Source organism: Trifolium pratense, linkage group LG3, assembly GCF_020283565.1.
Source record: "Trifolium pratense cultivar HEN17-A07 linkage group LG3, ARS_RC_1.1, whole genome shotgun sequence".
Taxonomy (NCBI): Eukaryota; Viridiplantae; Streptophyta; class Magnoliopsida; order Fabales; family Fabaceae; genus Trifolium; species Trifolium pratense.
Window position 1 is genome coordinate 23,171,061 of NC_060061.1, and position 72,089 is coordinate 23,243,149.

General features: G+C 34.3%; 6 protein-coding genes, 2 long non-coding RNA genes and 1 pseudogene across 12 annotated transcripts; 5 read left to right on the forward strand and 4 right to left on the reverse strand.

The window, feature by feature from the left end:
* The first annotated feature begins 9,105 nt into the window (after positions 1 to 9,105).
* On the forward strand, positions 9,106 to 9,771 carry LOC123914797 (albumin-2-like). The gene has a single exon (XM_045965972.1). It carries the CDS (start codon positions 9,106 to 9,108, stop codon positions 9,769 to 9,771), a length of 666 nt encoding a protein of 221 aa, XP_045821928.1.
* Positions 9,772 to 17,544: 7,773 nt separating this feature from the next.
* Positions 17,545 to 18,210, forward strand: LOC123914799 (albumin-2-like). Its single transcript, XM_045965973.1, has one exon. The coding sequence runs from the start codon at positions 17,545 to 17,547 to the stop codon at positions 18,208 to 18,210; it is 666 nt and encodes a 221-aa protein (XP_045821929.1).
* A 7,593-nt stretch (positions 18,211 to 25,803) lies between these two features.
* Positions 25,804 to 26,175, forward strand: LOC123914800 (albumin-2-like). Its single transcript, XM_045965974.1, has one exon. It carries the CDS (start codon positions 25,804 to 25,806, stop codon positions 26,173 to 26,175), a length of 372 nt encoding a protein of 123 aa, XP_045821930.1.
* Positions 26,176 to 28,448: 2,273 nt separating this feature from the next.
* On the forward strand, positions 28,449 to 29,534 carry LOC123913054. Its single transcript, XR_006811550.1, has 2 exons — positions 28,449 to 28,646; positions 29,492 to 29,534. It is a non-coding gene; the product is annotated as an uncharacterized LOC123913054 (long non-coding RNA).
* Positions 29,535 to 31,303: 1,769 nt separating this feature from the next.
* Positions 31,304 to 34,253, reverse strand: LOC123913045. Of its 5 annotated transcripts, XR_006811528.1 has the most exons (12): positions 34,217 to 34,253; positions 33,897 to 34,030; positions 33,249 to 33,346; positions 32,942 to 33,098; positions 32,791 to 32,849; positions 32,603 to 32,694; positions 32,442 to 32,519; positions 32,232 to 32,313; positions 32,075 to 32,143; positions 31,908 to 31,978; positions 31,790 to 31,835; positions 31,341 to 31,599 (listed from the first exon to the last, which is right to left on the reverse strand). It is a non-coding gene; the product is annotated as an uncharacterized LOC123913045 (long non-coding RNA). The 5 variants fall into 5 exon arrangements; XR_006811527.1 differs by lacking the exon at positions 32,232 to 32,313 and having other exon boundaries at positions 32,075 to 32,191; XR_006811530.1 differs by lacking the exon at positions 32,075 to 32,143.
* A 3,945-nt stretch (positions 34,254 to 38,198) lies between these two features.
* LOC123913040 lies at positions 38,199 to 38,797 on the reverse strand (annotated as a pseudogene).
* Positions 38,798 to 63,343: 24,546 nt separating this feature from the next.
* LOC123914801 lies at positions 63,344 to 63,862 on the forward strand. Its single transcript, XM_045965976.1, has one exon. The coding sequence runs from the start codon at positions 63,344 to 63,346 to the stop codon at positions 63,860 to 63,862; it is 519 nt and encodes a 172-aa protein (XP_045821932.1).
* Positions 63,863 to 64,195: 333 nt separating this feature from the next.
* Positions 64,196 to 67,060, reverse strand: LOC123913033 (aspartic proteinase 36-like). The gene is made up of 8 exons (XM_045963641.1): positions 66,710 to 67,060; positions 66,371 to 66,598; positions 65,226 to 65,388; positions 65,055 to 65,128; positions 64,841 to 64,937; positions 64,674 to 64,743; positions 64,474 to 64,545; positions 64,196 to 64,365 (listed from the first exon to the last, which is right to left on the reverse strand). Exons 1-8 carry the CDS (start codon positions 66,784 to 66,786, stop codon positions 64,223 to 64,225), a joined length of 924 nt encoding a protein of 307 aa, XP_045819597.1. The 5' UTR covers positions 66,787 to 67,060; the 3' UTR covers positions 64,196 to 64,222.
* A 409-nt stretch (positions 67,061 to 67,469) lies between these two features.
* Positions 67,470 to 69,420, reverse strand: LOC123914802 (aspartic proteinase 39-like). Its single transcript, XM_045965977.1, has 4 exons — positions 69,081 to 69,420; positions 68,100 to 68,307; positions 67,811 to 67,940; positions 67,470 to 67,496 (listed from the first exon to the last, which is right to left on the reverse strand). The coding sequence occupies exons 1-4, from the start codon at positions 69,103 to 69,105 to the stop codon at positions 67,470 to 67,472; spliced, it is 390 nt and encodes a 129-aa protein (XP_045821933.1). The 5' UTR covers positions 69,106 to 69,420.
* Positions 69,421 to 72,089: the final 2,669 nt, after the last annotated feature.

Consider the following 72,089-nt stretch of genomic DNA (forward strand, 5'->3'; position numbering starts at 1 on the left):
TTTTTTAGTGCGTTTGGAAACTGAGTTTTCCGCAGTTGGAACGTGTGGTAACCTGGAAGCCAAACTTTGGAGTGGCAAAACCGACGCCCACCCGTTTACTAACGAGTTGGCATATTGCGGGCCGGCCCACCAAACAACTTTTTATAATTTTTTTTTATTTCTACTTATAGATTTATGATATTATTGACTATTTTTTATATATTTTTTTAAGAAAAAAAAATATTATTCAACAATGCATAATAGAAAATAAATTATACTACTCCGTCCTTAATTATAAGACCATGTTTGACAAAAATGTACTATTCATTTACTTTGTTTTGACCGTATTTTTTTAATGATATATAAATGTAAATATTAGCATATAAGATCTTGTTCAATTTGTTTTGATGAGGATTTTCAAAATATTAAGTTTTTATTTATTAAAAAAAAATAAGTTTTTATAATTTTTACTAATAGACAATTAAATATATTAGTGATTAAAATTGTGTATTAATGTATGTGCAGTAACAAACAAGATCTTATAATTAGGGACAGATGTAGTACTAGTAAAATTAAGGGTAAATAGGTTTTTACCCTCTACAAAATATGCGAATTTTGTGTTACCCCTGTAAAATAAAAATTTTGGATTACCCCATCGCAATATCAAGATTTTTTGCTTTTGCCCCCTCGGTGGGCAAGTTGGACACTAACTTGACGAATTTGATGATATGGTATGTTAGGTGGCTTTAAATTTAGTTTTAATTAATTTAATTGATGACTCATAAATAATAATTGCCTAAGTGGATTTTAATTTATTTTTTATTAATTTTAAAGAAATAATCTTGCAGGAAAACAACAACATGAACACCTTTCCTTGTTCAACCCCATCAAACCCCGTCTTTCTTGTTGTCCAATGTACGATCCTATAATGATGTTTTTATTCTACTTGTAGAAATTCTTCGACGCAATTCTTGAGTGATTTCACAAACAAGGCGTTGGAATTGGTTCATCAATTTGAAATTCTTCGACGCAATTCTTGAGTGGGTTCATCAATTTGAAATTTTGGGGTGCAAACAGAGTTGTTGAAGATGAAGATTTATGAGTTTTTTAAGTTTTGTTTAAGGGATAAAAAATCTAGGCTCTTGTTTTTATGATTTTATTAATTTTTTAAGTTTAGTTTAAAAAAAATTACACCTATTAGTATTAACTGACATGACATAAAAAATAAATAAAAATAATAATAAATTTCAAGTATGTGTGCTATGTCAAGATTCTACCATGTCATCTGCCTTGTTGTGTAACTGGGGAGTATCTATATATATAAATCCTAGATAGTTATGGAATTGGCTATCTAAACTCTAATTTACAAACCAATGAAAACCTTTCATTTAGCCACATCATCCACTTACATCCATTTAATGTGGGGTAATAATAATAATAATAATAATTATTATTATTATTATTATTATTATTATTATTATTGTTTTGGGTTATTATTCATTTTAATTTTTTGTGTTCATTTTATTATTTTGTGTATTTTATTGTTTTTTTTCAAAATAATTAATGTTTTTGTTAATAATCTTTTGTCCAATCTTTGTAAATATAAGGAGTTGGTCGATTGTCATGACCACTTTTTTAATAATTAATGTTTTTGTTAATAATCTTTTGTCCAATTTTTGTAAATATAAGGAGTTGGTCGATTGTCGGGACCACTTTTTTAATGTTAGTAAAAAAATTAGATAAAATAAAATAAAAATTTTAACATAAAATTTACTAATTTTTTGGTAAGAGATAATGAAGACTCCAATAAGTTTCAAATTAATATCTTTGCTCCTATTGTTTCAATTTTAAATTTACTACTTACACAAATAATTTTCTGACGTTATAGTATAAAATAGCACATAAAACCCGTGCATCGCACGGGTAAGTGTCAAGTTACATAGAATCTTTATATTATAGGGGGAATCCCAATTTTTTTTTTTTGCACGGGTAAAGCAAAATACGCCTATTTTGTAGGGGTAAAACTTTATTTACCCTAAAATTAACAAACTCAAATCTTAGTAAATAATAATAATTAATAATATGTTCTTGTAGAAGCAAAAAGCTATGTTTACTTTCATAAGGAGAGGTTATGGAGAAAACAAATGTATTTTAAAGGTGCTTATTAAATCTGTTTTGCAATCAATTCCAACGTATTTTATGAGCAATTTTCTCCTTCCTTCTCCACGTTGTGATTCACGCATATCATGTTTTGTTTAGTATTCCTCAGTTAGGGTTCCAATTTAGCCCCAAATGAATTTATAATTTATTTTATTTTTCAGGGTAAATAGTGTTATGCGCCCTGTAAAATATGCGAGTTTTGCGTTATCTCCCTGCAAAATATTTTTTTGAGATTCCCCCCTGCAATGTCAAGATTCTTTGCATTACCCCCCTGGCTCAACAAGTGGACATATGACATGGACGAATCTTGACGTGGCAGCACGCGTGGAAATTAATTAATTTTTTTATTTATTTTTAAATGCCAACTAAGTAATTATTTATTTTTTAATTAAAAAAATGAAAAAAAAAACTTTTTTTTAAAGAAACTTTTTTTTTACGACGAACACCAAGAAGAAGGAAACGGCGAACTCGAAGAAAGAAACGACGAAGAAGAACAAAACTGTGAAGACGAAAAAGAACAAAACTGAGTTGGCAATTTTTTATTACAAGTTTCTTTTACCTAGGTTCGTAAAAAAAAGTTTCTTTAAAAAAAAGTTTTTTTTTTCATTTTTTTAATTAAAAAATAAATAATTACTGAGTTGGAAATTAAAAATAAATAAAAAATAAATTAATTTCCACGTGTCATACCACGTCAAGATTCGTCCATGTCATATGTTCACTTGTTGAGCCAGGGGGTAACGCAAGGAATCTTGACATTGCAGGGGGTAATCTCAAAAAAAAAAATTGCAGGGGGTAACGCAAAACTCACCTATTTTGCAGGGGGTATAACACTATTTACCCTATTTTTTATTTACTTAAATGTTTTTATAAGAATATAATTATTTAATTGTTTTCAATTATATTTGTTATTAAAAAATACTATGTTAATGTGTACCGCTTAATTTGCCACATGATATTGCCACTAAGGTTGGGAACAGGCCAGGCCTTGACAGGCCTAAGTCTGGCCTACGATTTTTTTTCAGGCCTGAACCTGGCCTGCGGCCTATTAAATGTTATTTTTTTTGGCCTGGCCTGAGCCTTTTAAAAGTCTGGTCTGGCCTTGTAGCCTGTTTAAAAGCTTGTGTTACATTAAAGCTTCTCTATATAGTTTTTTTAAATAGGCTAAACAGACCTTTAAAAAGTTCACATTTAAATTTTTATAATTTCTACAACATTAAGAAAAAGCTAATAATTTGATTAACACAATAATTAAAAACTAATAAAATAACAAATACGATTACGAAAAATAATAATTATTATAAATAATATTTTTTTATAAGATATAAATAATAATATTATATAAATAATAATTATTATAAACAGGCCGGCCTATCAGGCTTCGTAGGCCTTTTTAGAAGCTTAAGCCTGACCTATTTATGTAAACAGGCCGTTTTCAAAGCCTCAGCCTGACATTTTTAATAACCAGGCCAGGCCAGGCTTATACAGGCCAGGCCGAAGGCCCCTGTAGGCCGTCTGGCCTATTCCCAACCCTAATTGCCACATAAGTATTTTTCTCGCCAAACTAGTTAAAAAATGGGATGGAGGACCAAAAAATGCAAAACAAATCAAAATAGGCGGACCAAATTGCTTATCTTGTAAAATAAGTGGACCAAAATTGTAATTAATCCTAAAATTTAATTAGTGTTGTACTTGTACTAAAATAGTTTATAGAAACTTAATTAAATTATTAATGTGGTTTAATTCAGTTCAATTTATAAACTATAATACTATACTAGAACATCGACCCCTGCGGTGCACGGGTCTAATTAACTGTAAGGTATGTAATTATAAATTAGATATGATAATTGCAATAATATAAGGTATATGAAATTTTTTGAGTAACATTAAACGATAGTTCAACAATAATTTTGGGTAAATATTCATACAAAGTAAGGTATATTATAGAAGACTTCCTTATAGACCACATTCGAAGTCTTAGTCGTATCTTCGCGTCATCGTCGATGATCAATATTTTTAATTCTTCTCTAGAAGTAACTCTTGAAATCGCAACATACAGCTGACCATGTGAAAACACTGGTGACAGAAGATATATCCTTACATGCTTTAAAGATTGTCCCTGGCTCTTATTAATAGTAATCGCAAAAGAAATCATTAAAGGAAATTGTCTCCGTTGAAATTTAAAAGGAATTCTTACGTCAGATGGTGTCAGGAAAAAATCTAGGTATGAAAACCTGATCACCAATATTACTTTCTGAAATAATTTTTCCTTCAAGAGCACGTTTTCCCAATCTTGTAATAAGAAGTCTTGTTCCATTGCATAATCCTAATATTGGATTCAAATTCCTTAATAGCATAACAGGAACTCCAACTTTAAGTCTCAACTCGTGATTTCGGAGTCTCGACGTAGAAATCATTTATTGTGTCGACTATTGAATTTTTAGGAGCTAATATAGCTCTATTTTGGAAACACGTTATATCGTTCATGTTTTGTAAAAGTTGGGGATATGTGCTTTCAACGATAGAAGCAAAAGGATCACCTGAATTTGGAATCAAAAAATCTGAAGGAATGTCAAGTTCTAAATGATCGTTGTTGTCATCTTCAATTTTTCCATCGCCAACACCCAAAACACATTCAGAAAACAACCTTCTTTGATCCGGAAAGGTTAAGATACATTGTTAGCAAAAGAAACAAATGTGAATCAGTGATTTTTTTCGTAATTAATAATATAGTCACGTTGATATATACCTGAAGTCAACTACTATTTGCATAAATATCACCTTGATATATATATATATATATATATATATATATATATATATATATATATATATATATATATATATATATATATATATATATTTGCAGTAATACGATCAACCATACTCCTCAACATGAACAAACTTTTAAGTTCAGAAAGACATAAAAAAAAATATTTTTCTTAGCATGTTTAGTTAAAAAAAAGTAACTTTTAAGTCCAATGATTTTTTCCTTTCTGTAAAAAGAAACACTAAGAAAATGGTTAACATGGTTAGTTAATTAGTAAAAAAATATTGAATTAGGATAAAAAAAATGTAAATTTTTTCAAAAAATAAAACACTAAGAAAATGTATGATTTGATCATTTGCTAGATTTCTAATTATCGATTTTTAATTTTTTAAACTGTGCAATGTAATTTGATGGTGTTTAATTATTGTATGAAATTTTTCCTATGAAAATCGATGCTGCTTATTAATTATTGCACATAATTTTAATCACATTTGGTATACTTGCCATAGTGGTTGAAAATATTGTGTTAATTGTATTAGTTTTTAATAAAAATTGCAAGATAAAAGTGGAGGAAAAACAAATTAAGTTTACGGTTTGCTTGTGTATACAAGATTATAATATAAGTGGAATTTCGATGAAAATATTTTGTGATGAATAATATAGTCAACAATAATTTTGATATGATATCCTTCAAAAAAAATAATTTTGATATGATATACTTTTAAAATTGATGATGTTTATCAATTATTGCACATAATTTTAATCACAATTTGTATACTTGCCATAATGGTTGAAAATATTGTCTTGCAATGAAAGGTTGCGGGTTCTAATCTTAGTCAAGACAAAATTGTATTATTTTTTAATAAAAATTGCAAGATAAAATGGAGGGAAAACGGGAAAAGCAAATTAGGGTTTAGAGTTTGCTTGTGTATACAAGCTTATAATATAAAAGATATATGATCACCCCCTTAAATTATGGATCGATGAGGGAAAACGGGAAAAGCAAATTAGGGTTTAGAGTTTGCTTGTGTATACAAGCTTATAATATAAAAGATATATGATCACCCCCTTAAATTATGGATCGATAACATTTTTGCAAACGGACCCCTGGTTGGAATTCAATATGCCTCATACAATTAGTCAACATAATTATATATTGTCATTTCTTAGTGTAGTATTTAGTTTTATAATATATATTTAGTTTTAAATTGGCAATTTGCTCATATATAATGACCCACTTCTCTTGGTCATTATTTAATATATATATATATTTTTTTACAGTAATTTGTTAAATTTAAAGTATTTAATTTGGTGACTTATTATGTTGTTTAAAGAGACTTTTTTGTACAAAAAAATATATTATTATTAATAATAACTGATCTTCGTAGACGAACAAAGACCGGGAGAAACAAAACTACAAAAACAGAGGCGTCGTATATAAGCGAAACATCAATGAAGAAAACCAAAACCGACACCACTTAATAGAGGTCAACTTCTAAGCTCGTATTTAGAAAGACACTCATCAGCTTCTAGACCACCAAAGAAGACACCAACTCGACCCATAGATACGCCACTAGACTCTAACTTCCGATCTCGAAGCAAAAGTGATCGGCCCATCAGAATCCAAAAGGCATCTTCACGAGCCAAAAATTGATGGGGGCAATGCTAGAAAGAAAGCCTAGGCAGATAAGTCCCGGCTCATAGTCCGCCTCCAAACTGTTAACAGGTCCAACCAGATACAAAGAAGCCTGCAAATCTCAGCAGATTTCGAAACTGACAGAGACTCAAAAAGAATCATGCAAATCTTAACAAATTTAGACGCGATCAGAGAATCAAGTATCGAGATAACTAATCTCACACGACATCAACCACGCACCACGTCAACACCTCACCACCCCACCCTCTCGTCACCTCCACCCACCACCACCACTGCTTGGTCTTGAAAACACCAAACCACAGCAAATCACTTTCACTCCAAAAATTGGCAACCCAAAAAATGGGCCAGCACCACAGAAACCAAATGAATCCGGCAACCACACAACCACCGGAAAACACACAAGACCACCAAACAAGCCAACAAGTGGGCAAACCACACTTGAAGTAGGCGCGACCACACTCCCAGATCTGATGCAAACACCTAGAAAGAACCACCACTAGTGACAAAAAACCGGCGAATAGAAACCGCCGGCAAAAAAACAAAAACAAAATCCCAAGCCTTTCGACTTAGAGATCACACAGCCACCAACCCAGAGATCTAGAACCAGAACCAACCGAACCAAGCAAGAACCTTCAGACCGCTGGCAAACATTGGATCTACCATTTACGCGGGCGAACGACAAACACTGAAAAAAAATAGAGAGCAAGAGATGAAGACGGAAGAAGCTGCAGCGAGGTCGGACCGACATGCGATGTGGAAGCTCAGGGTCGGCAACGTCTAGCTATTTCAATTTTGGCATTTTTTTCAGTTGGACTAGGACTTGTAAACAAAATTTAATTAGTGTTTTACTAAAATGGTTTATAAAAACTTAACTAAGTCATCAACGTGGTTTAATTTCAATCTATAAACTATATATATTTTATCTAGTCAGGTAACTTTGTGGCTAGAAATTCCACCTTTATGATGGATAATTGAGGTATACATAATTCAAATTCCGAACTTTACATATAAAATACGATGTCCCTTATCAACCGAATTAAACTCATCCGGACATTTATAAACCACATATGATCGCCCCTTAAATGAGTACATGCATTTATGTATGAGGAAGATACCACCGATGTCGGATTGGAATTCAATGTGCCTAATGCATTTAGTCAACATAATTATATAATGTCAATTCTTATTTTAGTAATAATTTAATTAGTTTAAAAAAAAATTATAAAATATATTTAGTTTATCATTTAATACTAGCGGTCTGACAGAGCGCGATCCGCGCCTGTTAATGTCTAACTTATGTAAAAAAAAGACATGTCTTATGTTATGGTGAATTTGTTAATAAAATATTAAAAAAAACGTGTATTATGTTATGGTGAGTTTGTTAATTAAAGATTTTTGTTGCTAAAAAAAAAATCATGCGTATTGTTGGTATTATGAAAAGTCCACACCGATTTTTTTTTTATCCTCTCTATATATAATATAGATATATAGTATAGATATCTTGGTCATGTTAAACTTAACTTATTTATATTTGGTGACTTATTAATGTGTGGTTAATTTAAAGAGACCGATTGGGCATCTTATCCAACAAATAAAAAATGACCAATTGAAAGTTGAATTTGACATGCTATTGTGTGGTCAACTTAAAAAGTCTGGTAATAATTTTAATATCATTGAGAAAATAACTTCGACAGATAAACTGGCGGACATGGTTAAATTCTCTTCTTTGTATGAACTTTGGTCACTCATGTTACTACTATGTACGTACCAGTTGTCCTTGGTTGCAGATAGAGTTGGGAATAGGTCAGGCGGCCTACAGGGACCTTCGGTCTATCAAGACCTGAAGAAAAAATCGTAGGCCAGGCTCAGGCCTATCAAGGCCTGGCCTGGCCTGGCCTGTTCCCAAACCTAGTTGCAGATTCCCTCTTTGCTTAATTGTATTCCTTAGAGGGTGTTTGTGTTATCCTTTTTCGATTATTAAATTGGAGTATAGCAGATGAACTTATAATAGATAAGATGTATACAATAATAATAATAATAATAATAATAATAATAATAATAATAATAATAATAATAATAATAATAATAATAATAATAATAATAATAATAATAATAATAATAGCGTTAACATTCACATATGATTGTTAGAGCAAACTTTTTTTTCTTCATATTTAGTTTGAACAAAGTAAGCTAAGCATGGATAAATATTTTTTAGTATGAACAAAGTAAGCATTCACACATGATTGTCATAGCATTAGCATTCAGACATGGTTGTTAGAGGAAATTCTTTTTCTTCATTTTTAGTTTGTCCAAATTAAGAATGGATAAACATTTAGACTTTAAACAAACAATATGAGATTAATTATATGCTACATGTTTCCCTTATTATAATTGTTTATAGCCACTTACCCTTTAATTAATCAAACGCCACATCTATATAAACAGAGGCGCCATTCACAAATTTAAACAAAAACACAATTCATCCATATCCTTCCATATATACCTTGAAATAAATAATCCTTCGATTAGAAGAAGAAAAAAAATGACAACTCCCCTTGTAACCGCTGCATTTCGTTCATCTCAGCGTAATCAATGTTACGTGTTCAATAATGAAAAGTATGTGGTTTTGGATTATGGTAGAGGATTTGATAAGAAAACTAGAGTTATTGGTGGTCCAATTCATATTGCTGATGGATTTCCAATGTTTGCAAACACCCCATTTGCAATTGGAATAGATGGTTCCTTTGACAATGATGGAAATGACACATTCTTCTTCAAAGGAGATCAATGTGCCAAAGTAGACTTCGCTCCAGATACCGGAGATTCCAGATTACTTATGGGTCCTATTTCAATCACATCCATGTTTCCTGATCTCAACGCAAACACACCGTTTGCGACGGGATTAAATGCTGCAATGAGGTCCAACACTGGGAAAATTGTATTTTTATTCAGTGGACCTCAGGTCGGCTCCTTCGATTATGAGACAAGGCGTCTCGTGCAAACTAGAAGCATTTCCGATGCATTTCCTCAATTTGTTGGTACAGCCTTTGAATTCGGACTTGATGCAGCGTTTAATACTCACGATAGGAATGAAGTTTACATTTTCAAAGGAGAATACTATGCACATTTCAATCTTGTAACTAGTGAGTTTATTGGTTTTATCAGGAAAATCCGTACTGATTGGCCTGCTCTTAAGCGCATAATATAATATATCATCATGCATGCGAAAAATCGTGTTATTTAAATTTTCAACTCAATGTAATTTCATGAGTATGTGTGTGCTAATAAGTGTGCTAGGCTAGCTAGTTAGATCCTGCTAGTTTGCTGCACATCTTGTCTGGTTTTTTATATCTTGTTTTCTTAATGTTTTATTTTACAACATCAATGTAAGATATATGTGCGTGTGGTTGTTCGGTTCCTTTTCTTATTGTAATAAATATGTCACTCGATTTACTTTCTATTTGTTCTTAGTAAGCCTTACATATAAATTTTTCACCTAAACCACCACTAAACGCGAGTGGAGATTTTTCTCTATTTTTTTAAGAAAATAGACAATACAATTATCAAAGTTTTGTCATAAAATAATATAATAATATCAATAATATGCTTATATTACTTCAAAACAATAACAATCAACATTTCCATTTCTTTTAGGAAATGGAGAGAATCTCTACTCATTAAATGCGCACATAACTAAAAAATCAGATGTGCAAAATTGAAAGGACACTTTGTTTGTTGAATGCTGACATATGTCCTAGCCGAGATATGAATGCAGTTACACTTTCCATGAGAATCATCCTCTACAGCCTTTGCAAATGACAACTGTTTACCTAAAACGGAGAGCATCTTGACTCCAACTGTGCAACATTTGAGCATTATATGCGAGTAGAAATTCTCTCCATTTCTTAAAAGAAATGGATATGGACAATGCAATTACTAAAGTTTAGGTGTATAAATATTAAAATAATATCAACAATTCTCAAAAAATCATATTTATAGTTTATATCCTTGATTTACTTCAAAACTATAATAATAGACATTACCATTTTTTTTAAAAAAGGGAGATGATCCCTACTCAATAAATGCGAACATAACTAAAAAATCAGACATGCAGAATTGAAAGGACACTTTGTTCGCTGAATGTTGACTTATGTCCTACGCATTTGTAATGAGGTGTGACACACGATATGAATGCAGTTATAATTTCAAGACGTATAAAGCTAGAGATAAGCTTATCCATTGGTACACACCAGTATAATTCGGTCTCTAAAGTGACCAAAATAATTCGGTCTCTAAATCTAACACTAAAAGCAATTTTTTAGTAGCGTAAAAAATTAAAATTGTCACTTAAAAAAATATGGGGCACCAATCTCATAATTTCGACAACGCCTAAAATCTTAAGGACGACCGTGATTGTGGGAACCATAAAAACAATTTTTAAAATTGGAGACAAAAAACCAACTTTTAAAATTTTTGTTTTTTATAAGGTTCGGATTTTAAAAATATTTGTTTAATGGATAAATAGTGAAATTATTATTTTAAGCAGTTCATAAATGTAAACCAATTGTGAACTGATTTCAAACCAAACCAAATCAATTTTAAAATTTAATTAGTGTTGTACTCTCTCTGTACCACAATATATGTCGTTTTGACACTTTTACGCATATTAAGAAAGGTAATTAATGTTGTATGAAAAAGACAAATTATGGGTTGATTTACAAAATTATCCTTCATTTATGGTATGGAAAAAATAAATTGAATAATTGAAAGAAGAGAGTAATAAATAATTAAGGGTATAATAGAAAAAATAACATTAAATATTTCATTGATAATATAAAGCGACAGATATTATGGTACAATTTTTTTCCCCAAAATGACATATATTGTGATACGGAGGGTGTACTAAAATGGTTTAATTATTAATGTGGTTTAATTCATTCAGTTCAGTTTATGAACTATGAGCCCCTTAAATGAGTATGTATATGTATTTATGGATCGAGGACATTTTTGCAAACGGACCACTGATTGGAATTCAATATGCCTAATACAATTAGTCAACAATTATATACGACCATTTCTTATATTTGTAGTAATAATTTACTTTAATTTTTTTTTATATAATATATTTAGTTTTAAATTTGCAATTTGCTCTGCATATATATATAATGACCCACTTCTCTTGGTCATTATTTAATATATCTGTTGAGCATTTAAAATTTAACTTATTTAATTTGTTGACTTATTAATGTGTTGTTTAAAGAGACTAATTGAGCATTTTGTCCAAAAAAAAAAAATATATATTAATCCAACAAGTGGAATTTGACGTGTTATTGTGTGGTCAACTTAAAAGTCCCGTTTTTTAGTCAAAAAAAAAATAATAATTTAAAAGTCCCGCAATAATCTATTTAACATTTTTGGAATATAACTTTGAAATATTAACTGGGCGGACATGGTTAAATTCTCTTGTTTGAAATAGTTTATTTGTCGGAACTTTAGTCACTCATGTTCCTACTACTACGAGTTCGAGGTTCATTATGTGATTTGCTAGTACAGATAGTGTTCTTGGAGGTTATGGTTTCGGTCATTTTGGCAACAAGTGCCTTTCCTTTTTCACTTGTTCAGGTTGAGATAGGATTTGTTGGTATACTGCTTTTCGCATAACGCTTTTTTTCCTAAGTTTTTTGTGGTGGTTAGGTTAGCCCTAGTTTATTCTAGGTTTTGCTGCTTCTCGATCTCTTGCTCAATCGTATCATTTAGAGGGTGTCTCTATTATCCTTTTCCTATGATTTGTATGAAGTTAGAGGAGATGAACTTATAACAGATAAGCTTTAAGCAATTAGTTGTAGTAATAGCATTATTTGTATGAAGTTATAGGAGATGAACTTATAGTAGATAAACTTTAAGCAATAAGTTGTAATAATAGCGTTAGCATTCACACATGATTGTTAGTGGAAACTAATTATGAGATTATGGTAGACGATGATGGTCTTTAGACATGCCAACTGATTTGGTGTGTCTAAAGATTCATTGATGCCCTCTAATCTTTTGACTTATAATTTTTTTTAATGACAAATATATTATATATAAACAAAAACATTACAAGAGAAAGTTGAAGAAAATAAAAAGGTATCAGAAGTACACTCCATGAGAAGCTTACAATCTCTATCGTAACATAGGAAAACAAAAAAGCAAATAAAATTACAACGAAACAAGGAGGCACCACTATCAAATTAAACTAGAGCCTCTAAAAGGCACCAGCACTAGAACAAAAATACACCTCAAAATGAGACAGACAAGGATCAACCATAGGTAGGACAAAACAACAAGAGATCGCCTTCAATCCTCCTGACCTATATATCGAGATCCAACTTGACTCCCCCAAAACTCTAAAGGTTCCCGCTTAAAGTAGGGTATCCACCCAATTCATAAAAGGAACAGGGAAGTAAGAGTTTTTTTTACCTAAAAACCACTTACAAGATAAACTTTTCACTCTATCTACTCCCTTCGTCCTACAATGAGTGAGTTAGTTGACTGTTTCACATAAGTCGGTGTGTAGCTTTGACCATTAATATAATTAATTGTATAATAATAAAAATTATAAAAAAAATTGATATTTTGAAAATACTCATCGAACTGAATCTAACATCTCATATGTTAATATTTTTTTTTACTTATTACTCCATTCGGTCCTATATATAAGAAATATTTTACTTTTTAGATTCCTTGGAGAATGAATGTATTTAGACTATATAATTGTTTAGATATATCAATTTCATAATGAATTTAAAAAATTAACTTTTTCTTATATATAGGACCGGATGGAACAATAGAAAAATACAGTAAAAACAATATGTATGAATATGCATAATAGTCAACTGTTTCACTCATCTTAGGACAGAAGAAGTATCAGACAGGATTTTTATATTAACTTATTTACATGACGTATATACATGACCATGACGTGTATTATGATGACCAACTTCCCTTGGTTCTGTTGGTCATACTTCAATATCATTGACTTTATATTTAATGAATTTTTATCGGTGACTTTACAATGTGTTGCTTAATGTGACCAATTGAGCATATTTGCATTTCTTGATATATTTTATTTAAGGCTCTCGTAAATATGTGCCTTTAGGGCACATCTTAAAATATATCAAAATAGAAACTTAACATTTAATTATACAAGAAATTTAATGCTTCAAAAATTAAAATGCACAAATTAGCATTTAATATATTTAATTATTATATTTTTGTTATTTGGATTTATTTAAATATATTTGCTATTTATAAATAAGGAGAAGCTCCCTAGCACGTCTGAAGTGTGCATGTGTCCTTAATCACGGAGCTTGTCAAGTGGCACACCTATGAAGATCTGGGCATTAAATGCGAGCGGAGATTTTCTCTATTTTTTTAAAAAAATAGACAATACAATTATTAAAGTTTTGTCAAAAAATAATACAATAATATCCTTGATTTACTTCAAAACAATAATAATCAACATTTCCATTAGGGATGACAACGGGCGCCCATGGGTGCGAGTTTGACACTTATCAAACCCACACCCGAAATCATCACCCAAACCCAAATGTTGTTCGTGTGGCAAAACAACACCCACGCTCACACCCATTGGGTTCGGGTTTTTTTCACCCAAACCCAAATCCGCAACACATTTGAAAATAATTTGCAAATTTAAGAAATTAAATTTCAACATAGACTTTGAATTAAATTACAACTAAAATTAAGGTCTTCCAAGGAAATTCAAACATAGACTTTCAAGAAATTACAACATAGACTTTCAAGAAATTAAATTATAACTAAAATTTAAGGTCTTCCAAGGAAATTGAGGGAGATTATGAGGGTAATTAGGTAATTATAAAATATTTCGGGTGGGTGTATGGGTTTCGGGTGTGGGTTTGACTGATACCAAACCCACACCCATATTATCGGGTGTCACCCGAACCCAAACCCAAACCCAGTCAAATCGGGTTTCGCCCGTTGACTTGGGTTTGGGTTCGGGTGGGTCTCTCGAATTTGGGTTTTTTTGCCATCCCTAATTTCCATTTCATTTCGGAAATGGAGAGGATCTCTACTCATTAAATGGGCACATATCTAAAAAATCAGACTGCAAAATTGAAAGAACGCTTTGTTTGTTGAATGCTGACATATGTCCTAGCTGAGATATGAATGCAGTTACACTTTCAAGAGGTATAAAGCTGGAAATAAGCTTATCAATTAGTACACACTAGTATAATTCAGTCTCTAAAGTGTCAAAATAATCTGATCTCTAAATCAAATACTAAAAGCGAATTTTTTAATAGTTTAAAAAATTAAAATCATCACTTATAAAAAATATCGGGCAGCAATTTCATAATTTCGAGGGCGCCTAAAATCTTAAGGACGACCATGATTGTGGGAACCATAAAAACAATTTTTAAAATTGGACATAAAAAACCAACTTTTAAATTATTTGTTTAATAATGGATATATAGTGAAAATATTTTTTTTAAGCAGTTCATAAATGTAAACCGATTGGGAACCAATTTTAAACCAAATTAAAACTATTTTAAAATTTAATTAGTGTTGTACTAAAATGGTTTATAGAAACTTAATTGAATTGTCTCATGAGTTTAATATAGTTGGTAGGATATTGCATTATATATGTATGGGGCGGGGTTTGAACTCCGGTCATCCCACTTATCCATCTTAAGGGTAAAATTTCCACGTTGACAAATAAAAAAACTTAATTAAATTATTAATGTGGTTTAATTCAGTTCAATTTATAAACTATATATGATAACCCCTTTTAAATATTTTATAATCAAAATAGAATTTCAACTCTTGCAATTCACAAATACCTTTAAATGTTATGTAAACAAACTAAAGGGTTATTACCTATGAAGCATATACTCCGACACAGACACCGCGACACGACACGGACTCCGCTAATATAAAAAATATAGGACACTGACACCGCTACATATTTATAAAAGATATAAATTGAGAGTCAAAATATATACATGTAAATCTAAGTTGAGTAAAATTTTTTTGAAATTTTTTTTTAAAATAAGATATGATATTATCCATCTATTTTTGAAAAAGCTAAAAATATTGTAATCAAAATGTAATATTTTCAATCACTCATTGATTAATATTGTTGTTTCGACACATTTTAACTCTTGTAGATATGTGTGATATGTGCCAAAGGAGAGTATAAACAAAGAAAAAACAAATTTATTTGGGACACTTGTCCGACACTTATCGTACGAGTGTCTTTACAAGTGTCGGACACCATTCAAAGGAGTGTCGAAATTGAATTTTTTTGGACACCGATCTGAGCCATCTGACACGTGTCGTATGAGTGTCATACGAGTGTCAGACACCGCAACACGCCTAATCATAGAGATGTTTGTGCTTCCTAGGTTTTTACACTAATCAACATAACCTGTTAAATTAATGAGTACGCGTATTTATGGATCGAGTACATTTTTGCAAAAGGACCACTTATTGGAATTCAATATGCCTAATACAATTGGTCAACATAAGTTTATTTTTTTTCACGAAAAAAACAACGATATTCATTCATTCAAATCGACATAGTACATCAATCGAAATCATTACATATTCAAATTTACTAAAAACTAAAAAAGATGAATCTACAAACAAGCTCACAACATCCGAGTTAATAGCATAAAATGGCTCAATGTCTACAAATATGACACAGCCTACAATTGTTATAATAAAATCCAAGTGTCCGGAATAGTCATGCATCCGAATCTGCAACGTTGACGACTCTAAAATCATTGAATCTGCACTGAATTTGGATTGAAATAAATATGCAAATTTAAACAAAACAAACACCGTACGAAGATGAGATAACAAACAACCCCGTACTAAGACGAGAATAAAACAACACCAGACGAAGAAATCACAAAAGAAAAAACTCAAATTAAACCTAAAATTATATGTAAATCACTTATTGAATCGGAAAAAAAAATCAAGAGAGGTGATTCCGGATCAAAATTGATCCTAAATTATTCCTCTCTAATTACCAAAAAAAAGAAGATGAGAAATTAGGGTTAAGAGTGTGGCGCTGAGTTTTAACATAATTATATATTGTCATTTCTTATTGTAGTATAATTTAGTTTAATTTTTTTATAAAATATATAATGACTCACTTCTGTTGGTCAAAATTTAATATATCTATTGAGCATTTTAAATTTAACTTATTTAATTAGTATTTTACTAAGATGGTTTATAGAAACATTTTTTTTACATCATGGTTTATAGAAACTTAACTAAGTTATTAACGTGGTTTAATTCATTTCAATTTATAAACTATAATAGATAATATGCAATAAACTATAATAATAATAATAATAATAATAATAATAATAATAATAATAATAATAATAATAATAATAATAATAGCGTTAAAGCAAACTCTTTTTCTTCATATTTAGTTTGAACAAAGTAAGCTGTCCCCATGAGCTTAGCTCAATTGGTTGGGACATCAGCATTTTATATGCAGGAGCCAGGGTTCGAACCCTGGACACTCCACTTATCCATCTTTAAAGGTGGAATTTCAAGCCACTAGGCTACCTGACCAAAAAAAAAAAAAAAAGTAAGCTAAGCATGGATAAATATTTTTTAGTATGAACAAAGTAAGCATTCACACATGGTTTTCATAGCATTAACATTCACACATGGTTGTTAGAGGAAATTCTTTTTCTTCATTTTTAGTTTGTCCAAACTAAGGATGGATAAACATTTAGACTTTAAACAAACAATATGAGATTAATTATATGCTACATGTTTCCCTTATTATAATTGTTTATAGCCACTTACCCTTTAATTAATCAAATGCCACATCTATATAAACAGAGGCGCCATTCACAAATTTAAACAAAAACACAATTCATCCATATCCTTCCATATATACCTTGAAATAAATAATCCTTCGATTAGAAGAAGAAAAAAAATGACAACTCCCCTTGTAACCGCTGCATTTCGTTCATCTCAGCGTAATCAATGTTACGTGTTCAATAATGAAAAGTATGTGGTTTTGGATTATGGTAGAGGATTTGATAAGAAAACTAGAGTTATTGGTGGTCCAATTCATATTGCTGATGGATTTCCAATGTTTGCAAACACCCCATTTGCAATTGGAATTGATGGTTCCTTTGACAATGATGGAAATGACACATTCTTTTTCAAAGGAGATCAATGTGCCAAAGTAGACTTCGCTCCAGATACCGGAGATTCCAGATTACTTATGGGTCCTATTTCAATCACATCCATGTTTCCTGATCTCAACGCAAACACACCGTTTGCGACGGGATTAAATGCTGCAATGAGGTCCAACACTGGGAAAATTGTATTTTTATTCAGTGGACCTCAGGTCGGCTCCTTCGATTATGAGACAAGGCGTCTCGTGCAAACTAGAAGCATTTCCGATGCATTTCCTCAATTTGTTGGTACAGCCTTTGAATTCGGACTTGATGCAGCTTTTAATACTCACGATAGGAATGAAGTTTACATTTTCAAAGGAGAATACTATGCACATTTCAATCTTGTAACTAGTGAGTTTATTGGTTTTATCAGGAAAATCCGTACTGAGTGGCCTGCTCTTAAGCGCATAATATAATATATCATCATGCATGCATGCATGCATGCAGAAAATCATGCTATTTAAATTTTTCAACTCAATGTAATGTCATGAGTATGTGTGTGCTAATAAGTGTGCTAGGCTAGCTAGCTAGATCTTGCTAGTTTGCCGCACATCTTGTGGTTTTTTATATCTTGTTTTCTTCATGTTTTATTTTACGACATCAATGTAAGATGTGTGTGGTTGTTTGGTTTCTTTTGTTATTTGTAATAAATATGTCACTCGATTTACTTTCCATTTGTTCTTAGTAAGACATACATATAAATTTTTCACCTAAACCACCACTTAATTATTTGTCTCGATTTACCCACGACTAAACCTATTTGTTGGGACAAATTTATTCACAGCTTTGTTGTCGGTACGTAATATATCTAATTAGATTATGCTATTTTTGCTTCACAAATTACCAACTATAATGTCACTTATTTGTCATAATAATGATATAATTTACCAAAATTTAATAATTTTTATATAACTTCAATCCAGTTTGACATAAATAAATTACATCAACCCAGAGTCTCAAAATAAAACATAATTTAATAATAATTTAGGTCTAGGATGTCGACAAAGAGTCATCCATCTTGTCAGATGATCATCTTCCTCATAGCTAGTCTCGATGACCATGGTGTTAGTCACTCCAAATTCCTTGTTCCTTGATTTGATGTTCGACGATCCTCCTGTGTAACTCGAGCATCATCCTCTACAGCCTTTGCAAATGACAACTGTTTACCTAAAACGGAGAGCATCTTGACTCCAACTGTGCAACATTTGAGCATTATATGCGAGTAGAAATTTTCTCCATTTCTTAAAAGAAATGGATATGGACAATGCAATTACCAAAGTTTAGGTGTATAAATATTAAAATAATATCAACAATTCTCAAAAAATCATATTTATAGTTTATACCCTTGATTTACTTCAAAACTATAATAATAGACATTACCATTTTTTTAGGAAAGGGAGATGATCCCTACTCATTAAATGCGAACATAACTAAAAAATCAGACATTCAGAATTGAAAGGACACTTTCGTTGACTGTTGACTTATGTCCTACGCGTTTGTAATGAGGTGTGACACACGATATGAATGCATTTCAAGACGTATAAAGCTAGAGATAAGCTTATCAATTGGTACACACCGGTATAATTCGGTCTCTAAATCTAACACTAAAAGCAATTTTTTAGTAGTGTAAAAAATTAAAATTATCACTTAAAATATGGGGCACCAATCTCATAATTTCGACAACGCCTAAAATCTTAAGGACGACCGTGATTGCAGGAACCATAAAAACAATTTTTAAAATTGGAGACAAAAAACCAACTTTTAAATTTTTTGTTTTTTATAAGGTTTGGATTTTAAAAATATTTGTTTAATGGATAAATAGTGAAATTATTTTTTTAAGCAGTTCATAAATTGATAAATGTAAACGAATTGTGAACCGATTTTAAACCAAACCAAAACGATTTTAAAATTTAATTAGTGTTGTACTCTCTTCGTACCACAATATATGTCGTTTTGACACTTTTACACATATTAAGAAAGGTAATTAATATCTTTTATATTATAAGCTTGTATACACAAGCAAACTCTAAACCCTAATTTGTTTTCCCTATTTTCCCTCCATTTTATCTTGCAATTTTTATTAAAAAATAATACAATTTTGTCTTGACTATGATTCGAACCCGCAATCTTTCAATGCAAAGCAATATTTCCAACCATTATGGCAAGTATATCAATTGCGATTAAAATTATGTGCAATAATTGACAAGCACCATCAATTTTAAAAGTATATCATATCAAAATTATTGTTGACTATATTATTCATCGCGAAATATTTTTATGTCTTTCCTGATCAATATTTTTTTTCTACCGGATCATAAATTTAGAGAATAATTATCTTGTGAGATTTGGAAAGTTATTATCACGTGTAATTTAGAAAGTTATTATCAAACTCAATTCTGCTAAATTATTTTTTTTTGCAATACAACCAAACACAACCATAGTCATGTCACTAATCACATTCATTATTTTGATTTTAACATTGTAGATTTAATATTAACTGATGATCAATTGATACAATATGCACTAGCAGACCAATTGTGATTTAAATTATGTCCACAAAGTGTTAAGCTCCATCAACTTTCATAGGAAAGATTTCATACGACAATTAAGCACCATCAATTTTTATTGCACAATTTAAACAATTAAAAACCGATAATCTCTTATATTATAAGCTTGCCAACATAAGCTAACCCTAAACCAAATTTTTTTCCCTCTCATTTTCTCTTTCTTTTTATTGCAACTTTATATTAAAAAAATACAAATTGTCATCGAACCTGCATCTCTTACTTACAATAAAACCTTTCTACCGCTAAATCATGTGCTTCAATTATGAAAAAATTTAGGAATCCTAATATGCTAACCCTGTTTTCAATAAATTTGAATGGCGGAATTAATCACAATTTTTATTTATTTATGGATGTCTACTTAAGTTTATGTTCTTGATTATGTCTTTAATTTTTTTTTAACCTTTAATTATCATCAATTTTTTAACCTTTAGTTATCAGCAATTTTTTTTTAATAAGTAAACAAAACGATGGGGTTCCAAAATTATTTAAAAAATATATAAAATATAAAATAAGCACATAAACAAATATAGAATAATTAGTCCATGAAATTCCCTATACTACTGTTATTGAAAATGCTCTTAAAATTTTTGTATTTTATTTTTTATTATTACATATTACACCTAATTAGACCCATGCACCGCATGGGTCAAAGTTCTAGTTGTATGGAAAAGAGAAATTATGAGTTGATTTACAAAATTGTCCTTCATTTATGGTATGTAAAAAATAAATTGAATAATTGAAAGAAGAGAGTAATAAATAGTTAAGGGTATAATAGAAAAAATAACATTAAATACTTCATTGATAATATAAAGCGACATATATTATGGTACAATTTTTTTTCCCAAAGTGACATATATTGTGGTACGGAGAGTGTACGAAAATGGTTTAAGTATTAATGTGGTTTAATTCATTCAGTTCAATTTATGAACTATGAGCCCCTTAAATGAGTACGTATATGTATTTATGGATCGAGGACATTTTTGCAAACGGACCACTGATTGGAATTCAATATGCCTAATACAATAAGTCAACAATAATTTACTTTAATTTTTCTTTTATAAAATATATTTAGTTTTAAATTTGCAATTTGCTCTGCATATATAATGACCCACTTCTCTTGGTCATTATTTAATATATCTGTTGAGCATTTAAAATTTAACTTATTTAAGTTGTTGACTTATTAATGTGTTGTTTAAAGAGACTATTAATTGAGCATTTTGTCCACAAAAAAAAAAATTAATCGAACAAGTGGAATTTGACGTGTTATTGTGTGGTCAACTTAAAAGTCCCGTTTTTTTAGTCAAAAAAAAAATAAATTTAAAAGTCCCGCAATAATCTATATAACATTTTTGGAAATATAACTTTGAAATATTAACTGGCGGACATGGTTAAATTCTCTTGTTTGAAATAGTTTCTTTGTCGGAACTTTAGTCACTTGTGTTCCTACTCCTACGAGTTCGAGGTTCATTATGTGATTTGCTGGTACAAATAGTGTTCTTGGAGGTTATGGTTTCGGTCATTTTGGAAACAAGTGTCTTTCCTTTTTCACTTGTTCAGGTTGACATAGGATTTGTTGGTATACTGCTTTTCGCGTAACGCTTTTTTTTTCTAAGTTTTTTGTGGTGGTGTGGTTAGCCCTAGTTTATCCTAGGTTTTGCTGCTTCTCGATCTCTTGCTCAGTCGTACCCTTTAGAGGGTGTCTCTATTATCCTTTTCCTATGATTTGTATGAAGTTATAGGAGATGAACTTATAACAAATAAGCTTTAAGCAATAAGTTGCAGTAATAGCGTTATTTGTATGAAGTTATAGGAGATGAACTTATAGTAGATAAGCTTTAAGCAATAAGTTGTAATAATAGTGTTAGCATTCACACATGATTGTTAGTGGAAACTAATTAAGAAATTATGGTAGACGATGATGGTCTTTAGACATACTAACTGATTTGGTGTGTCTAAAGATTCATTGATGCCCTCTAATCTTTTTGACTTATAATTTTTTTTTAATGATAAATATATTATATATAAACAAAAGCATTACAAGAGAAAGTTCAAGAAAATAAAAAGGTATCATGTACCAAAAAAAAAAAAGTATCAGAAGTACACTCCATGAGAAGCTTACAATCTCTATCGTAACATAGGAAAACAAAAAAGGAAATAAAATTACAAAGAAACAAGGAGGCACCACTATCAAATTAAACTAGAGCCTCTAAAATGCACCAGCACTAGAACAAAAATACACCTCAAAATGAGACATACAAGGATCAACCATAGGTAGGACAAATCAACAAGAGACCGCCTTCAATCCTCCTGACCTATATATCGAGATCCAACTTGACTCCTCCAAAACTCTAAAGGTTCCAGCTTAAAGTAGGGTATCCACCCAATTAATAAAAGGAATAGGGGAAGTAAGAGTTTTTTTCCTAAAAACCATTTACAAGATAAACTTTTCACTCTATCTACTCCCTCCGTCCCAAAATGAGTGAGTTAGTTGACTGTTTCACATATGTCAATGTGTAGCTTTAACCATTAATATATTTAATTGTATAATAGTAACAATTATAAAAGAATTGATATTTTGAAAATACTCATCGAACTGAATCTAACATCTCATATGTTAATATTTATTTTAACTTATTACTCCATTCGGTCCTATATATAAGAAACTTTTTACTTTTTAGATTCCTTGGAGAATGAGTGTATTTAGACTATATAATTGTCTAGATATATCAATTTCACAATGAATCTAAAAAATTAATTTTTTCTTATAAATAGGACCGGATGGAACAATAGAAAAATATAATAAAAATAATATGTATGAATATGCATAATGTCAACTGTTTCACTCATCGTATGACAAATGGAGTATAAGACAAGATTTTTATATTAACTTATTTACATGACGTTTATACATGACGTGTATTATGATGACCAACTTCCCTTGGTTCTGTTGGTCATACTTCAATATCATTGACTTTATATTTAATGAATTTTTATCGGTGACTTTACAATGTGTTGCTTAATGTGGCCAATCGAGCATATTTGCATTTCTTGAAATATTTTATTTAAGAGTTTGTTAGGAGATATACTAAAATAGAAACTCAACATTTAAGTATACAAGAAATTTAATGTTTCAAAAGTTAAAATGCACAAATTAATATTTAATATATTTAATTATTATATTTTTGTTATTTAGATTTATTTAAATATATTTGCTATTTATTTATAGATAAGGAGAAGCTCCCCAGCACGTCTGAAGTGTGCATGTGTAATCACGGAGCTTGTCAAGTGGCACACCTATGCAGATCTGAGCATTAAATGCGGGCGGAGATTTTCTCTATTTTTTTTAAAAAATAGACGATACAATTATTAAAGTTTTGTTAAAATATAATACAATAATATCAATAATATCTTTGATTTACTTCAAAACAATAATAATCAACATTTCCATTTCATTTCGGAAATGGAGAGGATCTCTACTCATTAAATGGGCACATAACTAAAAAATCAAACGTGCAAAATTCAAAGGACACTTTGTTTGTTGAATGCTGACATATGTCCTAGCCGAGATATGAATGCAGTTACACTTTCAAGAGGTATAAAGCTGGAAATAAGCTTATCAATTGTACACACTAGTATAATTCGGCCTCTAAAGTGTCCAAAATAATCTGGTCTCTAAATCAAATACTAAAAGCGAATTTTTTAATAGTTTAAAAAATTAAAATTATCACTTACAAAAAATATCGGGCAGCAATTTCATAATTTCGAGGGCGCCTAAAATCTTAAGGACGACCATGATTGTGGGAACCATAAAAACAATTTTTAAAATTGGACATAAAAAACCAACTTTTAAATTATTTGTTTAATAATGGATAAATAGTGAATTTTTTTTTTTTAAGCAGTTCATAAATGTAAACCTATTGGGAACCAATTTTAAACCAAATTAAAACTATTTTAAAATTTAGTTAGTATTGTACTAAAATGGTTTATAGAAACTTAATTGAATTGTCTCATGAGTTTAACATAGTTGGTAGGATATTGCATTATATATGTAGGGGGCGAGATTTGAACTCCGGTCATCCCACTTATCCATCTTACGGGTGAAATTTCTAGGTTGACAAATAAAAAAACTTAATTAAATTATTGATGTGCTTTAATTCAGTTCAATTTATAAACTATATATGATAACCTCTTTTTAACTTTTTTATAATCAAAATAGAATTTCAACCCTTGCAATTCACAAATACCTTTAAATGTTATGTAAGCAAACTAAAGGGTTATTACCTATGAAGCACGTCCGACAAAGACACCGCTACACGACACAGATACGGACACCGCGACACGACACAGACACGGACACCGCGACACCGCTAATGTAAAAAATATAGGACACTGACACCGCTACATATTTATAAAAGATATAAATTAAGAGTCAAAATATATACATGTAAATCTAAGTTAAGCAAATTATTTTTTTAAAAAAAAATTAAAATAAGATATGATATTATTTTACCTTTATTTATCCATCTATTTTTGAAAAAGCTAAAAATATTGTAATTAAAATGTAATATTTTCAATCACTCATTGATTAATATTGTTGTTTCGACACATTTTAACTCTTGTAGATATGTGTGATATGTGCCTAAGGAGAGTATAAACAAAGAAAAAACAAATTTTTTTGGGACACTTGTCCGACACGTGTCGTACGAGTGTCTTTACAGGTGTCGGACACCAATCAAAGGAGTGTCGAAATTAAATTTTTTTGGACACCGATCTGATCCATCTGACACGTGTCGTATGAGTGTCATACGAGTATCGGACACCGACACGTGTCGGACGCCGCAATACGTCTAATCATAGAGGTGTTGTGCTTCCTAGGTTTTTACACCAATCAACATAACCCGTTAAATTAATGAGTACGCGTATTTATGGATCGAGTACATTTTTGCAAAAGGACCACTTATTGGAATTCAATATGCCTAATACAATTGGTCAACATAATTTTATTTTTTTTACGAAAAAAACAACGATATTCATTCATTCAAATCGACATAGTACATCAATCGAAATCATTACATATTCAAATTTACTAAAAACTAAAAAAGATGAATCTGCAAACAAGCTCACAGCATCCGAGTTAATAGCATAAAAATGACAACTCCACTTGTTACTGCTGCATTTCGTTCATCTCAGTGTAATCAATGTTACGTGTTCAATGATGAAAAGTATGTGGTTTTGGATTATGGTAGAGGATTTGATAAGAAAACTAGAGTTATTGGTGGTCCAATTCATATTGCTGATGGATTTCCAATGTTTGCAAACACCCCATTTGCAATTGGAATTGATGGTTCCTTTGACAATGATGGAAATGACACATTCTTTTTCAAAGGAGATTAATGTGCCAAATTAGACTTCGCTCCAGATACCGGAGATTCCAGATTACTTATGGGTCCTATTTCAATCACATCCATGTTTCCTGATCTCAACGCAAACACACCATTTACGACAGGATTAAATGCTGCAATGAGGTCCAACACTGGGAAAATTGTATTTTTATTCAGTGGACCTCAGGTCGGCTCCTTCGACTATGAGACAAGGCGTCTCGAGCAAACTAGAAGCATTTCCGATGCATTTCCTCATTTTGTTGGTACAGCCTTTGAATTCGGACTTGATGCAGCTTTTAATACTCACGGTAGGAATGAAGTATATATTTTCAAAGGAGAATACTATGCACATTTCAATCTTGTAACTAGCGAGTTTATTGGTTTTATCAGGAAAATCCTTACTGACTGGCCTGCTCTTAAGCGCATAATATAATATATCCTCATGCATGCATGCATGCGGAAAATCATGTTATTTAAATTTTTCAACTCAATGTAATGTCACGAGTATGTGTGTGCTAATAAGTGTGCTAGGCTAGCTAGCTAGATCCTGCTAGTTTGCCGCACATCTTGTGGTTTTTTATATCTTGTTTTCTTGATGTTTTATTTTACAACATCATGTAAGATGTATGTGCGTGTGGTTGTTCGGTTCCTTTTCTTATTGTAATAAATATGTCACTCGATTTACTTTCCATTTGTTCTTAGTAAGACATACATATAAATTTTTCACCTCAACCACCACTTAATTATTTGTCTTGATTTACCCACGACTAAACCATCAATAATATTACCCGCAATTAAACCATCTATGATGTTTGTGTTTTTTTGGCACAACTTTACCCATAACTTAGCCGTTGGCAATATATCTAATTAGATTATGCTATTTTTGTTTCACCAATGTGCAGATGTGTTGGCCAACTTTGGTTGTTCCTTGAATGAAGACATTTATTTTATGAGACTTGTCCGAGTCAAGTTAGTCACTTGTTAGCAGATGATGTTATAGGGGTTGAGATTCCTCGGTTGACTTAATTTGGTGTAGTGCTCCTTTTCTTTTTCTGGGCTTAGGCCTTGTATGTAATAAAAAAAGATTCGCAGGAAAGACAGTAGGTCACTATTGGACACGCTTAAAAATGATCTGACTTGTTAGCATGTTCATTTAGCTTTATCATCCGACTTATCTTAAGTAAATTAAATAACTAATTAATAGGACTACACACAATTTGTCTGTACAAGTGACTTAAAGGATCAGTAGAGATATAAAAGAATTTAGCCATGTTGATAAGTGTTAAATGGTATTGAAGATGGGGAGGATTGTGCATAAATTAACTCACTTTGTGTTGGAGTGCAAAAGAAATGTCAAGGAGAGTAATGGTCAAATAATTAAGGATACCGACCAGTTGCCGGTATAATAAAGGATCCGACAATAGGTCTCCCTCATCACGGCAATATTTTACATTAACCTCAATAGGAGTATCAACTGGATTGGCTAAAGTTAAACCCGCCAAAGAAATCAAGTTTTTAGTATATTTATATTGATGGAGAAAAATTCCCTTAGAATCGCAACAAACCACAAGGCCTAAAAAATAGTGAAAATCACCAAGATCTTTCGTATTAAAAGAATGCTGGAGCTGGTGTTTAATGCGTTGAATTGCAGCATGATCAGAACCAGTAATAATCATATCATCAACATAGATAAGTAGAAGAACAATACCGGTTGTCGTGCGATGAATGAACAAGGAAGAGTCAAATTAACTTTTAGTAAAAGAAAAACCAATAATAGTTATAATGGTCTATGTCAGTACGCTACTGTGTAAGATTCATAGCCCATTCCAGCAAGATGTTATATGTTGGAAGACTCTTCCTCAACTTGACTCAATAAGTCTTGAAATGATGGTTGGTTCAAATATGATATTGGGATCACAAACTGCTTATGTTTCTTTCCAACATAGCCCTTTATCACTTCTGCAGATTTTGATGCTGTTTGGTTGGCAGTTAACGATGCCCGTCAAATAACATTTAAACGGAAACCCATTTTTGGTGATTGTTTGAAGGAGAAGAAAAGACTCAACAGAGAAAAGATATAAAAAACTTTAGAAGGATGTAACTAACACCTGAGGATGCCAATGATTTGTGGTGTGTTTGAAGGCAATTTGTAAGTATATTTATAGTTATTTAGGTTCTTTGGAATTCTAAATCCAAGCTAAATTATTGTTTGAAAGAGTTAAAAGGGTATGATGATATAGCATGTGATGTCTTAAGATTGTACCCCACCCTTTCAAGGGCAACCTCATATTTGTTTATGCATTAACTAGCATTTCATAATTGTGTAAACATTCTTTATTATGATGATAGTGTTGATGTCCGTCTTGTATCTACCTAACGAACTGTATGGTAATGGATCATAGACATTACCCTTTCTTTAAGGGGAGACATTATCTACCATGCAATTAATCTGACATTGACACTTGAGAAAGTCCTCCAAAACTGTATGGTAATGGATCATAGACACTTGCCTTTGTTCAAGGGGAGACATTATCTACCATGAAATTAATTTGATGTTGAAACTTGAGCAAGTCCTCCAAAACAACACCATGTGATCTCTCACATGTAATTGTTTCCATAGCTTCCATAACTAACATCCATCACATGGTCCTCCTTCAACTTGCCGACTGTTTGTTACATATCCTTTCATCTATATATATTCATAGCTGCAGGCATTTAGAATCAACACAAATCATTCACATCCCAACACATTTGAAGTTCTAAAGCTTTTTAGATTAATCTCTTCTTTTCAACACATACAGAAATGGGTTTTCGTTTACCTAATATCATCAGATCAAAGGCATCATCTTCAAAAGGTGTCCCAAAGGGATATCTAGCTGTGTATGTAGGAGAGCAAATGAAGAGGTTTGTGATTCCCATATCATACTTGAACCAAATCTCATTTCAAAACTTACTGAACCAATCTGAGGAACAATTTGGATATGACCATCCAATGGGTGGTATCACTATTCATTGCAGAGAAGATGTTTTCTTAGAAATCACTTCTAGTTTGAATTAGATAACTGCTAACTCTCTGTCGATATCACAATACTGACATAGATATATGACCAATTTTGTAGTAGTAGTTTCTCACCTTCAAAAGATTGTCTATTTTGTTGTTATTAGACTTGGTTGTGCAAAAGTTCATCTCAATGAGAAAATATTGATTATAACTATTACTGTGTTTCTCTGTGCTTAAATATCAATCTGAAAATCAAAGACTCTATTTGCTAAATGTTCAGTTTAGAAAATAAATGAAGCATTGATTCCCTCTGCTGCAGAAAAATGGAAAGTTAAAAGTAACATTCATGATTTAATGATCATAAATGAAGTATTTATTGAACAAAAAAACTATGCAGAGAAAAACATAGTTATTGAATAAGAACTTAGATAACAAAAATTATGGTTTATGAAATAATGATATTTTTTTTTTTTGCTAAGGAAAAAGAAACTTATATTAAAATGCCTACGCAGAAGAATTGCATGAATGTAAAACAATACAAAAAAGAAATCAAAGAGAGTTAAACCTAAAACTATCTCAAGATTCCCACACAACAAAGCACCAAATTCTGCCACCGTTTGTCTGTGTCTTGTATAGAAGTATAATCTGTGTCTTTAAAATAGTATTTTGAGAAATAAAAGCAACAAATTATCTTTTCAACGCGCTGAAAGAAATAACTATTATTGTGATTGGTTTTATTTTTCCACAGTTGGAACGTGTTGTAACCTGGAAGCCACACTTTGGAGTGGCTAGTCAAGAAATCCAATGCAAAAATGAGATTTGGTTCTTAGATTCTGGACGTAGTAACCATATGACAGGACAAAAAGATTGGATGTTTGAATTTGATGAAAAATTTAGGGATTCAGTCAAACTGAGTGATGGTTCAAAAATGGTAGTCATGGGGAAAGGGAAGGTGAAATTGAACATCAATAACATTACTTATGTCATCAGTAATGTGTATTATGTGCCTGGTCTGAAAACAAATCTCCTGAGCATTGGTCAGCTTCAACAAAAATCTATCACAATCATCTTCGAAAAAGATTTGCGCAAGGTCTTCCATGATGACAAAGGGTTGTATTCACTACACAGATGTCAAATAATAGAATGTATGTGGTTTATGCACTTGTGCTAATTCCTATGTGCCTAAAAACTGATAAGCAAGTAGACACACAATTATGGCATAACAGATATGATCACTTGAGCTTTAAAGGTTTAAATACCTTGTCTCAGAAGAAATTGGTAAGATGGCTACCTGAATTTGAAGAAATAGAAAAAAAAACCTGTGTAGATTGCTTGGCTGACAAGAAACACAGAGATTCAATTCCAAATCAAGCAAATTGGAGGGCTAGTGAAAAACTTGAATTAGTTCATTCTGACATTTGTGGACCCATAACTCCTCAATCAAATGGTGGAAACAGGTACCAAGGTTTTAAATTGCGGTTGCGGTCGTGGATGCGGTTGCGGTTGCAGGTATTGCGATTGCGGCTAATGCGGACACTGCGATGCAATTGCGGCCGTTGCGGTGTGAAATAATTTTTTATCCGCCCAAACACAGAAAAAATACTATAATTATGGTAATTCCTTATATATCTTTTACTTATAATTCTATATAAATTTTAATTCATTTTTAAGTCATCGAGACATAAGAAGACGGAAACTCTAAAATGAAAGGACATAAAGGAAAAAATAAAGGTGAGATTCTCTGAATTTTTACGAAAAGGAATATTGGATTGAACCGTTGCGGCCGTTGCAGTCAAAACTCCGTTGTGTTGCGGTGAAATGCTGTTGCGTTGCGGTTGCGTTGCGGCATCACGTGTGATTTCACTAGTGCAGAAAGGAGATACAACTACTGGCCAAACAGACTTTCTACTACTGGCCGCGGCCAGTAGTAAATGCAGTCGACGTTGTAAGTACAACTTTCCACGTCGGGTATTTTTATACCCGTCGTGGTATGTGTAGTTTCTTCTGTAATTATTATTTAATATTATGGGGATTCCACGTCGGTTTTTACAAATACCCGTAGTGGTATGTATGAGATTCCACTACGGGTATTTACAATATCAGTAGTGGTATGTATGGTTTCCAGTTTTTTTTTTTAAGAATTGGGGATTCCACTACGGGTATTTACAAATACCCGTAGTGGTATGTATGAGATTCCACTACGGGTATTTACACATATCCGTAGTGGTATGTATGGTTTCCAGTTTTTTTTTTTTTTTTAAGAATTGGGGATTCCACTACGGGTATTTACGCATACCCGTAGTGGTATGTATGGTTTCCAGTTTTTTTTTTTTATAATTGAGGATTCCACTACGGGTCATTACTCTTACCCGTAGTGGTATGTGTAGTTTTCACTACTGATTGTTATAAATATCAGTAGTGGTATGTTAGTTTTTTTTTTTTTTTCGTTTTTTTGTAGCTTCTTGTGCATTAATTATATCGTCTACACTTTTCCGGCACATAAATTATACAACATAATTTCAAGTCACTGGTAGCTAATAACGCACAACAAAATTCAAGATATGCTATAGTTTCAATTTATTAAAATGGGCCCATGAAAAAAAGTCAAGATACAACTATAGTTTCAATTACCACACAACTGAAACTTATTAATGCCTCAATAATCAAGGCAACACAACTCCAAAATTCTACTGCCATATGTTCCTGCTACATTACTACTCCTGATCCTATAATTACACCCAATGTCATAACAAACTACACAAAAATTTGATAGTAATAAACTCAACAGATGATTTTCTTCCTGGAATTTAAACTTCTTTATTCCATTTCTGGATGATCTTGATCCCATATTCGAACCTAAAAATGCCATATTAGTAAGAGTTACAATTCTGAAAGAATCAATTAGATGTAGCAGACTAGCAGTAATAAAATGGGTGAATAGAAAGTCCTGATCACAGAAGGACTGCAAACAATATGCAAGAATATCTAGTTTTTAACTCAACTACAGGCTTTCTAAGAAATTTTAAACAGATACATTTTTGCTTACTATGTGTTCACCAGCAGTTGCTTATTTTCCAAACTCGGAGAAGGACCTGCCAAAGAAATAAGTAACTCATAATTCATATATCAAAGAGAACTAAAACCAATCTTATTTTTTAATTTACCAGTCAACTAAGGATGCATTTTCTCCATCGCGCGGAAACAAAATAGTAGGTTGTTCATGAGGCTTGTTGACCTGTTGTTTGAAAGTTCAGTTAAATTCCATCCCTACTGCAATCCAAGTGCCAAACTTATAGTAGCTTAGTGAAACTGTGAAAGTAAGATATGTAACCTTCGAAATATATATATTTCCTTCCTTAGAACCGCTACCTATGTTCAATGCATCAGGGCTAATTGCAGACTAGAATTGCATACATCGGACAGAGATAAAGTCGGGACTCGAAAGAAACTGAATGCAAAGAAAATTAGGTTACAAGCAAAATTATCACCTTCATATGAGATGATAAAGTACCACCTTCATAGGATCTTAAAGGCCCCCTTTCAAGTTGAAGTGTATTATATAGATAAATTCTACAAGGAAGAAACAGTTTAATGTTTTGTAGTGTGTTCTCTAAACCATGACTCGACTCTCAAAAATATAAATTCTACAAGGAAGAAACAGTTTAATGACTTGTGATTATATGTGATATCAGACATACCAACATAAGCAAAGAACAAGCAGTATAGTGCTGCAACAATGGGAGGGGGGATGGATGCGAATACTGCTCCAAATTTTCCTACACAGTGAAGAAAAAATAGTAAGTGTTGAAAGAAAGAAATACACTAGTTACAAACATTGCACTTGAGATTTTCAACTCACCTAAAATTGAAAAGAAAATCATAAACCCGGCGGATATTTGCACCACTCTTCGACTGCCAACACGTGTCAAAGCCAAAAGACCAGCATTTTCTCTATAAGGAAACCAAAAACACATATCTTTCATCAATAAGGATGTCAATTCCTCTTAATTAAAATGCTGTATACAAAAATAACGGCTACATTCTTACACAGATACAGAAGATCCAATGTCGGTTCCAAACAATCCTGATAACAGAATGCCAACACCCTGAAAAGAATTGATAAAATGTATAATCATCAGTGTTGACTTTAAACTACTATTGTGTATATTTAAATGCAAAGTACCAGCTACATTTGTACCTGCCAACCAATACCCCGACTAAGAATTGTTGGTGGTAATGGTGTTGCACTTGCGAACCGATAAACAACAATAAAAGCTCCACTGGACTGTTTGTAACAAATAAAACACGAGTATAAAATTTAACTCTAGTGTTTGGATAACTTTAGCTTTCTCCTCCTGCGAAAAAAATGGACTTACAATTCTCTTGTTTGAATATGATAATAATTTTTGGCTAGAACAGAAGGGCAACTTCAACCAAAATGTCAAATATGAATATTCATCTCAAAAATGTGTTTCCTTAAGTATATTTAATTTGTTAATGCTTACATTGCCACCTCCCATCTGAGGAACGAGAGAAGTAGGAATTAACACGGTTGTTCCCAGCATCACAAGATAATGTTGAAAACCAAGAAGTATGGCCTCAGCTGCATCAGAATACCCCAAAATTTAACATCAAATTTAGTATGAAAAAGAAAAGCAGATGAATCAGTCATATCTTGAACAACCTAAAGCTCAGTGAAGAAGAGGGATGATCCTTAAAGTTTAAACTATTTAGCATGATGACATGATATATGGTTTAATTTAGCCATAAAATCTATATAGTCCAATCTGAAGCTGTCGACTGCATAGTCCAATCTATATTGTGGCAACTAATGATTTCTGAACACACCAAAGAAAGCCTGATAAGGAGAAAAATCTTTTGAATTCCTAAAAAAGCTGATTATAAAAGGGAATGTTCATTTTTCTAAGTGTACCATATGATGCTAAAACTGGATGCAAGTGAAGGTTGGTATGTATATGTCTGTTCAGAACATTTTTCACATAGTTGCATTTGGAAAAGGAATATAATTTTGTTAACAATAGAAAGGGATAAAAAATAAGCTGATTGTAGAGCAAGAGTCTACGCCAGGACCCACCATAAATTACAAAAATCATACAGTAAATAAGTGTGTGCAAAGAGTGTGCGAGAGAAACCTGCAAAGTGTCTGTCCCTTTTCATTTGAACTGAGAATAAACCACAATTTTCGGACGGAAGGAGACTCAAATTGAACAAAGAAACCATCACTCTGTGCATGTTTCCATTTCCTTGATCCTTGGCCTTTCCAAACCTGCAAACACAGAATCATTTATGAGATACGCATCGATTACGATTTTGCAATTCTAACTAAATGAGCAAACAAGCAGTCCATCTGAACCACACAATTAACCGAAAAAGAATGGCCTCAAATTGAATTTACTATTAGTTATGGAAAAGATTCACCCTCAAATTTCATGTATTAAGAAATCAAAGTTACCTGTGGATAAGCAATGATCTTTTTGGCAGCCACTAAAACGAAATTGAAGAAAATGAAAATCAGCTAACGAATTAAGAGAGAGAAAAATGAAATTGAAAAATTGGAGTTGAAAATGGAACTGACCGGTTTGGGATGAGTTGAATAGACGGATTCAGGATCTTCACAGTTGAAGGATGATTTGACGGTTTCGATGATGCGTTTCCCGTATAGCTTCGATTTGGATCTTCGATTAGGATCTAGGGTTCAAGAGAGAAGCTTCGATTTGGAGCTAGGGTTCGAGATAACGAGTGAGAGAGAGAGAGAGAGGATGGCTAAGAGAAGCCGGTGCTTGGAGAAGACGGCTGAAAGTCGAGTTGATTTGAGGTTCAGTCAAGTTTGTTCATCGCGTAAGAGTGTTTGGGGTGTGAGAGCTCAGACATAAGATTGTGTTTGAATTGGGAATGAATGAATGAACAAATGAACATACTCTGCGCTATACATTCTAAGTTAAGGGATTCCACTACGGGTGAATACCAAATCAGTAGTGAAATCCAATTAAAACAAATTTCAACGTAATTACAACATTGCCACCGTGTCTACTTTTCACTACTGATTTAAGAAAACCAGTAGTGAAATCCCTTGTCTATGAACTTTTCACTACTGGTATACAAATATCCGTAGTGGAATCCTTTGGTCAAATGTATTTCACTACTGGTATTCACATACCAGTAGTGGAATCTCTTAGCCAAAAGTCCATTTTCTACTAGTGTTTGAGTTCACACCGCAATTGCGGTCCGATGCGGTTGCAGTGCTTACCGCATCCGCAATATTGCAGCCGCATCAGCTGATGCGGTCCGCAATTTAAAACCTTGACAGGTACTTTATGACATTCACAGATGACTTTAGTAGAAAGACTTGGATTTATCTGTTGAAAGAAAAATCTAGTGCCTTTGATGTTTTTAAAAGTTTTAAAGCATCAGTTGAAAAGGAATCAAATTGTGCAATACAATGTCTGAGGACTGGTAAAGGAAAAGAATACACCTCCAATGCTTTCAACAAATTTTGCAGTGATGAAGGAATCAAAAGACAGTTAACTACTACATATACTACTCAACAAAATGGAGTTTCTGAAAGGAAGAACAGAACTCTAATGAATATAGTTAGAAGTATGCTCAATGCAAGGAAGGTACCTAAGGAATTTTGGCCTGAAGCAGCAAAATCGGCCACCTATGTGATGAATAGAAGCCCAACCTTGAGTGTTAAAAACATGACACCAGAAGAAGCATGGTGTGGTGTGAAGCCATCAGTACATCATTTTAAATTTTTTGGTTGTCTAGCTCATGTGCATGTACCTGACAGCCAAAGAAAGAAGCTTGACAACAAGAGTAGAAAATGTATTTTGCTTGGAGTTAGTGAAAAATCAAAAGCATACAAACTCTATGATCCCAATGAAAAGAAAGTAACCATTAGTAGAGATGTAATCTTTGAAGAATCAAAGAGTTGGGATTGGGAGAACAAGCAATCTCAACCAGAAAGTATTGAGTCAATGGATGAATGGGCACATAGTAAGCCTAATGATGAATTAGTTCAAAATGAGCAGAATATAGAATTTGAAACTGATCAACATAATGAAAACTTGGAGGAGGTTGTGGTAGATGACACCTCAGATGATAGTGACAATGCAGAAACAACAAGGATAAAGAAGCCTCCAGGTCATCTTAGTGACTATGTGACAAGTAGTGAAGCTGAAGAAGATAATGAACCGCATAGCAGTGGTGAGAATCCAACTACTCATGATGAGGCAGTAAAACTTGAAGTCTGGAAAGCAACTATGAAGGATGAAATTGAATCCATTGAAAGAAACAACACTTGGAAACGAACATCACTACCTTCAGAATCCAATTCAATTGGGGTGAAAAGGATTCATAAGACAAAATTCAATGAAAAGGGAGAAATTGAGATGATGAGGCATTTTCTTGGAGTAAAAGTAATCCAAGTCACTAATGGAACCTTCATGAATCAACTTAAATGTGCAAATGAGATATTGGTCAAGATTGGAGTGGAAAATTGCAACAAACTATGTAGTCCCACTGTACCTGGTTGCAAGTTAGTCAATAATGAAAATGGAAGAACTATTGATGCATCATCTTACAAACGGATGGTAGGTTGCCTAATGTACTTGCTTGCTTCAAGACCTGACTTAGCTTACTCTGTGTTCTTGGTAGCTAGGGCCATGGATAGACTTACTGAGATACATGTTGCAGCAATAAAGAGAATTATGAGAGACTTGAAGGGAACTCTTAGCTATGAAATACTATACAAAGCTGATGATCACGAGTGTATGTGTCTCAAAGGGTGGAGTGACTGTGATTATGCAGGAGATCGAGATGATAGAAAAACCTCTTGTGCTTGTCAAGAAAATTGGTTGAGAAATGTATTGAATCATAGGAAGCTAATGCAAGAAAGGAGCACTGTGATTTACCTCCTTAAAGATCTCACTAAGGATGGCATAATTGAGCTAGTCTACTGCAAATCTGAGGATCAACTTGCAGAGAACATGAAATTAGAATCTTCTGTAAACTCATAAGTGAGTTAGGTATGGTTGATTTAGTGTGTTTTAAACTGAATAATGTCTGTTTTGTTGTAATATTCAGTTTAAGGGAGGGTATGTTAGGACAGATGCTGCACACAATGTTAGTACATTGTGTACTGCTGGTTGTTAGGACTGATAGTGTACATAGGGCCTTAGCCAAGTGTGTGTGTAAGTGCTTGTGTAACAAGCTAGTACTTGTAAAGTCTATATAAGGCATTTGTCTATCATGAATAATATACGGATCACACCTTTTACCCAACAAAAACAATAAACAAAAAACGAAGAGAACTGCGGCAGCTACGGTTTCGGAAAAGATTCCAAAACAAACACGACCAAACGGAAAACAAACGATTTCAAGAGCGAACCAATGGGGTATCGCTGAACGAAGCCAAGATGAGCAATATCACAGGTTTGATCGAACCTTATGATACCATGTCAGGAATTATAGCTTGATGCCTTTCTTCATTGTATTGCTTCTATATATAATAGCGTGAGCATTTACAACTATTGATTACAAATACTCTATGTTTGATTTACTGGTCTATTCTAGGAAAGGAAATATATACAATCAAGGACAACCAAATTATTCCCTTATTAACATCTTGTCGATGTTTGGTTTCAAGTGTGAGTGGTTAAGTCCCACATCAATTATATATAGGAAGAATGTTGGGTTTATAAGAGAGGTGACCCATTAACCTAATACCTTAAGGTTTTGGGTTGGGATGTGGCGTCTCCCTCTCTTGTGGTCCTGGAGCATTGGTTCATTGTTTCTCACGAGCTCCCCCGGACTCCCCCCAACTCTGGTATCAGAGCCTAGGTTCGGCTTGGTGGGGGGAGCAGGAGGGGATCCTGGTTTGGATCAACTATAGTATGTGGGGGAACTCACACTTGGGGGAGAATGTTGAGTTTCAAGTGTGAGTGGTTAAGTATGTATGGGAAGAATGTTGGGTTTATAAGAGAGGTGACCCATTAACCTAATACCTTAAGGTTTTGGGTTGAGATATGGCGTCTCCCTCTCTTGTGGTCCTGGAGCATTGGTCCATTGTTTCTCCCGAGCTCCCCGGGACTCCCCAACACCTTAGAGTGGCTAGTCGATGTACCGTGGAGGCCAATAGACGTGTACACTATTGATTTGTTAAATTTGTGCAGTTCAGGTGGATTGTCGTTTCATGTATAAAGCTCAAAATTTGTTTAGTTTCATCAATTTCAATTTAACATATCAGAGCATAAAACTCAAAATTCTTTAGATGCAGTTCCAAATAGTTTATGCCTGATACTTATCTTTGATTGTGGAAAATTATTTTAGTTATGCAATGATTGGATATAATTTCTACTGTGAAATTTATGAGGACTTGAAAATTGTAACTGATAAGTATCGAAGTAACACATTACACAGGAAAAATAGGGTAATATTTTTGAAGTAAAAAATATTTATGTTATCCAGATTGTAACTTTTCTTCATTCCCAAGAAAGGGTAATATTTACAAGTAAAAATTATGCCTATTGTAAAAAAATGTCTCAACTAATCTAGTCTATCTCGGTACGCTACAGTGTAGGGTTAATTCATAGCCCATTCAAGCAAGAAGTTATATGTTGGACGACATCTTCAGTGCAAGGAATGGTAAGGCCACCCATTGGGTGGTCATATCCAAATTCTTCTTCAGCTTGACTCAACAACTCTTGAAATGAAGGTTGGTTCAAGTAACACACAGGGACTACAAACCGCTTCTGTTTCTCTCCAACATACACTGCTACATAGCCCCTTGGTACTTCTGCTGATTTGGAAGCCGCTTTGCTAGCAGTTAATGATGCCCATCGAATAACATTTAACCGGAAACCCATGTTTTGTGTTTGTTTGAGGGAAGAACAAACTCAATATAGAGCAAATATATCAAAACTTTTAGAAGAATTTAACTAAAACTTGAGGATGCCAATGACTTGTGTTGTGTTTGAAGGCAATTTGTATGTATATTTATAGCTATTTAGGTTCTCTGTAAACTCAATTACAACCTAAATTATTGTTTGAAAGATTTAAAGGGTAAGATAATATAACATGTGGTGATGTCTTAAGTTTGTACCCACACCATTTCAATTACAACCTATATTTTTTCATGCATAACTAGTACATCATAATTGTGTAAACATGCTCTAGACATGTTTTCTTCATTATGACAGTGTTGATGTTCATCTGATATCTGCCTAACAAACTGTATGGTAATGGATTAAAGACATTATCTACCATATGAAATTAATTTGATGTTGACACTTGAGCAAGTCCTCCAAAACAATACCATGTGATATTTCACATGCACACCTATCTCAAATAGTTTCCATGACTCCCATCTATCTATTCATTTATATATATTCATGGTTGTAAGCATTTAGGACTAACTCACAATCATTTACAATCCAACACATTTGAAGTTCAGAAACTTTGGTCTTATGTTCTCTATACAAGTCTTTATTTTCAATCTCTTCTTTTCAATACAACATGGGCTTTCGTCTACTTAGAATCATCAAAAGGGAATCATCTTCAAAAGGTGTGGACGTGCCAAAAGGATATCTAGCAGTGTACGTAGGAGAGAAAATGAAGCGTTTTGTGATTCCTGTGTCATACTTGAACCAAACGTCATTTCAAGAGTTGCTGAGCCAAGCTGAGGAACAATTCGGATATGATCATCCAATGGGTGGTATCACTATTCCTTGCGGAGAAGATGTTTTCTTAGAAATCACTTCTCGCTTGAATTGAATATGTGCTAACTCTCAGAGGATATCATAATACTGACATAGATATAGGACCAATTTTTGTAGTTTAGTTTCTCCTTTTCAAAAGATTCTATTTTTTGTTGATATCATACTTGGTTGTAAAAAAGTTCATCTCAATGAGAAATTTATTAAAATTATTATCTCTATATTTCTCCATAAATATCAATCGGAAAATTGAAGCATCTATTTGCTAAATGTTCAGTTAAAAATCTCGAGAAGAAATGCAAGTTTCTGTTTTCAATTTATAAGCAGATGATTTCCTACATACTTTACCATCTCCTAATTATTTATTTTAACGTTGATGTATTCACATAGCTTGAAATCGATCAACCTCTATATAGACTTCAAGAAACCCGTGACATCTTATCTAAGTACTCATGGTATGTTATCCAAGCACTCTTGAATTACAATCTCGAATTTTTCTTTTTCCGACTGTTTGCTACGCACTGAGCCATTCAAACAAGGTTGCCACTGAATCATGACCTGTTCTACCTGAGACCAAATTTTTATCCTTCCAGGATCCATCCTTGTATTATATATCATGTTCAACAATTTGGATTTCTATTACTTTGCCTCAAATTATTTGTATTTCTTGTTGCTTGTGAGATTTCAATTTTTAACTTAATTAATATAATTTCAATGATCCATATATGTAGATCTTCAATCTTTTTATTCACCCCGAATTTTCACTCTAGTATGAGTTTTTCCCTTCGTTTTTGACAGAAATGGTACAGTTTATTTTGGTAAATCAATGTGTCTTTGCATTCATTAATCCATTTAATAACATATAAACTTTTTTTGGGGTAACATATAGTTAAATTATTACTTTTTGTACATTAGTGAAGCAATGCAAAGGATAATAAGCTGTGCTATTTCTAGCGAATTTTAATTTCGCGAAGCATCACAACAGTGTTACTTAAAATTCAGAAACTACATTACCATACACATGTGGGGTAGGTTTGAAAAGTCAATCCAATGAAATTACAACATGTATTGTTCATGATGGTTTCGGGACAAAATCTTTTGCTTTAAGTAGCATTTCTCAAGGAACAACAACTTGAAGAGCATATGAAAGAAAATCTGTCACTTTGTATTATATTTTTTTCTAATTAATAGGATATTATCTCTGTGCATAACTTTGTATTATATTCCTTTGACTAAAATGGAAAAAAAAAATATTCTGCTGTACAAATTGCCTCAAGTTAAATGATCAATGTCAACTCTTATCTAATATACTTCTTTGATATTTAAACAAATATCATCAACACATCATTATCGCGTATTCACTTTGCATTTTAACACAATAACAAAAATATAAGCCAATTGTATTAAGCATGCATTATCTCACAAAAAAAAACTCCAAAATCGGAATCTACGCGAAAAACTGGGTAAAATAGGTTCCGGGTGCAAAAACTGTCAAAAGTCAACGAAAGTCAACGCAATCTAGAATGAACTACGCCGGGCGTGAAAAGGGGTCACGCCGGGAGTGATGACCAGCAAAATTTCAGGATCTATTACGCCGGGCGTGAAAGACCACGCTGGGGGCATAGTGTAAAATGCTGTTTCTGATTTTTTTACGAAAAATGATCAATAATCACTCATTTTGACTCAAAAACTTCATTTTTGATGTTCCAGATCCCAAATAAGTTTGTTTCCATGTAGATAACATATATATAAACATAAATGGATGGTTTGATTCTCAGATCCACAACAAAACACATCAAAAAGTATGAGATTTATACATTTTACTCAAACTCACACACACCCACATGTTCTTGAACAAACATCTACAAATTCCCTCTTTAAATCCCATAAATTCGTTCATACTATTTGTTTAGAGTTTATTAAACATGTTATGAACACTCTCTATCATTTTCTTTAAGAAAACCACCCAAAAATCAAAACGAAAATCGGGTGGAGAAAGTTCCGGTACGGAGAAATCGACATTCTCTCATTTTCGTATCACCCACGAATATGAAATCTACTCTCTTACCTTAGAACGACAAACTCACGAACTTTGCTCTTGGATCTCTAGCTTTCTCTCTTGCCCTAGCTCCTCCTCAAGCTCTCCCTTCTCTCTACTTCTCCAAAACAAAGAGAAAATGACTTCTTTCTCTCTCTAAGGGCTTCATATAGCGCCCCCCTTAAGTCCAAGGCCCATTGAGCCTCAAGCCCAATTGTTTAGCCCAACTCGCGTCAACTCTCACTAACTCGCGCGTTAACTAATGATCTCGATAAATAACTTAAAGTTACTATCTTACTTAAAAGTCATGTCACCAAATAAATAAACACTTACATAGTTAATAATAAATTTGGGTCGTTACACCTAGAGTAGGCTGTTATGCTAAACTGGGTTAACAAATAACTGTGTTATTTTGTTTCTTGTGTTTTACGTTTCCTTATTGTTCATCTAGTACTGTGCTGACGTGAAGTTGGAACATTAGATCAAACATCATATTTCGACTTACAGTGTTGAAGCATTGCGTTCATCATCGATATACTAGCATGCCAGAATTTCAAAGCTTTCCAATCTCCCATAACAGTCTGTTAATCATTACTTTTCAGCCGTTTTTTGACAGTCATTAATGGCGAGGACGTTTAATCCATCCTCCCATCAATGGTCTTGGCTCCGAGTCGAGGCTATATAAAGCCTTCTCATGCAGACACAACTACATTCTACTTCTATCTTAAAACATTTGCTTCACGCACTTGATTAACTTTAGCGTCGAAGCAACTGCAGGTACAATACCCCTTTTCACTCACCAGAGCTGAAGAGGAGCACCACCGGACAAGGTCGACTCTGATCTAGTAAGATCAACATCCTTACCGACTTGGCTAACCTTCATTAATAACTCTTTATTTTACGATAAAAGTATAATTAACCATAATAATCACAAGTGTTTTCTGGTCCTTACTAATCTAATACAAAAAGTCAGCTATACCTAAGGGAAAAAATTACATAAAGAACATGGTCCTCACGACTAGGATATGAATGATCATGCAGGCATTACACAAATATTTTACATTTCATGTCTCTTCTTTATAAGTAGTTACCTACCCATTGGTTTTCCACAACTCCAAATTTCCTTTTCTTCCTCAAAATCTCAATCATGGAGAACTTCTGTCGCGGTGCGAAAAATCCTCGAGTGTAAACACTCGAAAAGAAACAGAGTCGCCACCGAATTTTATTTATCCCAAGGAAGGGAAAGGAAAATATCGAGAAAACCTTGAGGGGTGAGAGAAATGGGTTCGGGAATTGGTTATGCGAGGGGAAGGTATTAGCACCCCTCACATCCGTTGTACTCAACGGGAACCTTTTAGAGGGAGACTGTTTGTTTGCTTTAATGTGTTTTTAATATTTGCTTAATTATTTGTTTCTTGCTTCATCGATAGAAAAATGTTTTTTATTATTGTTATTATTATTATGGTCACGGGGAAAAAGGTTTTGTTTTTTATTATTGTGCCCGACATGATGTTGAATCCCGCTCCTACGTATTCGCAGGTGCAATGGGAAAATCAGGATTTCGTAGTTCAGGGTAAAAAAAGTTTGTGGGTTGGATGCTTTTAGACGCATGACGTCTAAGTCGCATCCTCGTATTTAAACGCTGCTTGTATGCTCGCACTTCGGAGGCTTAAGCGTGGTTTGTATTACGAAGAATGTCGCATTCTTGTATTTAAACGCTGCTTGTATGCTCGCACGGTGGAGGCTTAAGCGTTGTTTGTGTTACGGAGAAAGGACGAAAACGTCACGCATTTTGTGAAAAGAGTTTTACTTTTACTGCGTGCGTGGGCAGTGAAAAATGTTTGAGTGTGTTGAGTTGATTTTAGGAGTTTTGTGTAAATGTTTGAGAATGAGAATGGTCCGAGACACGATTCATACGTCAGGGCCTCGAAACCATTCGGGTAGAGAAAGTCATATGTCAGTCCTTTCCTTTTTCATTCTATTTATTGATTAAGTGTTGAATAAATTTAAGCAAGACAAAGAAGAAACAAACCAAACAAACAGAATATAGACAATATATACATATATGCACCAACTGAAGCTTTTGTCAATCTTGTCGATTTTCTTAATCATACTTATTTGAAAGAAAGAGAAAGTTGAGTTATGGGGTTTTTTAAAGTAAGGAAGTGCTTTTGAAAGTGTCAAATCAAGTAAGCAATCCAAACATTAAATATAAACTTATTAAAATAAGCATGAGAGGTTTTGATTAATTAATCACTTAACTAATAATCACTTACTTAAGTGTTTAACCATTTAAGCACTTAGTAACTTAAGCACTTTTAATCAAACAACTTAAATGGTTACTCACTTAATCAAGTATTTAATTAATTGACTAATTAATCAATAACTCAAATAATCATTTCCAAATGATAAGCACTTATTTAAATAAGCACTTATATGAATAAACTCTTATTTGAATAAGCACTAAAAATTAAGCAAAACGTAACTGTGGGTGCAAAGCTGGGTTCTGGAGGTGAAGCAATAGCAATCTGCAACACCAGGCCCAGCCCAGACTAATTTTCGTCCAAACAAAAAAAAAACAGGAGATGATCCAGTGTGGCATGAGAACAGAGGCGCATAGTAGACGTCACAGATCTGAGCCCTTGGATTAAATCAGACGGCTGTGATTTAAATATCACATAACAGATGTCGGTCCTTGGATTAAACTGACGGACTCGTTTTAAAATAAAGAGGGAGCCAATGACGTGTTGACACGTCATCGTCTTCAACCTCAAGCTTCTTCCTCACCATGAAGAACAAGAACACAGCGGCCATTAAAGCTTCAAATGAAGCTTCATATGATGTTCAGGAGTAAAAAGTGTTTAGAATCTTTCTGGTTTCGAGCTTTTTTCTGGTTCAGGAGTAAAAAGTGTTTAGATTTTTCTGCTATTTTTCTCTCCTCTTTTTTTTTCTCTCGCCCTCCCCTTGTTCTTAATTCTGCTCTCAATTTATAGAGAGTGTTGCTAAGCTCTCATGTCCATTGGATAAAACTCAGTTTGGATTGTTGATTGTTTTGGAAGAAAAATTGGATTAGCAAAGATCAAAGAAGAATGAAATGACATGAACTTTTCCTTGCTTACATTGTTGGTGAAGACCAAAACTAAAAATGGAAAAAGTTGAAAACAAAAATCCTTAAAACAGGGGAGGGAGGCGCAGCACTGGTTGCTGTTGCTACTTTTCTTTTTTCTTTTTTTTTTTTATTTATTTTTTATTATAATAATAATAATAGGATGAAAAATAATTGTAAAAAGAGGGTAGGACAAAATTAGGGTACAAGAGCTTCCAAAATGAAAAACAGATTATGGTTGATCCACATTCATTGAGAAATTCACCTATCAAACAAGTGTATAACCAAGAAACTAAAAAGTTGCCAAAACCCACTTGGGTTGGTGCATTGGTATTGGCTTGGGACCTGGGAGTGTGCTCCTCTTGAGGTCTGAGGCTCGATTCTCTCTGGCGCCAATTTGGGTGGGCTAATTTAGCTTCTTCAAAAAAAACTAAGAAGTTGCCAATTATAATCACTACACCCCCTACTACCCTTTTGCACCCTCCTGTTGGTGTAAGCCCTAGAGGCCAATTATTTATAATTGCATGATACTTGTATTGGATAATTTACTTATTAAATAAAGACTTTTCTTTATTATGTTTATGTGTTAAATAATAATAGAGTCCCTAGAATAGTAAGTTCATTGAATGGAACGTTAAGTGTGACTTAATCGTGAGAGTCCATTACACATAAGAACACTATTCTTAAAACTTCCGTAGTCGAGCTTTAATGTGAATTGGGATAACATCAAAACATAGAGACTATTATGTTGGTAGACTGATGATCACATCTCACGGATCATAGATAAAGAGTTATCAAGTCTTCACATAGATATAAATATTAAGAGTAATATTTATATCGGATTGACCCACCATGAGAATACTACATAGTATGTTATGAAATGTCATAGGATATTCTCATAGTGATAAGTGGTGTATTCCACCCTTCGACCTGAAACCACTATGTTCCCTAGATGTAGGAGTGTAGTACTTTGTCGCCATTCAAAGTTATCCGTAACAGGATGACTATAAAGTTGGTTGATGGGTATTCCACGAATCATGCTAAGGGACATGAGTGACCTAGATGGAATTTACCCCTCCTACATAACAGGAGATATGTCTATGGGCCCAATATTGAACTTAACAAGGGTGACGTACTATGCCTTGTGTTCAATATAGACATAAGGGTAAAAGGGTAATTATACACATGAGTTTTATCACGGAAAGGTTTGTCAGATCACGTGACATTCTTGTGACTTGGGTAGCAGTGATGTGTTGCTAGATACCGCTCACTGTTTATAATATTAAGAATAATATTATTGCCAACGTTATAAGAACCTACAGGGTCACACACATAAGGACAGTCGATATGGAAGAAATAAGTAAGACTTATTTTGAGGGTGCGATTAGTGAAAAACGGTTTTGGGCTTAAGAAGACCAAACACCGTTTGGCCCAACTGACCACACAAGAAACTCTATAAATAAGAAGCTTGTGTAGTTCAGTGAGTGCTTGCTTTTTCACAATTCGTTTTTCAGAGAAACCTTAAAGCTCTGAAACCCTAACCGCACTTCCTAAGCCTTCATCTTGTAGCAGCTAGCACTGAAAGTTGAAGACCTGTTCGTGTGGACTAGCTAGAGGTGCTGCCGTCGTGTGGTGCTTGTGATCAACGAATAGAAGCAAAGAGTTTGCTGTTTCAGTTCACCAAAAGGTATACCGTTTAACCCTGATCATGACCATTCGCAAGGATCCATTGAAGGAAAAATTTAAAATTCCGCTGCGTTTTACACTCTGTTTTAAACACGATTTTCCTTCAGTGGTATCAGAGCCACTTGTGAAACCATGAATCGGTTTGTTGTTTTATTACTGTTTTATTAATATGGTTTTGAATCGGTATTGATAATAATAATAACAAGGATTAATAAAATTTGATTGATCGGTTTTAAAATATATATGTGATATATATTTCTGATACGACGCATCGGTGTATATGATACATTGATCGTGTCATTCATTCGAATGTTTGAGTGATTGGCGTTTAATTTGGATGATTGTGAGCGTGAGCTTCGGAACCGTTTATGGTGAAGCATCATATATCCGATCGTTCATCTAGAACTAGCAGTCCTGAAACGTTTTGATGAATGGTGGTTGTATTAGGGTTTATAACAATACAAGTGTTGTGTTGTTATATAAACAGAACATATTGTTCATTGAAAGTTTTAAGTGATTGTCGTGAGCATGGATGATTGTGAGCGTGAGCTTCGGAACCGATAACTGGTGAAGCATCATATATCCAATCGTCTATGGTGAACAAGATCCTGAAACGTTTTGATGAATGATTACTGTATTAATTTTGTAACAATACAAGGGTTGTGTTGTTATAAAAACAGAGTACGGCTAGGGTTTGTATCTGAAGCATCAAGTGTTGGTGCGATTAGGATTCACTGATTACGAACCACCGTCCGCTGACCGGGCAGCGGAACCCCCGGCTAACTCTGCGTAAGGTGATCAATCATGGTATTTTATTAATTGGACTAATGTAATAATAATAAATTGTGTGTTTATTGTTATTAAAGTTGCATGATGAATGGTTATGGCCTTAGTTCTTCTTTTCGTTTTATTTGGGATTTTAAATACGGCCTGCGTGTCGTGCCTCTCTTATATTCTCTTGATGTAATTTATCTCCCTCGTATGAACACGAGTTTCTTGTAGTGATGTAATATAAGATTAGCAAATAGGACAGGAAGGACAACAATGAAGATCTATCTTTGAGAAGTATAGGTCGTTCTTAGACATAGCATAGGTTCTCTCATTGACTTGAGGGAACAATCACGCTAGGGGCCATAACCATATCATTTTATTATATTATGTATGTTGATGCATGTTATGTATGGAGTGACGTCATTGTACGTAAGCCGTGGTAAGGTGAGATCAAATTAATTATAAAAGCCCTCAAAGGAATTAATATTAAGTTTTATCGCTTTCCAACGAATAGCGCCCTTCAAGATCAATATCGATCAATGTAGGTTTTGCCAACGCGAAGTGCATTGTCAATATTGATAAGTTGCGGTGAGGTAATTTATTTATCCGATCGCTATTTAATGGGTCTAACTTAACTAAAGAAAATATAATAAGATTATATGACTTTAGAAGCAAGTATTGAGTTATTCCATGTGATGGATTAGAATAAGCGTTATTCACCCAATAGAAAGGATATGAGAGTTGTATGAGATACAATTGGAAAGAAATTTCCTACCTAAATAACTAAGTTTTGTGTAATCAGCCCAACGCTGACTTAAAACGAAGTGAAATATGGATCTCATTCTCACTAGAAAATCTTCCAACGGGATTTTCCGAATCAAATGTCGAGGGTCATTTGTTTTGAGTAAAATAGTGAGAGCACATGTTTAATTAAAGGCCTAATTAAATGTGTATTAAAATTGTTCAATACTTATATTTTCACTTTTACAATTGTAGATCACCATGTCAAACACCAATACTTCAAACAACATTTTGCGAAGCATTCTTGACAAAGAGAAATTGTCTGGGACAAATTTTCTTGATTGGCATCGTAACTTGAGGATAGTCCTCATGCACGAGAAAAAGCTGTATGCTATTGAGGAACCCCAACCTAACCCTGAGGATGAACCTGCGGCCAATGCTCTTAAGGCTCAAAGGGATGCTTATCAGAAGCGTCTTGATGATGCCATGGATGCAAAGTGCCTCATGCTGGCTACCATGACCTCTGAGCTTCAGAAGCAACATGAGGACATGAATGCGTTCTATATGATCGAACACTTGAAGACGCTCTACCAAGAGCAAGCCAGGATTGAGAGGTTTGAGGTTTCCAAAGCCCTGTTTTCAGCTAAGCTATCTGAGGGATCTCTAGTAAGTCCACATGTGCTCAAGATGATTGGGTACGTGGGGAACTTAGAAAAATTGGGATTTCCACTTGGAAATGAGCTTGCAACTGATCTGATCCTGCAATCGTTGCCGGAGAGTTTTAATCAGTTTGTTCTGAACTTCACCATGTCGGACATGGAGAAGACTCTGCCACAACTGCTAGGCATGTTGAGGCAAGCTGAGCAGAACATGAAAACAAAAGGGAAGTCCAACCATGTTCTTATGATTGGCAATGGAAACAAAGGGAAGGGCAACAAAGGGAAGGGAGGCAAAGGGAAGGACAAGGAAGTTGCCAAACCCAAACCTACCCCTAAAGCCTTGAAGCCCACTAGGGGAGTTGCAAAGGAGGGTAGGTGCTTCCACTGTAACAAGACTGGACATTGGAAGAGGAACTGCCCAAAATACCTGGAAGATAAAAAGAATGGAGTAGAGAGCTCCAATTCAGCAGGTATCTTTGTTATTGAAATTAATTTATCTACTTCTTCTACATGGGTATTAGATACCGGATGTGGTTCTCACATTTGTACTAATGTGCAGGGGCTGCAAAGGAGTAGAGGATTGGCTAAAGGTGAAGTCGACCTACGAGTGGGAAATGGAGCAAGAGTTGCCGCATTAGCTGTAGGAGTTTTTAATTTGACTTTACCTTCTGGTTTAATAATACAGTTAGAGAACTGTTTTTATGTACCTGCCATTAGCAGGAATATTATTTCTGTTTCTTGTTTGGATAAACTTGGCTTTTCATTTATAATAAAGAACAATTGTTGCTCCATTTATTTAAATGATATCTTTTATGCCACAGCACAAATGAGTAATGGATTATATATTCTTGATCTTGAAATGCCAATATATAACATTGATACAAAAAGGATTAAACCTAATGAGTTAAATCCTACATACCTTTGGCACTGTCGTTTAGGCCATATAAATGAGAAACGCATTTCCAAGCTCCATAAAGATGGGCTCTTGGATTCATTTGATTATGAATCTTTTGAAACATGCAGATCTTGCTTATTGGGAAAAATGACAAACACCCCATTCACTGGTAAAGGTGAAAGGGCAAGTGATCTCTTGGCTCTCATACATACTGATGTATGTGGACCATTGAACACACATGCTAGAGGAGGTTTTCAATACTTCATCACATTTACTGATGACTACAGTAGATATGGATATGTGTATCTAATGAAGCATAAATCCGAATCCTTTGAAAAGTTCAAAGAATTTAAAAATGAAGTACAAAACCAACTAGGAAAGAAAATCAAAATCCTTCGATCAGATCGAGGAGGTGAGTATTTAAGCCTAGAGTTTGATGACCATCTAAAAGAGTGTGGGATCTTATCCCAACTCACTCCTCCTGGAACACCACAATGGAATGGTGTGTCTGAGAGAAGAAACCGAACCTTGTTGGACATGGTGCGGTCTATGATGAGTCACGCTGATCTTCCAAACTCCTTTTGGGGACACGCCCTATTAACAGCAGCTTATACACTTAACCGTGTTCCTTCTAAAACGGTTGAAAAGACACCATATGAGATGTGGAGTGGCAAGAAACCACATATGTCTTACTTAAAGATTTGGGGTTGCGAAGTTTATGTAAAACGTCAAATTTCTACTAAACTTGAACCTAAATCTGACAAGTGCTTCTTTGTGGGATATCCAAAAGAGACAAAAGGATATCACTTCTACAATCCTTCTGAGGGCAAAGTGTTTGTCGCTCGAACAGGAGTATTCCTAGAAAAGGACTTTGTTTCCAAAGGAATCAGTGGGAGGAAAGTAGATCTTGAAGAAATTCACGATCCACAAAGTAATGACACACCAATGGAGGAACAAGAGCGGGATGCACAAGATGTTGTGACAGAGAATCCTGCTCATATAACACAAGAACCACGTAGGTCTAACAGGATACGTCAAGAACCTGAAAGATATGGATATCTCATATCGGAACAAGGTGATGTATTACTCATGGATCAAGATGAGCCTGTGACTTACCAAGAGGCCATTACTGGCCCTGAATCTGAGAAGTGGCTTGAAGCCATGAAATCTGAAATGGATTCCATGTACACAAATCAAGTTTGGAACTTGGTGGAAGCTCCTGATGGGATTAAACCCATAGGATGCAAGTGGGTCTTCAAGAAGAAGACTGACATGGATGGAAAGGTACAGACCTACGAAGCGCGATTGGTTGCTAAAGGTTTCAAACAAATTCATGGGGTAGACTATGATGAAACATTTTCACTAGTTGCGATGATCAAATCCATTCGGATCTTACTTGCCATCGCTGCATACTATGATTATGAAATCTGGCAGATGGATGTAAAAACTGCCTTCCTTAATGGGAGTCTCCTTGAGGATGTGTATATGACACAACCTGAAGGCTTTTGCATTCCAGGAGAAGCCAAAAAGATATGCAAATTACAGCGATCAATCTACGGATTGAAGCAAGCTTCCAGAAGTTGGAATCTTCGTTTTGATGAAACTGTAAAACAGTACGGATTCATTCAAAATGAAGATGAGCCTTGTGTTTACAAGAAGGTTAGTGGGAGCATAGTCGCATTCCTAGTATTATATGTAGATGACATATTACTAATAGGAAACGACATCCCTACCTTGCAACAAATTAAAACTTGGTTAGGGAATTGCTTTTCTATGAAAGATCTGGGTGAAGCAGCCTATATATTAGGAATAAGAATCTATAGAGATAGATCACAAAAACTGCTTGGCCTAAGCCAGAGTACATACATAGATAAAGTGTTAAGACGCTTTAATATGCATGATTCCAAGAAAGGATTCATTCCTATGCAACATGGCCTATGTCTTTCAAAGACACAGTCTCCTTCATCTAAGGAAGAAAGGGACCGCATGAGTAAGATCCCTTATGAGTAAGATCCCAACATGGCCTATGTATGCCATGATATGTACTCGACCAGATGTTTCATATGCCTTAAGCGCAACAAGCCGTTATCAGTCTGATCCTGGTGAGGCTCATTGGGTGGCTGTCAAGAACATCCTTAAATACTTAAGGAGGACTAAAGACTCATTCCTAATATATGGAGGCCAAGAAGAGCTAAATGTAATTGGTTACACTGATGCTAGCTTCCAAACAGATAGGGATGACTTTAGGTCGCAATCAGGCTATGTGTTTTGCATAAATGGTGGCGCTGTGAGCTGGAAGAGTTCAAAGCAAGATACAGTTGCTGATTCTACAACCGAAGCTGAGTACATCGCTGCATCAAATGCAGCAAAGGAAGCTGTTTGGATAAAGAAGTTCATTACTGAACTTGGCATATTCCCTAGCATTGTGGATCCCATTGAATTATTTTGTGACAACAATGGTGCAATCGCACAAGCTAAGGAACCTATATCTCACCAAAAGTCCAAACACATACTCAGGCGCTATCATCTTATTCGAGAAATAATTGATAGAGGAGATGTGAAAATATGCAGAGTACCAACACTTGACAATGCTGCTGATCCACTTACAAAGCCTCTTGCTCAGCCGAAGCATGAGGGCCACACTAGGGGCATAGGTATTAGGAGTATGCCTGATTGGCTCTAGTGCTAGTGGGAGATTGTTGGTGTAAGCCCTAGAGGCCAATTATTTATAATTGCATGATACTTGTATTGGATAATTTACTTATTAAATAAAGGTTTTTCTTTATTATGTTTATGTGTTAAATAATAATAGAGTCCCTAGAATAGTAAGTGTAACGACCCATTTTTCGTATTTGTATATTTTATTAAATGTTATTTTATTTATTAATTGGCTTTTATTATTTTAGTGAGCGGCGAATAATTATTTAGCCGAACGTAAGTTATTAGGCGCGAGAACCTTGTTTTGGGCTTAAATGGGCGTGAGAGGCATGGGCCTAAGCCATTTGGGCTTGGTTCATGACAAATGAGAAGTAGTATAAGTAGCAAGTCAAACATATGAATAGTATCATAAATTCATTTCTTTGAGTTTGAGTGAGTAGAAGCAAGATAGAGCAAGAGCTAGGGTTTTGGCTAAGAGAAAGCTTGAGCAAGAGAAGGCTTGGATCATCATCTTTGCTTAAGGTAAGAGATTAGAATTCATGATTCTTGAGTGGCAAGGAGAGGGGAGATTGTCTATGTCTCCGTTCCCGAACTCTCCCACTCAATTTCTTTTAGACTTTGATTAAGCTTTTGTATGTGAGTATGATGTTCTTCATCATCACTTTGTATGTGTTAATCACTAGCTTGATTCCATGATAAATATGTATGTGTTGGGATCATTTTTGTTAAGTTTATAAAAGTTACTTAAAACCCAAGAAATTGCCATGATTTTGATTATTTGAGGTAATTGGATGTTTGGAAGGGATGATTAATGTTCCTTGATACCATATATGTTTGGAATAGCTGTTTATATGAATTTATAACATGTTTGGATGGATTTTTGAGTTGATTTGAGGTTAAACCGCCTTAGATAACTCAAGAACAGATATTCTGTTCTGGTGTGGTTCGCTAAGCGACCAGGAGTTCGCTATAGCGAACAGGTTCGCTGGATCTCGCCGAAGCTCGCTATGAGCAGGTGACTTCCTGGTGAGGTTCGCCAAGTCTCGCTAAGGCTTCGCTTAGCGAAGGCCTCTGTGACAGCAATTCTTGTTGATGGTTGTAAGTGTGATCAGGCACTTGTATCATGGTTTAAAAGTATCCTTACATGATTGTTGATACATGTTGATGCTGTTAATGCTTATTGTTAATCGTTATATGATTGATAAACGTGTATGCAATAAGTTGTCGCTTAAGTGAGCAATGTGATGTTTTGGCATTAATTTGTAATGTTAAGTGAATGTGTTAGGATTGTGTTCCCGCATTCATAAAAGAGTAGCTTCGAGCTAGAGAAATATCATATTGATGATATGTGTAAACATACATGCATTCATGTATATATATGTTGAATTGGAAACTAGGGTTCCAATAGATTTAAATGGATTTTTGAGTCCATAAGGAAGCCGAGGATCGGATTAGATGAATCCATAAGATCTAGAGCTGCTATCCAGCAGGATATAAAACTGTTTAACTTATCCATGAGGGATATGAAGGTTTGGTAAGTTCCGAACAATCCGGCAAGATGTAAAACTGTTTAACTTATCCATGAGGGGTAAAAGGCAATTGGTACCACATGCATTAGTCGTGTCTAGGGATGGCATGACATAGAATGATTGGCATTAGATACATTAGGGTAAATGCGCATATATTTGATAAATGGTATGTGACATTATCTGGTTGAACTGTGCTAAACTTTATTAATTGATAACTGTTTGGTGCGATGTTTTGACGTGAGTTAGAATATGTATGATGTAGTTCGAAAGTGCAAGACCTTTCTTATGCTCGTATGATATGCGATTATGTTTTCTAACTCTCTGCTTTGTGTTAATTGCTGGACCTTTGGGGGTTCAGATATTCAGGCTGAGGACGGTGCCGACGTTTAGACTGCGGTTTTAGCGTGGTGTTGAAGTACCTTTTGGTGAGGAGACTTAGAATAGATTACTCCTCTTAGTACTAGCTTTTGACTAGAGTTTGTAAATAGTAAATGCTCTGGTAATGTAACATCGAGTCGGGGTTTACGCTTGGATTTCATCGTATATCGGTGTTACTTTTTGATATGCTAGTTCTTGTATAAGTGACATCCTTAGGGATGAATATGGCTTATGTATATATATATGTATATATATGCATGCTTGGTTTGATTGGAATCCGCTGTTGCTTTTCATGTTAAATTTCATGATGCTCTGTGTGTATGCTTGTGTTTAATTACCGCGTGGCACTCTGCCTTTACACTTGTTGAAAAGTTTTTAAAATTACGTTTTTAAGGGTAGTATGGGTTAGGGTGTTACAATAGTGGTATCAGAGCAGGTCGGTTCGTGTGAACCAATTAGGACTTTTCTTTTCCCCGTATGAGCATGTGTAGGGAACACTGTTAGTACTTTCTAACGTCTAGTTGTGATTCGTTCAGGAATCATGGCTGCTGCGAGAACGAATGCTCAGATTGCGGAGGCTTTGGCCGCACTCACCAACATAGTGGTTAGAGATCATCAACCTGGAAGAGAGGTAGAGATGAGGTTGGAAAGGTTCATGAAGCAGAAACCGCCAACATTTACCGGAGGTTACAACCCGGATGGAGCTCACAAGTGGCTGGAGGAACTTGAGATAATTTTTGAAGCAATGGATTGTTCCGAGGAAGGGAAGACAACCCTTGGGACATATGTGTTGCGTGAGGAAGCGAACGTGTGGTGGAAGAACGCCAAGTTGAGGCTAGGACCCGGTGGTATGGCTATACCATGGGCAATGTTTAAAAGAGAATTTTTGGTTAAGTATTTTCCTGTGGATGTGAAGAACAAGAAAGTGGTGGAATTCATGGAGTTGAAACAGGGAAATATGACGGTAGCTGATTATGCCGTCAAGTTTGAGACTTTGTGTGCGTTTAGCCCGCATTACAACACTTTGGAAGCGGAGAACGACAAGTGTGTGAAGTTTGAAAGTGGTCTATGTCCAGACATTAAGCATATGATTGGATTTTCACAGATAAGGGATTTTGCGACCCTTGTGAACAAGAGTAGGATCTGTGATGAAGATGGTATGGCTAAGGTGAACTACTACAAAGCTGTGAACGACCGAAAAGGGAAAGGACAAGAGCGCGGAAAACCTTATGATAACCGCGGTAGGGGTAATACAAGTGGTGGTAAGAAGCCGGTGAATGGAAGTTGTTACAAATGTGGAGAGCGGGGTCATATGTCGTATGATTGCCCGAAGAAATTGGACAAGTGTTTGAATTGTGGGAAGTTAGGCCACAAAACTGAAGTGTGTAGGACAAGAGTGTTTTGTTTCAACTGTGGTGAGGAGGGCCACAAGAGTATAATCTGCAAGAAGCCCAAGAAGGTGATGGGCAAGGTGTTTGCTTTGAGTGGAGAGGATGCTATCCTTGAGGACAATCTCATTAGAGGTACGTGTTTCATCTATGACACTCCTTTAATTGCGATTATAGATACGGGAGCGACGCATTCTTTTATTTCTTTGGATTGTGCGAAGCGTCTTAGTATTCCTTTAACGGATATGACGGGTAGGATGGAAATAGAAACTCCTGCTAATGGTTCAGTGATTACCCGACAAGTATGTCGTAACTGCCCCGTAACCATTTTTGGTAGGCATTTTGGTATGGATTTAGTGTGTATTCCACTTAGTGGTATGGATGTGATTTTTGGTATGAATTGGTTAATCTTCAACCGAATTCATATCAACTGTCGTGAGAAGGCCGTTGTTTTTCCGAAGCCGGAGGAGAACTTGCATTTGATGAGTGGGAAGGAAGTATCGGAAGCGTTGAAAGAACATGCCGAGATGTTCATGATGTTTGCATCATTGAAACTCGAAGGAGGAGTTAAGATAGAAGAGTTACCGATCGTTTGTGAATTCCCAGATGTGTTTCCGGATGATATATCTGACGTGCCTCCAAAGCGAGAGGTAGAGTTTTCTATCGACCTAGTACCTGGAACTAGTCCGATATCGATGGCGCCGTATCGAATGTCAGCGTCAGAGTTGAATGAATTGAAGAAGCAACTTGAAGAGCTGCTTGAGAAGAGGTTTGTTCGACCGAGTGTTTCGCCATGGGGAGCGCCGGTATTGCTTGTGAAGAAGAAAGATGGAAGCATGAGATTATGTATAGACTATCGTCAGTTGAACAAAGTGACGATCAAGAATAAATATCCACTCCCGAGGATAGATGATTTGATGGATCAACTAGTTGGAGCTTGTGTGTTTAGTAAGATAGATTTGAGATCTGGATACCATCAGATTAGAGTGAAGACGGAAGACATACCTAAGACTGCATTTAGGACGAGGTATGGGCACTACGAGTATTCAGTTATGCCGTTTGGTGTGACCAATGCACCTGGAGTTTTCATGGAGTATATGAACCGAATTTTCCATTCATTTTTGGATAGATTCGTGGTGGTGTTCATCGACGACATTTTGATTTACTCAAAATCCGAGGAAGAGCACGAGGAGCACTTGAGGATTGTTTTGCAAGTCTTGAAGGAGAAGAAGTTGTATGCCAAGTTGTCGAAGTGTGAATTTTGGATGAAAGAGGTGAGTTTCCTAGGGCATATAATTTCAAGTGGAGGGATCGCGGTAGATCCTGCGAAGGTTGACGCTGTGTCACAGTGGGGAATGCCGGAATCTGTTTCAGAGATTAGAAGTTTCCTTGGTTTAGCCGGTTATTATAGAAGATTCATCGAAGGTTTTTCGAAGTTGGCTTTGCCGTTAACCAAGTTGACGAGGAAAGATCAAGCGTTTGTTTGGGATGGTAATTGTGAGAAGAGTTTCCAAGAGCTCAAGAGAAGATTGACTACTGCACCCGTGTTGATTTTACCTGATGCCAAAGAGTCGTTCGTCGTGTATTGCGATGCTTCGAAGTTAGGACTTGGTGGAGTGCTTATGCAAGGGGGTAACGTGGTAGCATATGCTTCAAGGCAACTGAAGGTTCACGAGAGGAACTATCCAACGCATGATTTGGAGTTAGCCGCCGTGGTGTTTACTTTGAAAGTGTGGAGACACTACTTGTATGGATCGAGGTTTGAAGTGTTTAGTGATCACAAGAGTCTGAAGTACTTATTCGACCAGAAGGAGTTGAATATGAGGCAACGTAGATGGCTCGAATTCTTAAAGGACTACGATTTTGAATTGAGTTATCACCCCGGAAAAGCCAATGTAGTGGCCGATGCATTAAGTAGGAAAACTTTGCATATGTCATCATTGATGGTGAAAGAGTTAGAGTTGATTGAAGAATTCCGAGACTTGAGTCTTGTGTGTGAGGTTACTTCTTCAAGTGTGAAGCTTGGAATGTTAAGATTGACGAATCCTTTTCTTGAAGATATTAAAGAACGTCAGAAATCGGATAAGAGATTGATGGAGAAGATGGTACTCATCAATGAAGGCAAGGAGACCAATATCAAGATTGACGAAAGTGGAGTCATGAGATTTCACGGAAGAGTTTGTGTACCGGATGTACCCGAAATGAAGAGAATGATCATGGAAGAAGGTCACAGAAGTGGTTTGAGTATTCATCCTTGAGTAACCAAGATGTATCAGGATTTGAGGAAGTTATTTTGGTGGCCGGGAATGAAGAGGCAAATTTCTGAATTTGTTTATTCATGCTTAACTTGTCAGAAATCGAAGATTGAGCATCAGAAGCCGTTTGGTTTGTTACAACCAATGTTTATACCCGAATGGAAATGGGATAGCATTGCAATGGATTTTGTGGGAGGTTTACCGAAGACCAAGAAAAGTAACGAGGTGATTTGGGTAGTGGTAGATCGTCTGACGAAGTGTGCTCACTTCATTGCTATTAGGAAAGGTACTTTGGTGCCTAAGTTGGCCGAGATTTATGTGGAGCAGATTGTGAAGCTACATGGTATTCCAACAAGTATTATTTCGGATAGAGATCCGAGATTTACTTCCAGATTTTGGGAAAGCTTGCAAGAAGCTTTAGGAACGAAGTTGAGGTTGAGTTCAGCTTATCATCCTCAGACAGATGGTCAGTCGGAGAGGACGATACAATCCTTAGAGGATTTGTTGAGAGCTTGTGTTTTGGAGCAAAACGTGAATTGGGATTTTTGTTTGCCGTTGGTAGAGTTTACATACAACAACAGTTACCATTCTAGTATCGGAATGGCACCGTTTGAGGCTTTGTATGGGAGAAGGTGTAGGACACCTCTGTGTTGGTATGAAACTGGAGAAGGTGCAATTCTTGGACCAGAGATTGTACAAGAAACAACAGAGAAGATTCGGATGATTCGTGAGAAGATGAAAGCATCTCAGAGTCGACAGAAGAGTTATCATGATAAGAGGAGGAAGGACATTGAATTCCAAGAGGGGGATCATGTATTCCTACGAGTTACATCGACTACTGGAGTAGGACGTGCGTTGAAGTCAAGGAAGTTGACATCGAGGTTTATTGGACCGTTTGAGATTTTGAAGCGAGTTGGGAAAGTTGCGTATAGGATTGCATTACCGCCATCATTGGCGAATTTGCACGATGTTTTTCATGTATCACAGTTGCGCAAGTATGTGTCTGACCCGACACACGTGATTGAATCGGACGATGTTCAAGTGAGGGATGACTTGACCATTGAGACTGTACCCTTGAGGATAGAAGGAAGAGAAGTGAAGAGGTTGAGAAACAAAGAGATTGCATCCGTGAAAGTCGTGTGGGGAGGACCGACTGGTGAGAATGCAACGTGGGAGCTGGAAAGCAAGATGAGAGATTCTTATCCCGATCTGTTTCTAGGTAATTTTGAGGGAGAAATTCTTTTAAGGGGGGTAGGATTGTAACGACCCATTTTTCGTATTTGTATATTTTATTAAATGTTATTTTATTTATTAATTGGCTTTTATTATTTTAGTGAGCGGCGAATAATTATTTAGCCGAACGTAAGTTATTAGGCGCGAGAACCTTGTTTTGGGCTTAAATGGGCGTGAGAGGCATGGGCCTAAGCCATTTGGGCTTGGTTCATGACAAATGAGAAGTAGTATAAGTAGCAAGTCAAACATATGAATAGTATCATAAATTCATTTCTTTGAGTTTGAGTGAGTAGAAGCAAGATAGAGCAAGAGCTAGGGTTTTGGCTAAGAGAAAGCTTGAGCAAGAGAAGGCTTGGATCATCATCTTTGCTTAAGGTAAGAGATTAGAATTCATGATTCTTGAGTGGCAAGGAGAGGGGAGATTGTCTATGTCTCCGTTCCCGAACTCTCCCACTCAATTTCTTTTAGACTTTGATTAAGCTTTTGTATGTGAGTATGATGTTCTTCATCATCACTTTGTATGTGTTAATCACTAGCTTGATTCCATGATAAATATGTATGTGTTGGGATCATTTTTGTTAAGTTTATAAAAGTTACTTAAAACCCAAGAAATTGCCATGATTTTGATTATTTGAGGTAATTGGATGTTTGGAAGGGATGATTAATGTTCCTTGATACCATATATGTTTGGAATAGCTGTTTATATGAATTTATAACATGTTTGGATGGATTTTTGAGTTGATTTGAGGTTAAACCGCCTTAGATAACTCAAGAACAGATATTCTGTTCTGGTGTTGTTCGCTAAGCGACCAGGAGTTCGCTGTAGCGAACAGGTTCGCTGGATCTCGCCGAAGCTCGCTATGAGCAGGTGACTTCCTGGTGAGGTTCGCCAAGTCTCGCTAAGGCTTCGCTTAGCGAAGGCCTCTGTGACAGCAATTCTTGTTGATGGTTGTAAGTGTGATCAGGCACTTGTATCATGGTTTAAAAGTATCCTTACATGATTGTTGATACATGTTGATGTTGTTAATGCTTATTGTTAATCGTTATATGATTGATAAACGTGTATGCAATAAGTTGTCGCTTAAGTGAGCAATGTGATGTTTTGGCATTAATTTGTAATGTTAAGTGAATGTGTTAGGATTGTGTTCCCGCATTCATAAAAGAGTAGCTTCGAGCTAGAGAAATATCATATTGATGATATGTGTAAACATACATGCATTCATGTATATATATGTTGAATTGGAAACTAGGGTTCCAATAGATTTAAATGGATTTTTGAGTCCATAAGGAAGCCGAGGATCGGATTAGATGAATCCATAAGATCTAGAGCTGCTATCCAGCAGGATATAAAACTGTTTAACTTATCCATGAGGGATATGAAGGTTTGGTAAGTTCCGAACAATCCGGCAAGATGTAAAACTGTTTAACTTATCCATGAGGGGTAAAAGGCAATTGGTACCACATGCATTAGTCGTGTCTAGGGATGGCATGACATAGAATGATTGGCATTAGATACATTAGGGTAAATGCGCATATATTTGATAAATGGTATGTGACATTATCTGGTTGAACTGTGCTAAACTTTATTAATTGATAACTGTTTGGTGCGATGTTTTGACGTGAGTTAGAATATGTATGATGTAGTTCGAAAGTGCAAGACCTTTCTTATGCTCGTATGATATGCGATTATGTTTTCTAACTCTCTGCTTTGTGTTAATTGCTGGACCTTTGGGGGTTCAGATATTCAGGCTGAGGACGGTGCCGACGTTTAGACTGCGGTTTTAGCGTGGTGTTGAAGTACCTTTTGGTGAGGAGACTTAGAATAGATTACTCCTCTTAGTACTAGCTTTTGACTAGAGTTTGTAAATAGTAAATGCTCTGGTAATGTAACATCGAGTCGGGGTTTACGCTTGGATTTCATCGTATATCGGTGTTACCTTTTGATATGCTAGTTCTTGTATAAGTGACATCCTTAGGGATGAATATGGCTTATGTATATATATATGTATATATATGCATGCTTGGTTTGATTGGAATCCGCTGTTGCTTTTCATGTTAAATTTCATGATGCTCTGTGTGTATGCTTGTGTTTAATTACCGCGTGGCACTCTGCCTTTACACTTGTTGAAAAGTTTTTAAAATTACGTTTTTAAGGGTAGTATGGGTTAGGGTGTTACAGTAAGTTCATTGAATGGAACGTTAAGTGTGACTTAATCGTGAGAGTCCATTACACATAAGAACACTATTCTTAAAACATCCGTAGTCGAGCTTTAATGTGAATTGGGATAACATCAAAACATAGAGACTATTATGTTGGTAGACTGATGATCACATCTCACGGATCATAGATAAAGAGTTATCAAGTCTTCACATAGATATAAATATTAAGAGTAATATTTATATCGGATTGACCCACCATGAGAATACTACATAGTATGTTATGAAATGTCATAGGATATTCTCATAGTGATAACTGGTGTATTCCACCCTTCGACCTGAAACCACTATGTTCCCTAGATGTAGGAGTGTAGTACTTTGTCGCCATTCAAAGTTATCCGTAACAGGATGACTATAAAGTTGGTTGATGGGTATTCCACGAATCATGCTAAGGGACATGAGTGACCTAGATGGAATTTACCCCTCCTACATAACAGGAGATATGTCTATGGGCCCAATATTGAACTTAACAAGGGTGACGTACTATGCCTTGTGTTCAATATAGACATAAGGGTAAAAGGGTAATTATACACATGAGTTTTATCACGGAAAGGTTTGTCAGATCACGTGACATTCTTGTGACTTGGGTAGCAGTGATGTGTTGCTAGATACCGCTCACTGTTTATAATATTAAGAATAATATTATTGCCAACGTTATAAGAACCTACAGGGTCACACACATAAGGACAGTCGATATGCAAGAAATAAGTAAGACTTATTTTGAGGGTGCGATTAGTGAAAAACGGTTTTGGGCTTAAGAAGACCAAACACCGTTTGGCCCAACTGACCACACAAGAAACTCTATAAATAAGAAGCTTGTGTAGTTCAGTGAGTGCTTGCTTTTTCACAATTCGTTTTTCAGAGAAACCTTAAAGCTCTGAAACCCTAACCGCACTTCCTAAGCCTTCATCTTGTAGCAGCTAGCACTGAAAGTTGAAGACCTGTTCGTGTGGACTAGCTAGAGGTGCTGCCGTCGTGTGGTGCTTGTGATCAACGAATAGAAGCAAAGAGTTTGCTGTTTCAGTTCACCAAAAGGTATACCGTTTAACCCTGATCATGACCATTCGCAAGGATCCATTGAAGGAAAAATTTAAAATTCCGCTGCGTTTTACACTCTGTTTTAAACACGATTTTCCTTCACCTCCAACACTACAACCTCCAAAACTAAGGTTTTTGAGCCTAAGTCTCCCAAATTCAGTAAACTCATCACCACTGTTCGATTCGGTTGAAAAGCTGAAATTCGGGAGCTCGGGACCACTTTGTCGAGAATCCATGGTTGTCAAACTTGCGAGTAGACTCTTAAACTCGTACGAGTTTACGTATCTAGGAAGCAAAAACGAATTGAATTGCACATAGAATCGATTTTTATAAACTCGCGTAAACTCGAGTAGATTCGCATAGACTCGTATAGACTCGCGAGTCTATGGCGAATTTACGAGTCTATAAAATTTTCTAAAAAAAAAAATATTTTGTATTTTTTTATTTATAAAAAATCCCCAAAATACAAAACTTTTTTTTGAAAAAAAACAATTGAAAACCCTTAAACCTATTTTTCTACTATATGTATGTACTACGTACCAAACGTTTAGAATTAGAAACCTTGAAACTAGTTGCCGACAAGTTTACAACGACGTCGAAAGAGTCTCTTCTTCCCTTCATTGTAGCGGTGCTTTCACGATCATTTCTCTGATCCTCCAAGTTTGTGTTTCATTCTCTCATTGTGGCTGTGCTTTGGATGTTTGAAGACATTATCATATATGTTTTATGATTTTTTTTCTGTATGTAGTAGCCAATTAAAAAGTAGCTAGTACATTATTTACCTACTTTGCTATTTTGTTTGTTTTATTATGGAGTTTTTTTTGTTAACAATAACAAGCTTGTTTGGAGTTTGAAATTTGAATTTCTATGTTAAGCGGGTGTTCTATTATATGTCATTTATGAGTAACTTATAGGCTTTTGAAACTCATTTCTAAGTTTCCATAAATTCGTACGAGTCAAGTCTGCGAGTCGAATCTACGGCCCTTTACGAGTCTGAGTAGACTCGCGAGTTTGACAACCTTGCGAGAACCTACTACTAATGTGACCACTACACTTCAAGAACTTCTTCAAGAAGCTCATTTTGGGAAGAGTAAATCATGTGGTGATGGAAGAGAAAGTGCTTCTTTAGAGGAATTTGATTTCGATCAATGGTTGACTAAACTAAGTACAAAAGATTTAGAAAAATGGGAGTGGCATTATGGTACTTTCACAAAAACAGAACAAGAACATGTTATTAAGGAAAGTCAAAGTCCTAAGAATGTTTTTAAACAAATGAAAACAACAACATCACATGATGGATTTAAATGCAATGCTCTTTGTCTTTTTCTTCCTAATTTTGCTGGTAAAATAAAACCAATTAAAACAAGAAAAGAATTTACAGAAAAAGTTGCGGCAACAATGTCTAGGAATGTTTCATTGGAGAATTTTGAATGTGGCTCTTGGGCTTCTGCAGCTATGTCTCATGAGATTGATGGAGATTCTAATAACTCTTACTTTGATCTTCCATTGGAGTTAATGAAATATAATGCTGCTATTGAAGTAGATTCACATTCACCTATTGATTGTTCTTCTGCATCTTTTGGTTATGAAAAAGAAATTAAAGGGGTTTTGAAATATGGTTCAGCTAGAGGGAGTGTTAGAAAATTGGATGTGTCAACGCGACACATTCGGTTTTCTTTATCATCTTCTTCTCCATCATACCTTGCATCTCCAGCATTTTGTATTAGTCCTCGTTTGAAAAAAGCTAGAGAAGATTTTAATGCATTCTTAGCAGCCGCACAAACTGCATGAAAGTGTTGGAGATCATTGATCATCCTTCAACACTCAGAAAAGTTGTATTTGTAGGTTGTTCTGTTACCATTATAAATCACTTGTTGATGTATTTCATGTTTTCAATTTTATGTAATCAAAGATGTAGTCTAACTATTTGAGTTCTGTAATCTCAATTAAGTTAAATATAAGACAGCTCTTGACATTTTGGAAATGAATTAAAGATTCAGAAAATTAGAAGCTGGTATATCATATATGAAATTCAAAATAATGAAAAATAGAATTACTACATTTCATTAAATAATGAAACCTATTGTGCAGAAAGTGGTCACAACACAAACAATATTCTGGAATTATCACAATTATACAGTACTGCAGAGACTATAAAAAAATAAACCAGAAAATCAACGTTACAAAGAAAGATGTTATAATTCCATCCTCTAAACAAGAACTTCTGCTTATCTTTCCTGTATTAACGTGTCTTCCAGTGCCAATTGCCGTGGAGACATTAACCGGCAAAGAACCTACATTGTCGAATTTAAATTAACAGCACGATCAGAATCAAATATAACATCGACAATAAACAAATATATATAGGCCTATGAAATTCACTATATGTATCTGAAACTTACAGTTATAGTCAGCCCATCCAATGCGTTGACCGTCTAGATCATAAACAAAAATTTTGTCTTTTAGTACGAGATCTGCCAAAACACAAAATGGTGCTGTTAGTAGTATAATACAGGTAGTTTTGAAAAAAAGACCCTTAACAAATTATGAACAATAATATTGAAGTACAAGAAATTATATTCTAATTTTTAAATTGATATACCGCCTAAAATTGTCGTGCCTTGACCTTTGATCTTCAGAAATCCAATACACCACACTGCTACACCATTATTCTGTAACATGCATCGTAGCAATTAGTAAGATAACATATGGTATATAAAAACCGAACAAAGAGAAGCATAGGCTGAATATTGAAGCTTGAATACTTACAATAGGATTTTGCTGTATAAGGTAGTCTTGGGGCCTTAGATTCAGTGATACACCGCCAGCGAAATTGAGACTCACTTTAGGGAAAATGTCAGTGACACTATATAAGCACGTTAACGAGAAAGGAGTTAGAGAAAAAAGAGCATAATTGGCAATAAGAAATGCATAAAAAGTAAAAAAAAAATATTAAAAATTGTAGGAAAGTATTGAGCTTAACCTGTCAGTAGTTACGAAACACTGATATCCCTTGAATGAAACATTGTGTACAGATTGTGGTATTGTAGTGGTAATCTGCAGTAGTAAAAAATTATTTTTCTATTAACGTTTGATAAAGTTCTAAGCAAGAAAAATACATCAAGCATATGTTTGATAATGGAATGAGACTCACCGCATCAACAAAAGGATCATACGCCTCTTCTGCAAGGTATGCCAAAGTTGTTCCAGAATCAACAATGGTACCTCTGTCTTTCGATGTTGCAAATACTGATGCATCGATTTGCAATGCCCAACCATTGACAGATATGCTCTCTAGATTTAAGTTGTAATGACGCCTAAAATATGCATGAAGGGTGCAGTTAGCTAATGACATGACCCGACCTGATGCATTAAATTCTATCAATCCAAATGTATCAAAGTATTTTATCCTTAAGAGGATACAAATGTCTTAGGCGGAAACAACACAACTCTCACAAGACCACCCCTATTCCTAATAGCCTAGTGTTAGCGGCCAACACTCGGTGGGATTTAGTCCCACATCAGATAGATAGGACTCTTGAGAAGAGTTTATAAAGAGGAGGCAATCCTCACCTTACAAGCCGGTTTTGTAAGGATGAGTTAGGCCTCGATATTCGTGACATGGTATCAGAGCCTATCGGATCTATCGTTGGGCTTCCGACATCGTTCACGCTTCAGGCCCATTGCGTCGGGCTGAAGCGTGAGGGGGTGTGTTAGCGGCCAACACTCGGTGGGATTTAGTCCCACATCGGATAGATAGGACTCTTGAGAAGAGTTTATAAAGAGGAGGCAATCCTCACCTTACAAGCCGGTTTTGTAAGGATGAGTTAGGCCTCGATATTCGTGACGTAGAGAAGATACGAAACAATATTCCGGCTTTTCTAATGACTTGTAAATTTATTAAACAACATTACAAAATCTTTACAATTCTAATAACAAGATATGCAACCTCAAAGAGTACATTAATTTCTAAAACAGCAAAACCAACTTCAAAACTCAAAACATATATTTACCAACAATCATATTCAGCTATGATACCATAAACAAATATGAATATATGTAGTCTATAAAATGTATCTAAACTGCTAACTTGGAATCATCGTATTGTTATCAAGACAAAACAGCTGTTATAACTTAACTTCAAATTTCATCAAAAAAAGTAATAAGTTTAAACTTATTGCTAAACTTGAATCTTAACCTTGTTTATAATTAATCTTACATCACCTATACCATAATTTGGGTATTTAAACTCTTAAATTCTGCATAAAAACAATAATGAATTAATAAGTTTAGACTTACTGTGATAGATCAAGCGATGTATACACAATATCAGCCTCTACGATTTCGCCCATGACCAAAGTTCCTCCACCACCGATGTCTCCTCTCAGACAATGGGAGAATACTCTAGGAGTAACCCCTTGCGCGGAAAGCTGAGAGATAACCGAAATATCTTGGTGGCCAAATCCGATTATTCCATCGAGTGCTTTCTCAGATTCGGAAAGGTATCCACTCCTATAGTTACTACACCTGCTCAATTCACAAAATAACGGTTTCCAATATTAGATTAAAACAATAAACATGAAAAAAAAATAAACGATACTATCAAGTATCAACCATATTAGGCTCAAGAAAACTCACCCGAAAACAATAGGAGCTGAAGAAATTTTTGTCACAGCTCCTTCGGAAATAGTGTCCCAATGTAGTCGGTCTGACATGTAATAACCAGACGTGGCAAGCAATGCTCCACCATCAATTCCATACTTAAGATTGTAATAACACTGATTGTTCTGACAGGTTCCAGTATTGCACCTTTGGTCAGAACAAGGGATTGAGGATGAGGTTGATGAATGTTTAGGCTCAAAAAATTTGAGCTTAATCTGTGACAAAATCCATAAACCATATTGATTATTGTTCTGTACATTTGGGAAATCAATTTTTGTTAACCTATATTTCTATTTGAGATATTTTATATGTAATTACTTTTCTGACCATTTCAATCTATATGTTTGGCTATCTGTTGAAAGACTATATATCAAACTATAATGACTATTTGCAAGATATATAGAGTATGAGCATCTTGCATATATGTTTGGTTAATCATTTATATTTGTTATAGATGCATCTTTCAATAAGAGACTTTTCTTGGTTAATCCATGTTGGGAACATAGAATCTCAATACAATGTAAGAATATTTTACAAGAGTATTAATAATGGTGAACAAAATTTATACATCTACTCTAATTCACCCTAACCAATACTAAATTTTGGATGATTTTCTTTTGATTCGGCTTGCATAATTATATATGCGTGTTAAAAATATATATCCAGTTTACTTATTCCTTTATATCAGTTCAAGTTTACATAAAAATATAGCATCTATGTACCGGTGAAGAGGTACCTACCTCTTATGCAATTTCACATATACCTACAAAAGTCCTATATGTAAAAACCAACACAGAAGCTAGAAACATAGCATCAACAGGGGGCCAAAACCAGAACTCAAGTACAGCAGAAACATAGCATAAACAGGGGGCCAAAACCAACACAGAAGTTAGAAATTACTATGATTATAAATAAAAATATAAATTTTTTTATAACATATGTTCATCTTTGCTCCATGAAATATATGAACTTTCCACTAACAAAAATGATCAAGATTTAAACCAGTCCATTAATACCTTGATCGAATTACTATTTGTGATTTAATATTTCAACGTATAATATTACAATGCAATTTACCTCTAGTCCACTTGTCTGTGGACAACCATTGCATGAGCTGCAACTGACCCAGGTAACATCGCTTCCGGTGTCAATCTGGACGTGAAATTCAACCGGAGGAGTACCCAATGATATCTTTGTATAATATAATCTGGAAACATCACACACACACACACACAAAGAGAATATATATAAGAATAATAAGATATAATCCAAAATTCAATTTTTTTGCCATTCGAATATATAACTAGAAATTGATTAACAAAAGGTAACAATAATTAAAGACAAGATTAAAATTTCTAAAAATTACCCGACGAGTGGAAGCTTGGAGTTACCATTAACCTCAAAGTAAACAACATCTTTTAAAGACTTGAGAATTCTACCATGTCGGGTCGTGTCTCTAGCTCGTAGTTGGTCCAAGTCAATTCCGTTATTCGACGGAAAAGCTCTTTCCAACGTAAGAGCAAGCGGTGATGCCGCCGCGGTAGTTAAGATGGCGGCGGTGATGATGAAGATAACTGAAGTAAAATACAAAATTCAGCCAATGTTATAGAACACCAAAATAAGCTCTACTAGCACCTTATTTCAAATAATAAGCTCAAAATTCTAACCAATAAAAGTATACAACCAGCCCCTTAATTCAAGTAATATGCCAACAATTTGTATATGTACGTAACAAGTAAAATTCAAGAAAAAGAACATCAAAGCCAAAAACAAAAAGAAATTATCCATAGAAAGATCTATCTTCTTAAGTGAACTAATTAAGCACTTCAAAGGACTTCAAACTAGAACAATGGAGATGGTACAATATGATAGGTACAACCCCACATTGATTGAGGTCTATCAGCACGATTTTGGGTATTAAGTCGATCGATATCTCCGACTAGGTAGTATCCCACTACCCTCCCCATAATTTTCTGGGCCAAATGAGCACCAGTACCTTCACATAGAACAAAATTTCAACATGAAAACGTAAGTTTTTGAATCAACCTATTAGTTTTTGCACATGACTTCTTAAGTATCAACCTCTTAGTTTGCTAGTATGCTATGGATTCTAAATGCAGGGCAACAAAAGGAATATAGTTCAAACTTACGACAATTTATATTTTGTAACCTTCGTCATTAGGGAATTTAACAAGAATAAAATGTTCAAAAAGGAAAACCGGACATTATTAATAATTATAAAAAAATATAATTATAAAAAATCTTCTAGTCACAAACCAAAAGTGTAAAAAAAAAAAAACTTCTTAATAATTTTAAATAAAGTGTAAGAATGAAGGCAGAAACTCACAGCCTATACTCAATATATCTGTCATCCTTGTACTCCTTCAAGGTGCCAATAATTCGTCTCCTTCCTCTCTCGATATGAAACCGAGTTGGGCACAACACATTAGAGCACTCGCCGATTATAAACGCATCAACTCTATTATAAGGAATAAGGGAAACTTGGTCTAAGTCAAGTGAGCAGCAGAAAACCAAATTTTCTCCTTGCTATATACCGCACAAGAATCTCATAGCATTAATGAACAGGACACCCTGAAACAACATTCAAAAAGACCTGTTTGAGATAACAAGTTAAAGATTTAGTTTTACAAAGTTTTCAGAGTTTTAAAAAATGAAGGCAAGTTCATGATCGCTGTGAAATGAAGTACAATACCTTTTTGGTTGAGTATTCAGAAAGGAGGATTATGTAAAAAATGAAGGCAAGTTCATGATCAATGTGAAAAGGGGGAATATTTATCCTGATGTGAGCGAGCCAAAAATAGAAAAAGAGACATCAAGCTTCAAGATTTTGTATTCATATTAATTAGAGTAGTACTTAACAACTAAGATTTTTCAAAAGGTTTTATATATATTGCTTCACACTATCTCTTTTGACACTGAAAATATTAAGTTCATAAAAGGGGGATTATGTAGCACTCTATTGATAGTTGATACAATTTATATGCTCAAAAAAATATGTAACATGCACAACCACATTAAGTGGTGCAATGCACCATGGTGCACAAGTTAGTCATATCACTATAACGAATATGAATTTTACAAAATCCACCGTTGGATGGAAAGTTTATATCGTTTAGATCATCTATAAAAAAAATTTTTTTTTTTTTAAAATCATTTGATATGGTATTGAGACCCATCAAGATTAACGGTATTCAATAAAAATCCATAAACCGTTAATTTTGATGGATCTCAAATAACATATCAAATTATTTTCAATTTTTTTAAAAAAATTTATGGATGATCTATACAATATAAACTTTCAATTCAACGGTAAATTTTGTAAAATTCGTATTCGTTATAGTGTTTTCAATGACTTGTGCATGGTGCACAACTTGAGAGGTTTGTGCACCATAGACTTTGCCTATTTATATATAGTAGTACTCAATTATTAAGTAAAAAAAAAAAGTGTTTCAGTTTGTCACTTAATTAGAGTTCTTAACAACTAAGATTCCATATAAGTTTTTTTTTTTTTTTACCGTTTTTAATTTAACTTTAAAACTTAATTTAACTTTAAAACAATTGGGTCTCATTCTCATATATTCACTCATTTGGGATGATACAATACACACACCTTTGATATGCTTAGAAATGTTTGAATAAGTGGAGGGGTCCCATTGTACAAATTTATGTGTCACAAAGCAACAGTGATTTATGTGTCACGAATTTATGTTTGAATATTAAAGTAATGATATTCTAGTTTCTAGATTAGGTACTAAAGGAAGGGGAAGATAAACATTTGTTGTCTCTTGAATTGTGACACAAATTTAAATGCAATGTGCATGTAAACTATCCATATATAGTACGTGAAATGGAGAGATATATTTTCTTTTTGGCACAAAAGTATTTTTTCGTGCAGTGCAGTTGTGGAGAGGATCAACTTTTATACGTGTGTGTGTATGTTTTTAGCTTACTTTTTTCAGTTGTGGATTGGAGAATAATATTTTGGGTGGTGTTGTGCTCTTCTGTTGTGGTCTTTGTGGATCAAATTTTTTACTTTCTTCAATGTGACTACTAGGTGAGAATAATCATGTGGATTTATTTTTCATTTTCAATTTAAATAAAATTAGAAAATGATATCTACAAATCTTAATTAATTCAACCAATACAAATTTTGAAATTATTGACTTTGTGTTTGTGAGTTTTCAATGATTTGTTGTTTCATTTATTAATAAAATTAATTATTTTTTAGGTAGATTCACATTCAAATGGTTTTCAATGCTTTACGTAGGTTCGATAATATTTTACGTAGAAATTATTTAGTTTGTGTGTACGAGGTTTCAATGATTTTCAACACATGATGGATTCAAATGCAATGCTCTTTGTGTTTTTCTTCCTAACTTTGTTGGTAAAATAAAACCAATTAAAACAAGAAAAGAAGTTACAGAAAAAGTAGCTGCAACAATGTCTTGGAATGTTTCATTGGAGAATTTTTGAATGTGGCTCTTGGGCTTCTGCAGCTATGTCTCATGAGATTGATGGAGATTCTAATAACTCTTAATTACTTAATCTTACATTGGAATTAATGTGAAATATGGTGCTGTTATTGAAGTAGATTCACATTCACCTACTTCTGCTACATCTTTTGGTTATGAAAAAGAAATTAAAGGGGTTTTGAAAAATGGTTCAGGTAGAGGGAGTGTTAGAAAATAGGATTCAAATTCTTATCATCTTCTCCATCTCCAGCATTTTGTATTAGTTTTGAGCTAATATTTTTTTCTTTTTCAAAGGATTCAAATTCTACAACGAAAATTTTATTGTTTCGATATTAGTTTTGAGAAATGATGAAAAATTATGAGGTATTTTAACCAAGTTAAATTGAGTGAATTCCAAATTGCGCCTAAAATTTTGTAAAAATTGCAAATTGGTCCCTATTTTTAAATTCTAAATTTGACTCAAAAGTTTTAAAATTAATAAGTAACCCAAAAATGTTACCAACTTTTTAATACTCTGTCCAAACAAAAACATTTAAAAAGGTAGGGAATTCAATTAAATAATTTGAATTGCCTAGAATTCTAAATTATTTAAAATTTCTAATGATCTCATCCTAACACACTCTAAATTTAGCTTTGAATCATAAAATTCACTCATTTTTGTACCCAAAAAAAAAAAAAAAATCATTCATTTTAAAAGTTCTTCAAATTTATCAGCTAAACAATGAAATGTGTATATAAAGAAACTTTAATTACCCTCTAAATTACATTACCTCAAAGTTCAAGTTTGATAATAACAAAGTTCAAGTTTGATAAAATATATTGACAAGAACAGCATACAAGTTTAAGGAAACACTTCAATTATA

Bases quoted from the DNA above. Each gene is read 5' to 3' on its own strand.
- LOC123914800 (XM_045965974.1), top strand. From the start codon at position 25,804: ATGGGTCCTATTTCAATCACATCCATGTTTCCTGATCTCAACGCAAAC.
- LOC123914797 (XM_045965972.1), top strand. From the start codon at position 9,106: ATGACAACTCCCCTTGTAACCGCTGCATTTCGTTCATCTCAGCGTAAT.
- LOC123914802 (XM_045965977.1), bottom strand. From the start codon at position 69,105: ATGACAGATATATTGAGTATAGGCT. The intron at 68,308-69,080 runs GTGAGTTTCTGC...ATTTTACTTCAG, and splicing joins AGATATATTGAGTATAGGCT to TTATCTTCATCATCACCGCC. The intron at 67,497-67,810 runs GTAAATTGCATT...GGACTTTTGTAG, and splicing joins CACAGACAAGTGGACTAGAG to GTATATGTGAAATTGCATAA.
- LOC123914799 (XM_045965973.1), top strand. From the start codon at position 17,545: ATGACAACTCCCCTTGTAACCGCTGCATTTCGTTCATCTCAGCGTAAT.
- LOC123914801 (XM_045965976.1), top strand. From the start codon at position 63,344: ATGAAAACAACAACATCACATGATGGATTTAAATGCAATGCTCTTTGT.
- LOC123913033 (XM_045963641.1), bottom strand. From the start codon at position 66,786: ATGTCAGACCGACTACATTGGGACACTATTTCCGAAGGAGCTGTGACA. The intron at 65,129-65,225 runs GTGAGTCTCATT...TTACTACTGCAG, and splicing joins ATGATCCTTTTGTTGATGCG to ATTACCACTACAATACCACA. The intron at 64,744-64,840 runs GTAAGTATTCAA...TGCATGTTACAG, and splicing joins TTATACAGCAAAATCCTATT to AATAATGGTGTAGCAGTGTG.